This window comes from Pleurodeles waltl, chromosome 11 (assembly GCF_031143425.1).
Source record: "Pleurodeles waltl isolate 20211129_DDA chromosome 11, aPleWal1.hap1.20221129, whole genome shotgun sequence".
Taxonomy (NCBI): domain Eukaryota; kingdom Metazoa; phylum Chordata; class Amphibia; order Caudata; family Salamandridae; genus Pleurodeles; species Pleurodeles waltl.
Window position 1 is genome coordinate 498,498,427 of NC_090450.1, and position 72,089 is coordinate 498,570,515.

Consider the following 72,089-nt stretch of genomic DNA (forward strand, 5'->3'; position numbering starts at 1 on the left):
ACAATTTTGGGAGAAAACAGTGCCTACCTGTGGATTTTGGCCTGTAGCTCACCCGGCGCCTAGGGAAACCTACCAAACCAGTGCATTTCTGAAAACTAGAGACCTAGGGGAATCCAAGGAGTGGTGACTTGCGGGGCTCGGACCAGGTTCTGTTACCCAGAATCCTTTGCAAACCTCAAAATTTGGCTAAAAAAACACATGTTCCTCACATTTCTGTGGCAGAAAGTTCTGGAATCTGATAGGAGCCACAAATTTCCTTCCACCCAGCGTTCCCCCAAGTCTCCCGATAAAAATGATACCTCACTTGTGTGGGTGGCCCAGGTGCCTGCAACATAATAAGGCCCAAAACCTGAAGGGATATAAGGGATAGCACAGCAAGTTTATAAGGGCATATTCTTTTATACATCTTTAGACGGACTCTGCTTTGGGGACCCACATAAGTGAGGTGTCATTTTACTTGGGAGACTGAGGGGAAAACTGGGGAGTAGGAATTTTGTGCTGGAGCAGTGATCCTACTAAGAAAAATCAGGAAAATATGCTTTTTTATGCAAATTGTGAGGTTTACAGAGGAGTCTGGGTAAGAAAATGTTGGGGGAGCCACACAAGCCACACCTCCCTAGACTCCTTGGGGTGCCTAGTTTTAAAAAGTTTCTGGGTTTTGTAGGTTTCCCTACATGACGGCCGCACCCAGGACCAAAAACATAGGTGGGCCCTCCCCCCCAAACACAGGTATTTTTGGAATATATCACTTTGATGTGTGCACATACGTCCGTGATGTGCCAAACACTAAAATTGTGAAAAGAAACACACTTAGGTTATGTGAAGAAGACCCCTCACCCACCAACCAAGTTGGTGGCATGCTTCATCATCGGGGTCCCACCTCAGGCACCTAGCGTGTCTCAAGTGTGCTGCGACGCCTGATTACAGCGGAGCAGGTTTTGTCATTTGTACCACACATACTGGTTGGATTTGGCACGAGGGTGAGTGGTGGTTCAGTAGATCAAATTTTATTAACAAGAGATTTCACAAAAGTGAAATGCACTGGTAATAACTGAAAGGCCAAAAAACTGAACCAATGACTCACAGCTCGTGAGCTGTAAAGCCACGACAAGGCACCAACCGCTTTACAGTCCATTCACACACCTTTCATACATGACATGCACTAGACCATTCACGCCGCCAGCCACGGGCCCAGCACATTACAAGACTCGCATCCACAGACAGCGCCAGTCAAGGGCCCATCACTTTCATACGCCCACATGCCTGATCAATCACACCAGCTGATGAGTGTGTGGACTGGCGTTTGGCCGGCACTGCCAGCCAAGCGCCACACCACCAGCCAAGCGCCACCCCACCCACACCACCAGCCAAGCGCCACCCCACACACACCGCCAGCCCAGCGCCACCCCACACACACCGCCAGCCAAGCGCCACCCCACACAAACCACCAGCCAAGCGCCACCCCACACACACCGCCAGCCAAGCGCCACCACACCCACGCCGCCAGCCAAGCGCCACTCTACACATGCCATCCCATTTTTTTTGTTTTTAAACAACAAAGAAACCACTAATCATAAATTAGTACAAAACTACAAACACAAAAGCTCTAACTGAATACATGACTAATGCCAACCGTGAAACCGAACATATAAAAATATAAAACACCAGTTTACGCTCACGGAATTTCCCAATAATTCTTCTGTGTGTGGTAGCTCCTGAAACAGCCACCCACACACAGCCCAGGCTTTGAAGGACAATCAGGGCAGTACATCCTAGTCTCCTTCCTGATACCTCTTCGAGCACAGACTCTACATCTCTTAGCAGGAAAGTTTTTTTTGGCCGTGGGAGGAATGTGCTCAGCAAAGTGACGATCTTTCAATCTAGCCACATCCTCCACCACTGCTTCTCTAGGAACTCTTGCCTGTTCCAGCACAACAAGGCTAGCTATGATAGACTCCTGAAATTTCACAAATGTCATCCTTGACTCTGGAGAACTATCCTTAAACACAACAAAAGCATTAAAAGTTGCCAAGTGGAACAAGTGAAGCGCTAATTTCTTATACCACACATAAGACTTACGAGCAGCAGTGTAAGGTTCTAACCTCTGATCTACTCTATCAACACCACCCATGTGCTTATTATAGTCTAAGATGCACACAGGTTTGCGCACTTCGGCAACCTGACCCCAAACAGCCACAGGTGAAGTACTCTCATCATGGATGGTGCTTAGCATGTATACATCCCTCTTGTCTACAAATTTCAGAGCTAGCAGCTCATCATTCCGCAAGGCACTGCACTGTCCCTTCTCAAGTTTTTTACAGACAAGCTCTTTTGGATAGCCTTTCCGATTAGAGCGGATTGTGCCACAAGCAACAGTGTCCACTCTGAACAACTCCTTGAACAACCGAACTCCAGTGTAGAAGTTATCTACATATAAATGGTGACCTTTGTTAAACAGTCGTCTACCAAGTTCCCACACAATTTTCTCACTAACTCCAAAAGTGGGAGGACAACCAGGGGGGTCAATATTGGAATCCCTACCAGTGTAGACCCGGAAATTATAAACATATCCTGTACTACTTTCTGACAGCATATACAATTTAATTCCATACCGTGCCCTCTTGCTAGGAATGTACTGCCTAAAAACCAAACGACCCTTGAACAGGACCAAAGACTCATCTACAGATATTTCTTTCCCTGGAACATAGATCTCTGAAAACCGATCTACCAAATGATCAAGGACAGGTCTAATCTTAAAAAGACGGTCAGAATCAGGATGATCTCGTGGCAAGGCTAAAGCATTATCTACAAAATGCAACATCCGAAGAAGAAGCTCATACCGGTTACGACTCATGATGGCAGGAAATATAGCAGTTGCCATCAAGGGACTAGTAGACCAATATGAAGACAGCGACGGCTTCCTTATCAGCCCCATCAAAAAAGTTAAACCCAAGAACTTTTTCAACTCTTCCAGATTTGTGGGAATCCACCGGCTAGCTCTAGAGTGTGGCCTAAGTCTGGCAGCGTTGTCCCTCAAAAACTGCTCTGCCTACAAATTAGTCTGCTCAACAATCTCTTCCAAAAATATATCGTCCATAAACAACTCAAAAAAGTTGACGGGCAAAAAGTTTTCCGTATTAACTCGACACCCTGGAAAACCAGTAAACGCAGGCAACTGTGGCTGCTCCATGTTTGGTGCAACCCATGCGTCAGGTCTTCCAATGGGAAGCCTTTCAGCCGCTGGCTCCTGCACCATTGGCACATCACTGTCCTCCTCTAAAACAGGCCCTTCATCAGCACTGAGAGTGGCTTCATCATCAGATGATTCATCTCTGACAGAAAATTCACTTCCAGAATCCTGCACTTCCTCCTCTGCCTCAGATGCAGAGTCAGTCTCATATTCATGGTCAGAAGATGACTCAAAAAGCACACTAACAACCTGCTGAGCGGTCATCCTACGGCTGGCCATGATCCTTCCTACTAAAATTAACTGGACAAATACACCACCAACAACCAGCACTGTGTAAGATAAGTAACAAAGTATAGGTTTATCACTAAGAATTATAAACTCAAAAACTATACTGCTCACTTGCCTGAAAAAGCTTGACTCACCAGCAACTACTCTGCACAGCCACAGCAATCACCAACGATATCCCACTAAAAAGAGAAAAAAAAAAGCAAATTAGACATAAGACAACACAATAATCATTGTGCATAACTCTAAGGACAATTTCACACACAATCCTGCATTCAGTACACCACCTACAAACATGTCATTCATGCATTGCAACAATACTCACTTGGAGTAAATTTATTTACTTACCTAAAACATGCAACTACGCAAACCGCAGGACAACTACTGCCAAAACTGCAACAAGCCACAGCAAAGTCAGCAAAAGCTTTGAACTAAAACAAAAAGGAGAAAAACTGTTATTATCATAAAAGCAAATACTTCGTCAGTTGACAAACACTCCGCCACTAACCATTTTTTCATTTTCCCCTGTGTCTAGTCTTCTCTGCTTGGGGGAAGATGGGCCTAAAAAAAAATAGGCCAATCTACCCCCAAGGGAAGGGGGCAGAAATCGCCCAGATTACATTGCACCCTTTGGGGGGGGGCGACCCTTGCCCAAGGGGCCACACCCCCACACAAAGCACACACACATAGTATCCCTGGCGCTATGGGGATTCTGCCCCCCTTGGGGACAGAAAGGCCTAAAAAATAGGCATATCTGCCCCCTAGGGGGGCAGAACTGCCCAAAAATACATGTGGGCCCCTGGGGGCGACCCTTGCCCAAGGGGCCGCCCCCCAACACAAAAAATAAAAACCAACAATAAAATCCCTGGTGTCTAGTGGCTTTCTGCCCCCCTTGGGGGCAGATCGGCATAAAAATAGGGCCAATCTGCCCCCAAGGGGGGCAGAAACGACGATAAATACATTGCGCCCCCGGGGGGAGCGACCCTTGCCCAAGGGGCCACCCCCCAACACAAAGCACACATACAAACATATCTTTCTGGCGCTATTGGGATTCTGCCCCCCTTGGGGGCAGAAAGGCCTAAAAAAAATAGGCCTCTCTGCCCCCAAGGGGGGCAGAACTGCCCAAAAATACATGTGGGCCCATGGGGGCGACCCTTGCCCAAGGGGCCACCCCCCAACACAAAAAATAAAAATCAACAATAAAATCCCTGGTGTCTAGTGGCTTTCTGCCCCCCTTGGGGGCAGATCGGCCTAAAAATAGGGCCAATCTGCCCCCAAGGGGGGCAGAAACGACAATAAATACATTGCACCCCTGGGGGGAGCGACCCTTGCCCAAGGGGCCACCCCCCAACACAAAGCACACATACATACATACTATTTCTGGCGCTATTGGGATTCTGCCCCCCTTGGGGGCAGAAAGGCCTAAAAAAAATAGGCCTCTCTGCCCCCAAGGGGGGCAGAACTGCCCAAAAATACATGAGGGCCCCTGGGGGCGACCCTTGCCCAAGGGGCCGCCCCCAACACAAAAAATACACATCAACAATAAAATCCCTGGTGTCTAGTGGCTTTCTGCCCCCCTTGGGGGCAGATCGGCCTAAAAATAGGGCCAATCTGCCCCCAGGGGGGGCAGAAACGACGTAAAATACATGTGCCCCCAAAGGGGAGCGACCCTTGCCCAAGGGGCCGCCCCCCAACACAAAAAATACAAAGCAACAATAAAATCCCTGGTGTCTAGTGGCTTTCTGCCCCCCTTGGGGGCAGATCGGCCTAAAAATAGGGCCAATCTGCCCCCAGGGGGGGCAGAAACGACGTAAAATACATGTGCCCCCAAAGGGGAGCGACCCTTGCCCAAGGGGTCGCTCCCCTACACTAATATTCACACACACACACACACATACTGAAATCCCTGGTGTCTAGTGGGCATTCCTGCTGCCCGATCGCATCGCGATCGGGCAGCAGGAATGCTCAAAGAGACATCGAGGGAAAGGAAAACCCTTTCCTTTCCCTCGATGCCTCTCTGAGAGCACCCCCACCCCGCACGAAGGTGAAAAACTCACCTTCTCCCTTAGACGCGCTGGAAGCAAATGGCTTCCAGCGCGTCTTTCCCCCTTTCCCTGAAATCAGCGCGCGATCGCGCGCTGACGTCATGGGGGGGGGGTGGGGGGGGGTGGTCGTGAAAGGGGAAGGGATTCCCCTTTCAGCCCTGGCCTGGGGGTGTTGGGGGGCGGCCCTCGGGAGAAGCGCTAGCGCTTCCCCCGACTGCCAGTCCCAGGACGTAATGGTTACGTCCATGGCGCCACACGGGCGCTGCCATGGACGTAACCATTACGTCCGTGGCGGGGAAGGGGTTAATAGTTATTTTTTTTTAGACTTATGTGTCATGTATTTGGGGCTGTATGTATTCAATTATTTTAATTATTATGAGACATGATGTTTATCAGAAGCTTGGTTGGGTTGTGCTTTAATATTAGTTGTATGACAAATATTGTTATTGTGATTTAATTGGATTACTGAGCTTTTTGATAATAAAGTGTTATCATTTTTATTTTTTTAATATTTACTTTAAAGGTTATGAATTCTTTTGGGGGTTAAGTGAGTTGAACAATGAATCATAATGTTTCATTATCGTATTCATGTATTTTAATAAATATAATGTTTAACTGTTAAAATGTAATCATTTTTGAGGTTCAAGTATTTTGGTGAATATCAATACAACATATTTTACAAATAGATTTTGTTGTTTATTTAAAGACTGGCTAAGTATATTGTTTTAATGTTATATATTAACTTTAGTAATTTAATTTTGGAGGTCAATTACAAATATTGACTTTCATGGAAAATATTTCTTTGAATAAATCCTTTCTGGATCATTTTGGGGCACTATTCAGTTTGTCTTTATTTGTTAAAGTGTATTTACATTTTTATGCTTTCTTATCATGAAATAATGCAGATTTGTACTTTTGGGGTTTAATTATACTCATTAAAAGTGTGTTTAGGGGTACTACCTTCTTTTGAATGGAGTACTGTATTTGAACCATACATTTTAAATAATAAAAAAACATTACATATGTTTAGAGCTAGGTTTGTATAAGAACCACTACACTTTTTAAACATATTCCCCAATATTTATTTGGCTGGAGTTAGAATAATTATCTAACCCCCCTCAGATCATGCACTTTATTCAATGTTAGGCGGATTGGGATTTAGAATATTAAATTGCTCCAATCCATCAGTTTTTTTGCTTGCCATGCCATTCCAGCTCGGCCCCAGCCATATGCAAATCAGTCTTGACCCTGCTCCCCATGGGAACAGTCCAGCCCAAACTGCCAGGCCAGGTCTTCCCTGGACCAGAAACTAGCATCCTGGGTCCGGTTTCAGGGTATCACCCTTCATCAACCAGGCTAGCTTGAGTCAGGTGGCACGGCAAGCACGGGACCCACGTCTGGGCATACCCTTCCCACTTGGGGCAACAAATGCAAAAACAACGGAAGATGGACGGAATGCAGAACAAATCAAACATTCCCCCCCAGTCACAGATCTGGTTTTAATCCATCAGTTTTTTTTTTCTTGCCATGCCATTCCAACTCAGACCCCATCAGTCTTGACTCTGCTCCCCATGGGAACAGTTCAGCCCGAACTGCCAGGCCAAGTCCTCCCTGGACCAGAAACAAGCATCATGGGACCGGTTTCAGGGTTTCACCCTTCATCAGCCAGGCTAGCTTGAATCTGGTGGCATGGCAAGCAATGGACCCACATCTGGGCATACCCTTCCCACTTGGCCTGGCAGTTCGGGCTGAACTGTTCCCATGAGGAACAGGGTCAAGACTGATTTGCATATGGCTAGGTCTAAACTGGGGTGGCATAGTGAGCAAAAGAACGATGGATTAAACCCAGATCTGTGACTGGGGTGAATGTTTGATTGGTTCCGCATTCCGTCCCTCATTTGTGTTTTGCTTTGCTTTTGCCGCCATAAGTGCACGGGGCATGCCCAGGCGTGGGTCCCTGGCTCACTATGCCACTGAATTCAAGCTAGCCTGGCTGATGAAGGGTGAAACCCTGAAACCGGTCCCACTATGCTTGTTTCCCATCCAGGGAGGACCTGGCCTGGCAGTTTGGGCTGAACTGTTCCCATGAGGAACAGGGTCAAGATTGCTTTGCATATGGGTGGGTCTAAACTGGGGTGGCATGGTGAGCAAAAGAACGGTGGATTAAACCCAGATCTGTGACTGGGGGTGAATGTTTGATTGGTTCCGCATTCCATCCCTCATTTGTGTTTTGCTTTGCTTTTGCTGCCATAAGTGCGCCGGGTATGCAAAGACGTGGGTCCTGGGCTCACTATGCCACTGGATTCAAGCTAGTGTGGCTGATGAAGGGTGAAACCCTGAAACTGGTCCCAGGATGCTTGTTTCTGGTCCAGGGAGAACCTGGCCTGGCAGTATGGGCTGAACTGTTCCCATGAGGAACAGGGTCAAGACTGATTTGCATATGGCTGGGTCTAAACTGGGGTGGCATGGTCAGCAACAGAACAATGGATTAAACCCAGATCTGTGACTGGGGGTGAATGTTTGATTGGTTCTGCATTCCACCCATCATTTGTGTTTTGCTTTGCTTTTGCTGCCATAAGTGCGCCGGGTATGCCCAGACGTGGGTCCCGGGCTCACTATGCCACTGGATTCAAGCTAGCCTGGCTGATGAAGGGTGAAACCTGGCCTGGCAGTTCGGGCAGAACTGTTAGAACGATGGATTAAACCCAGATCTGTGACTGGGGGTGAATGATTGGTTCCGCATTCCGTCCATTATTTGTGTTTTGCTCGGCGGTGTGGTGCTGGCAGTGGAAAACGCTGAGACCCATCCCCTCCCGGACGACCATCTCGCTGAGACAGGTAGGTGGACCGTTTGAAAGGGAAGGGGGTGGTGTTGTGTGCGCGTGTGGTGTGCGTGTGTGTGTTTGTATGTGGAGGGGGATGGGGTTGTCTGTCTTTGTGTGTGCATGTGTGTGTTTGTATGCGGAGGGTGGATGGGGGGTTTGTGTGTGTGTATGTATGTATGCATGGAGGGTCTGTGTGTGTGAATGGACGCCGAAGGGAGGAGTGGTGTCAGGTGAGAGTGAGTAGGTGTGTGTATTGAGATGCATGCGAGTAGAGGTGTTTTATTGGGTGCGTGCGAGCGAGTGGGGGTGTATGTAAGGGAGTGTGTTGATGAGTGGGAGTGTGTGTCTGTGTGCAAGTGAGTGGGGGTGGCTTGATGTATGCGTGCTGTTGGGGGGGTGTGTCTTCAAGTGTGTGGATGGGTGGGCAGCTGTCTGCAAGTGTGTGGATGGGTGGGGGTACCTGCGAGTGCATTGATGGGTGGGGGATGTCTGCAAGTGTGTGGATGGGTGAGGGGGTGTTTGCAGGTATGTGGACGAGTGGGAGTGTGTGTGCCAGTGAAAGGAATTGGGATTCCTGTCACCGCTGCATCACCATCAGGGTTCTTGTGGTGAGGTGACCGCCTCGGAAAGCCTGGAGGTTTGCTGATTCGTAATACCACCGGCGGTCTGACGACTGCTGCCGGCCTGGCGGTCCAACCACCCAGGCAGTACTGGCGGCGTAGTGAAGGTTTGGCTTCGGCCAAACCACCATTTTCATACACAATCTTCAGGGCCTACTTGTCTTGAGGATGTTTTCCATTTCTTTAGGTCTTTGTGACAGTTTTTCATCATCTCTAACATGTAAGCTTTATCTGTTCAGGGACAGATCACTTATGAAAGCCTCCTAAAATTCTGTATTCATCCATGTATTAGCTATCCATCATCTTGCTAGAACCATTATAAGCTGCACTGCTCTCTTTTTCAGTTCACTTTTTGTTTTAAATGTGTTAATGAGTAATGACTTAGAAGTACATGCTAGCACATTCCCGGTGGCTGATAGGAATCTGTCACATGCTTTTTTCAGGAATGTGCAGTGTCACATCATATGGAAAATGTTTACAACAGCATAGTCACAACTTGCATTATTGCCATGTCTAGTATTTTGCACAACCTTATTGGGCCATGTATGCACATTGAAGCTGATATAACTACTGGATCTATGAATACATAGGGCCTGATTTAGAGTTTGGCAGATGGGTTATGAAATCACAAATCTGATGGATATCCCATTCGCTGTATTACAATTTCCATAGGCTTTAATGGATTCGCAATACAGCATATGGGATATCCGTCACGTTTGCGACGGTTCACAGAAATAATAATCCTGGGTACCTTTATTTCTCACATTCATATCAGCATTATTCTTGATTTAATTTATTTTGAATTTCTTCTAAGACTGAAGAATACTGAGATTAATACTTGTCCCAAGACTCTGTCTGATCATAATCTACGAAGCGTTACTATTCAGTTAATGAACTCTGCACATTTTGACCCTAGAAGGTTTTTCAGAAGAGATCGTATACAAGATTTGAGATACATTATATATATTAGGGTACAGATAAATTAATTAATTGATAATAATCTCCCCCTGGCTTCTATGAGTATAGTCCTAGAAACTGCTGGGCATGATACACAAAAGTAAACATACATGTTTGTGAAAGTTTACGCTTTTTCAGTATTCATAAAACTGTGTTTTATTTGTAAGTTTACAAGTGCGCAAACTCTGCAGTTCGGGCAGGGAACTCCACACAAAAAAAATAGGGAAGGCCTATCTTTTTATGTGCAGAGTTCTACGTTGTGAGGCAGAGTCACTGCACTCATAAATGTATGATTAAAGTGCAGTTTAGTGAATACTGAAAAACTGTAAACTCACATAAACATTTAAGTTTACCTTGGTGAATAAGGCCCTGAAGATTATGTATATTCTATGAAGTGAGTAGAATTGTGTTACAATGAACGTGACATTGTTTACCACTTGTATTATCACTATACATACTTTCCACTATTCAGCATCAGTAATTATTGTTTTGTAATCCCTGTCCCACATTTTTGTGTAATTTGTTGGGCTTTGGGTGCATCTTCCCCCATTACTACTACAGGTGAGTGATTAGCTTCTTGCCTACATTTGCCTCATTTTCTAAGCTGCCATATCTTGGATGCTCTAGATTCCAATAGGAACTGTGGCCAGCCTCTGTTAGATTATTTTAAGTTTGCCATAGTGCAAAAACTGTATCAGTCTCAGGTGCCAAACTACGCTTTTGCTCTTTGGTATACAAGAGTAGTGGCATTGACAAACAGATGCTTTTTTTCCACATGGTAAAGTCATGTTCCTCTTTGCCCTATCCCATGGTTGATGGTCCCATATAAGTGCCTCTGGGGTATATCGTTAAGGTGATTTGATTTTTGTTGTAATATTATGACTACACTTTAATCTCACAATAAAGGGTTACATTTTCTTTCCTCCCTGAACAACAGGCTTTGGAGTGGCAGTCTATCAAGCATGCCTTTCAATAAGGTATTGCCTGGTCTGTCATTTACAGCACATACTGTAGCAACCACATACTGAAGCTGTGACTCAAGGTAATCTCTGTCCATATCAGAGAGCTGCAATCTTTCCTCCCCCTAACATTTATCAACATTTACAGAATTACCATACATTTTTCCTTCCCCTGTGGCAGGTGGCACATCATTTTACATGGCTTGTCAAAAATGTCTTTGGTTGTGTCTCTCTCTCTTGAAGTTGTAGAGACTTTTGGACAATCATTTTCATCCGTGCTATGCTTGTTGCAGCAACAGTAGTAGTGCCAGCTAAGTGATTTTCATTGTATCTGTCAAAGCTATCACTTTCTCAATATTCTGGGCAAGCATTTGGTGTGTTGTTATGTGCACCCACATATATCTGAATGGTTCCCTATGTCAATTTATTGGGATCTTCATTCTGACTGTGTTCTGGTCATCAGTTGCTCTGTTCAAAAGCTACAGCAGCAACTTCTGTAGTTCATTCCTAATTCAGGTGTGTGTCCTAATTTCTCAATTTCTTCCATCAACATCCCTATCGATTTTTTGGGGTTAATTAGGTAGACACGCAGGTCATCACAGTACATGGGCTATATGTGTTCTGCCTCACCTATTGTAATACTCCAATTCTTCAGTTTTCCATCCACCATAATGGTAAGGGTTCTATCACCATTGCAAACAGCAAAGGGGACAATGGTAACCCATGTCCCATTCCTCTACTCATTTTCACCTATCTGAAACCAATGAATTGGTATTAACTCTTGGCAAAGGGGTGTGATACAGTAGTTTGGACCGCTTCAAGAATTGTGTGCTGATGTTCATGATCTCAAGCACTGCGAACAGATGATATCTATGTACAGTAATAAAGGCTTTCTCTGTCTACAAAGAGATTAGTAAGTCGTCATTATCTGCATGCTGCTTGCTTTCTTTCTCAACGGGTGCCAGCCTTGACAGATTCTGTCCAGTGTTTCTGTAGGTGAAAAATCACATTGATCTTGGGGCTCACAGCTGGCACTAGACCTTTCTGTCTGTTAGCTAGTACTTTACCAAATATTTTATTATCCAAGTTCATCATTAACAGTGGTCTATACCCCATGAAGTACATGGCTATCCACCTAGTTTGGGCATCATAACTACTCAGGCCTCTCTCATAGTCTCCTGTAAGTGTCTTAATCCAGTCACCTCTCCTTCAAACTCCAATAACTTTTTAGGGTGGCCTTCACAGTATTGCAAATGTCTGCTGGTAAACCATCCCTTGAGGATCTTTCCTACTAATTCAATTTTTTATTGCTATGAGCAGTTCAGTTTTAGTCAGTGCCACCCTAAGTGGAAAGGGTATGCCCAGACGTGGGTCTCATGCTCACTGTGCTACTGTATTCAAGCTAGCCTAGCTAATGAGGGGTGATATACTGAAACCAGTCCCAGGATGGTAGCTTCCGGTGTAGGGAGGTGTTAGGGTTTGTACACAGCAAAGAGCATGTCCCCTCTCACTGCACTAGTGGGTTCTGTAATAGCTCCCTTTTAAACTTACTATTGAAAGCCTTTCTTGTTATCTCACCTTCCCCCCCCCTAGGCTTCTGTGTATGTTGTTTAATGTGCTGTTTTGTTTACACATTGGGCCTTGCTTTTACCAAGGCTTCTTTAAAATACTCCTCCCTAGGCCATGTGTTAATCCAACTCATTTGCATAATAACTGAAACTCTGCACACCTTCCAAGAACATGTGCAGCATGTGAGGACCACACCCAGCCCTTCAAACCACACCCAGCCCTGTCTATAAAAGGCATCCCCGAGCCTCACCCAGTGCTTGTGCTCGTCTACCTCCCGCTTACCTGAGAACAGATCCCTCGGCGCTGGCACTCCTGCTCTTTACAGACTTTCATTGACTTCAATGGGCGCAGCTTCTGGCTCTTCCTTCTTCCGGTTTCCGGTTCCTCCTTGCTTCAGCCTCTCTCCTATGAGTAACCTGCAAAAGAGAAAGAAGACAAGGTTAGACTGATCAGTATCTCTTGCCAGCAACAAGTAAGTGCAAAACCTTTTATTACCTGAAAGAACTTTGACAACAATTTCTGGATTCCTGTATAGACAATTTGAAACGAAATACCTTCCACGAACATTGTGAATCAAACTCTTTGTTACAAGAATATTTTGCAGAACTTTGTGAAGCAAAGATTGTTTTTTCTCATGGAACTTTTAAGAATCGAACAGTGGAAACCATTAACAGCAAGGCAAACAGTAAATCAAGGACTTGCACAAATTACATGCTGTATTTTTATGTAAAAGTACAGTATTTGTTTTATAAAAGATTCTGGAAATATGGGAAAAGTGAGTCTGCTATTGGGAATTTAGGCTTTAGTTATATTATGATGAATGTTTGATATTGGTAATTCTGATAACGGTATTTGTTTAATGTTTTAGAAGCTTTACAGTAATAGAAAACACATCCCAGAGCAGTAACACATTCCAAACCTGGAAACTAGAGACCAGGATCCAAGAGGTACTTTTAGAAGAGAATTTCTAATAAATAAAGGGATAGTCAGGAACCCATTTAGGAATAGGTTGCACTTATCTGTTCTTTGTTTATGTTTCATTAGGCACCAGTTTCTACAGAAGTCAGAAAGGGCCGCAGATTTGTGCAGCACTTCAACAGTGGAAACGCAAGAACGGTGTTGTCTCTCTTTTTTATTTTATCCACTTCCCCCCTTGCCTTGAGCTTCTGTTCTTAGTGCACTGTTTTAAAAACAAGTGTGCTGGAACAAGCAGTTTCAGGGTGGGGTCGGATTGTCTTCAACCTCCATCAGAACTGAACAAGAACTCAGGTGAGCTGGGCTTTGACAGAAGCACAAGCCTTAAAAAATTTCAGTTCTGGTGGACGATGAATACCGGGGAAGAAATAGAGGGCATTGACGTCACGGATATGGCGCAGGCCCTAAATGAGGACTTGGCTCATAATGAATCAGTGTCTGGCATCTTGCAACATATGCAAGAGGAAATAGAGAGATTAAAGATGGAGAATACCTCTTTAAAACAGGATTTAAGCAGGTATAAATTTAGGGGATCTCAGTGGAACACAGCTTCTACGCCTTTGTTTAAAACCTCTTCAGAGACAGGGGCGCCATCAAAACATACAACTTTGCCTTCCCCAGTTGAGGTTACTGTTAATGTTCCTAATGTTGTGCCCTTAGCAGCACCTGAACGTTTTCATGGAGATAGTAACAAATTCCATGTTTTTATCAATCAATGTCAATTACACTTCATTTGTAAGCCACAACAGTTCCCTACTGATGATACGAAAGTGGCATTCGTCTTGTCTTATTTGGGTGGCACAGTAGCCAATTGGTCAATTCCTTTCGTGGATAGAGATGATCCCATCCTCCATAATTGGAATCAATTTAAACGTACCATGACCAGCCTTTTTGCAAAACACACTTTCATGCAGGCAAGTGATAATGAGCTTTTAAATCTTAAACAAGGTAACAAGGATTTATTGACCTATCTCACTAGTTTTAATCGTTTACTCACCGAGACACAGTGGCCAGAAGAAAAGCGTGTCTCCCTTTTTTATAAAGGTTTGAGAGACGAGTTAAAAGACGCGCTGGCTCATATCGTTGATTTGCCAAAAGACTATTCGGACTTTTTAGATTTAGTTGTGAAATTAGAACATAGACTAGGAGAAAGAAAGGGAGATAAATACAAACTGGAATCACGGTTAACTTTTATTAGACACGAGAAGAAAGACACAGATAATCAACTCCCTGAACCAGAGCCTATGCAAATAGGGACACTCAGAGGTCCACTCACATCAGAGGAAAAAGAAAGAAGGAGAAAATTTCAATTATGTTTATATTGTTGCAGGGCAGGTCACTTTGCCAGAGAATGTCCAGTAAAGCCTAAAACTCCACGAAAGGGTGCTGTTTCCTCCACCTCCTCAACTGAATCGGGAAACGATTAAGCTCGACAAGGGGAGAGGTTACTTGTTCGAGAAAACATCTTAATCAAACCTCTAATGCTGCAGCCTTCAGGGTACCGCACATACCTAGACATTTCATAATTCAGGTCGTTTTAATTGTTACTACCCAAGTGAGGCATTCTCTCCCTGTCCTACTGGACTCAGGCGCGACAGGAAATTTTGTAGATAATAAGTTAGCTGAAATCTTAGGACTTCCTATGTGCCTAAAGCCTTGTCCAGAAGCAGTATGTGCAGTGGATGGGTCAGAATTGACCTCTGGATTAATCACAAAACAAACAAGTCCACTTGTTATGGTCTGTCAGAACGGGCACACAGAGGTGATTAGCTTTGATCTGATAGATACTCCTAATTTTGGTTTGATTCTCGGGGTACCCTGGTTAACAACTCATAACCCAAAAATTGATTGGGTGAATAGAACTGTTACTTTGGATTCCTCTTTCTGTAGAACCAATTGCTATCAAGAAGCAGGTACAGAACAGAGCACAGTATTACACTGTGCTAGTGTTACACAAGATGAATCAAGTCTCCCTCCTGAATATTCTGACTTTAAAGACGTCTTTGATCCAGTAAAGGCTAGTGTGCTGCCCCCACATCGGTCTTATGACTGCCGTATAGATCTTATCCCAGGGGCCCCTTTACCTAATAACAGAGTATATGCTTTGACTGACGAAGAAACCAAATACTTAAGAACCTACCTAGATGACCTACTACAGTCTGGGTTCATCCGTCATTCCACATCTCCGGTGTCATCTCCACTTTTTTTTATCCCGAAGCCGGATAAATCCCTGCGCGCGTGTATCGATTATAGAGGACTAAATAAGGCTACAATAAAGAATAAATATCCTCTTCCTCTAATACCTGTGTTGTTGGATCAATTAAGACATTCTACTGTATACACTAAACTAGATCTGCGGGGAGCTTACCACCTGGTCCGAGTAAAAGAGGGGGATGAGTGGAAGACAGCTTTCAAGACAAAGTTTGGTTTATTTGAGTACACAGTAATGCCCTTTGGGTTATGTAATGCCCCTGCGGCCTTTCAGTTCTTTATAAATGAGGTCCTACACGAATTCCTGGACGTTTGTGTCATAGTATACATAGATGACATCCTCATTTACTCTAAGAACTCAGAAGAACATACCCAACATGTTCGTGCAGTATTATCAAAGTTAAAAGAAAATCATCTTTTTGCTAAGTTAGAAAAGTGTACTTTTAATGTCAACAAGGTGGACTTTTTAGGATACTGCCTGTCACCTCAAGGAATAACTATGGATGTAAAGAAAATCAGTGCTATTGCTGATTGGCCAGAACCATCCTCTGTAAAAGATATTCAGAAATTTCTGGGTTTCGCCAATTTTTATAGGAGGTTTATTGCACATTTTGCAGACATTGCGGCCCCAATAACTACCTTGTTGCGGAAAGGGCAATGATTTCTTTGGACTGATGAGGCGGCACACGCCTTTCAACTCCTAAAACAAAAGTTCACTTCAGCCCCAATTCTGAAACATCCTGATCCTGACTTGCCCTTTTTTGTTGAAGCGGATGCTTCACAAGTAGCTTTAGGAGGAGTTCTCTCTCAACGAGATGCAGTAGATGGCCAGTTACATCCTATAGCCTTCTATTCCAAAAAGTTATTGCCAGCTGAACAAAATTACACAGTGGCTGAAAGGGAACTACTAGCTATCAAAGTAGCCTTTTCAGAATGGAGGCACCATTTAATGGGAGCCAAGTACCCAGTTACAATCTTTTCTGACCATAAGAACCTACAGTTTTTTGGATCACTTAAAGCACTAACACCACGTCAGATGCGCTGGTTAAATTTTTTTAGCACATTTGACTTTGTTATAACCTATAGACCAGGTGCACAACAAATTCAATCTGATGTGTTATCTAGATACGGACATACCTCAGACATGAAACAAGATAAAATAGGAGAACCCATTATTCATCCCCAAAAGTTGTTGGCACCAGTACAACAAAAGGATTTCATCACAGATCTATATAATGCACACATGCAAATAGCACCTCAGGATTGGTTAAAGGATTCCCATAACACAATACAATGAGGTTTATTGTATCACGACAACATGCTGTTAGTGCCCACCTCTGAATTACAAACACAGGTGATAATTTGGCATCACGCCTCACCGTTGGCAGGTCATCCTGGTTGGGTAAAAACCCTGGAAAATGTGCAAAAACACTTTTGGTGGGACACTATAAGAAAGGACATTAAGCAATTTGTCACTACCTGTCCAATTTGTGCAAGACATAAATCTTCTCATAAGGCTCCTGACGGCTTGTTAATACCAATGCCAACACCCAAACAACCTTGGCACACTGTGAGCGTAGACTTTATTGTAGGTTTACCACCTGTAAAATCCTTCACAACAGTGTTGGTTATAGTGGATTCTTTATCTAAAATGGCACATTTTGTACCATTACGGAAATTACCCACGGCAGCAGAATTTGCCGATATTTTTATAAGGGAAATTGTGCATTTACATGGTTTGCCAAGCAAAGTGGTGTCAGACCGAGGGAGCCAGTTCAACTCCAGATTTTGGAAAAAATTATGTGAAAAACTGAAAATAGATGTGGCCTTATCCACTGCTTTCCACCCAGAGACAGATGGACAGACTGAACGACTGAACCAAACCTTACTTCAAACGCTACGTTGTTTATTGGCTGATTATTCTAGTGAATGGTTGGAAGCTCTCCCTGTAGCAGAGTTTGTTTATAATAATACTGAGCATTCCGCTCTACTTTGCTCACCATTCTATTTCTTGCAGGGGTATCATCCAAGAGCTATACCCATTTTGTTAGAAGATTCCCTGTTGCCTACAGTAACGGATAGACTAACGAGGTTAGGTGACATACAAGACAAAGCCAGGAAACATTTATTAAAGTACAAGGAAAGCATGAAAAGACAAGCAGACAAACACAGGTCTGAGGCCCCAATGTATAAAACTGGTGACAAGGTATGGCTCTCCACAAAGAACCTAAACATAGAGGGATCCCGAAAGCTGCAACCACGTTTCATTGGACCCTTTAGTATAACTGCCATAGTAAACCCGGTAACAGTAAAATTAGATTTACCAAAAGAATATCCAGTACATACTACATTCCATGTGTCCTTGCTTAAGCCGTACAACTCAAAAACCCGACCTGAACCACCACCTCCACCCATACCAATTAAGGGAAATCTGGAATATGAAGTGAAAAGCATAAAAGACTCAAAAAGAATTAGTGGACGTCTGTTTTATTTAGTAGAATGGAAAGGATATGATGAATCTGAGAATTCATGGGAACCAGCATCATATGTACATGCCCCACAGCTGATTAGAAGGTTTTATTTAAAAAATCCAGGAAAACCCCGTCCTGTAGGAGGGCCTTTGAGGGGGGCAACTGTTAGGGTTTGTACACAGCAAAGAGCATGTCCCCTCTCACTGCACTAGTGGGTTCTGTAATAGCTCCCTTTTAAACTTACTATTGAAAGCCTTTCTTGTTATCTCACCTTCCCCCCCCTAGGCTTCTGTGTATGTTGTTTAATGTGCTGTTTTGTTTACACATTGGGCCTTGCTTTTACCAAGGCTTCTTTAAAATACTCCTCCCTAGGCCATGTGTTAATCCAACTCATTTGCATAATAACTGAAACTCTGCACACCTTTCAAGAACATGTGCAGCATGTGAGGACCACACCCAGCTCTTCAAACCACACCCAGCTCTGCACACCTTCCAAGAACATGTGCAGCATGTGAGGACCACACCCAGCCCTTCAAACCACACCCAGCCCTGTCTATAAAAGGCATCCCCGAGCCTCACCCAGTGCTTGTGCTCGTCTACCTCCAGCTTACCTGAGAACAGATCCCTCGGCGCTGGCACTCCTGCTCTTTACAGACTTTCATTGACTTCAATGGGCGCAGCTTCTGGCTCTTCCTTCTTCCGGTTTCCGGTTCCTCCTTGCTTCAGCCTCTCTCCTATGAGTAACCTGCAAAAGAGAAAGAAGACAAGGTTAGACTGATCAGTATCTCTTGCCAGCAACAAGTAAGTGCAAAACCTTTTATTACCTGAAAGAACTTTGACAACAATTTCTGGATTCCTGTATAGACAATTTGAAACGAAATACCTTCCACGAACATTGTGATTCAAACTCTTTGTTACAAGAATATTTTGCAGAACTTTGTGAAGCAAAGATTGTTTTTTCTCATGGAACTTTTAAGAATCGAACAGTGGAAACCATTAACAGCAAGGCAAACAGTAAATCAAGGACTTGCACAAATTACATGCTGTATTTTTATGTAAAAGTACAGTATTTGTTTTATAAAAGATTCTGGAAATATGGGAAAAGTGAGTCTGCTATTGGGAATTTAGGCTTTAGTTATATTATGATGAATGTTTGATATTGGTAATTCTGATAACGGTATTTGTTTAATGTTTTAGAAGCTTTACAGTAATAGAAAACACATCCCAGAGCAGTAACACATTCCAAACCTGGAAACTAGAGACCAGGATCCAAGAGGTACTTTTAGAAGAGAATTTCTAATAAATAAAGGGATAGTCAGGAACCCATTTAGGAATAGGTTGCACTTATCTGTTCTTTGTTTATGTTTCATTAGGCACCAGTTTCTAAAGAAGTCAGAAAGGGCCGCAGATTTGTGCAGCACTTCAACAGTGGAAACGCAAGAATGGTGTTGTCTCTCTTTTTTATTTTATCCACTTCCCCCCTTCCCTTGAGCTTCTGTTCTTAGTGCACTGTTTTAAAAACTAGTGTGCTGGAACAAGCAGTTTCAGGGTGGGGTCGGATTGTCTTCAACCTCCATCAGAACTGAACAAGAACTCAGGTGAGCTGGGCTTTGACAGGAGGACCTGGTCTGGCAGTTTGGGCTAGAATGTTCCCATGGGGAGCAGGGTCAAGACTGATTTGCATATGGTTGGGTTTATACTAGGGTGGCATGGTGGGCATAAAAAACAATGGATTAAAACCAAATCTTTGTGCCTGGGGTGAATGTTTGCATTGTTCACCTTTCCATACATTCATCTGTGTTTTTTGTGTTTATATAATAAAACACATTTCATGTCGCACTGTGCCAAGAGGTGCAGAGCTAATGCAATGGTCTGTCTGGAGCCTTTAAACTGTCTCCAGAGGACAACATAACACAAGAGCATCATGCCTTATGTCCCGAACCTGGAACAAAGTGTACATACAACAAGCCAGCAATGCTTACTAGTATTACTCTGTATATACAGTATCTTATCAGTACATTACCATGTTAATGAAATAATATGTAAAACGTCACCACTAGGAAAAAATGTCATACTAAAATATGAAATCTAAAATGGAGACAGAGCGGGGGGCCTAATATACTTGGCTACATGCCAATCCCCATAACTATGTAAACACTATCTATATCCACCCCATCCTCCCTTTGTTTGCACTCTGACCTCATGATTTCTGTTTCAAGCATTTGCTATACCCTAACAGTCTTCCCTATCACAAAGCCTTTTATTACCATCATCCTAATTTGCCATTCAATACTTCTAGTGACACAAGTAGTGCTATTAAAGTTAGTGTGGCTCCTTAATTTGCACCTAGGTTCCTCCATAAAAGGAGCAAACATCAATACTAATGGGGGCAGTCTCCAGTCTGTACACTACATTTGCTTGCTTAGAATATTTTTGGGCCGTGTTCCATAGGGGAGAGGTGAGACAGGAGTCTGCTTGGTTCTCAGTGTACGTGAGTCTGCAATGTTATTTGACACGTATAGTGTGTCTATCCTTGAAAAGCTACAATAGCAACATGCATGTTGTCTCACTGAGATATGTATTAGAGTATTTTTATTTCCAAGGTCTAGGAAGAATCCCTAGACCTTGGACCCGGAAGGCATACACTCACCTAGGTGTCACCAGGACGTACCAACAGTGATCGAATATTAACAAGACCCAAATTAATACGTTGGCTTGATGCAAACAAAATGGAACAACTTAAAATGTATACTATGCCCACAACTATTTTAGTGTAAACCTCAATTTTTGGCTTTTTCATTTGGCATTACCTGATTGTAAGAAAGAAGAAATGATATGTCATTGAAGTTAGACCCATACGGTGGCTGTTTATATTGCTTCTACACATTGTGTGAACTGTAGGTGAAGGATAGACAGTTATGAAGAGTACATTTATTACAAATGACCATTGTTAATTTTGACTGTAGTTGATAAGGATGGCCACTGGTTGTAGTTTCAAAGAAAAACCCAGATGAATTTTACAATGTGTCAGAAATGTATTAATACAAGGAATGCCACCCCACAAGGGGAACCAATATGAATTCTGTCCCTACTTCTGGGCATAATCTATAGCGTGTCCTAACAAACATTGGCAAAGGTAATAGGCCTTGCCTTTGGGAGAGCTATTGGGTTTGCCAATGTCTTTTAGCCACGTTGTAGAGCAGTGTAGCACATGGTTGAAAGTTAGGGAAAAGGACTATGACGCTAAAAGCATCAAAGCACTTTTTTCCTTATGTTTGGTGGGCGACTTGGGAAACAGGAAGGAGGGTGAGAGGGAACAGGCAACATGAACAATAGGGGGTGGGGGAGGTAACATGCAATTGTACGAATTGAAATTATAAAAAAAACGCTGTGACAGGGCAGAGGGGAAGAAGGAACATGGTAAGGAGTGGGTGTGGAGGAAGCAGCAAAGACAACTGGAGTGGGGTAAGAAAGCAGCAGTATGTGGTAATATGAGTTGTGCAACACACAATGTATAATATACTATGTCATCACCTCTAGAACCTAGGCACAAGTTTGTTCCAAAGGGAATGTTTGTATTCAAAGAGGGAAGGACTGGTGCCTGAGCTGAGGCGGATGGCTGAGATGTTTTTCCTGCATCAAGAACTCTAATAAATAGTTTTACAACATCTATCTGAACTGTCAAGTATTGAAATGTGGGAGATTCTTCATTTCAACAAAATACTGACAATGGGGGGGTGGGAGCAATGTGGACAACGGGACTGGGAGGGAAGAAGCAGCACAGACAACAGGGTGTGGGAGGGTAGAAATAGCATGAGAATGGATTGTATGAGGAAAGAAGCAACATGGACAATGGGGGTGGAAGAAAAAGCAACTGGAACTAAAACAGGGGAAGTTGAAATAACAAGCACAACACACAACAGGTAAAGAAGAAATAAACATAGAACTTCAGTTACAGCATGAGCATCTGAAGGACACTAATCAAGTCGAAGGAATTAGTACTTGGTCCCTGCAAGTGAAGCCTGCAAGTTCTGGCCAAAGAGTAGCCAGCAAATAGTGAAAATGAAGCCAAAGAATGGTAACAAATGTTTATTTAGACTATGTTTTACACGTAGGAACTAAAACAAAGGCAGGCATACCAGATCTGTCAACTCTCAGTCCTGTTAGCACTTGATGGAGCATATTAAACCATTTTACTATATCAAAACTGTAGATGTTCTAATTCTTAAAATGTATATGTGTATGTATCATTATATTTCTAGTGAGTGCATCAAGCATTAAACGAAAAAACAAAAGATTATACCACGAGCTCGGAAACAAAGATTATTTCTTCTTTTAACAGCATATTAAAACTAATATAATCTATCATATTGTGTTTTCTGTCAAAGTCTGCACTGATGCATTGATATGGTGATTCAGTGCCATCAGCTTTGTATTTGTATTCCAAACAGACGAATTAACTCTATTAGTAAAATACAATTCTCGACATGTTCCACATAGATATTACCTTCATATATTTCTATCTATGTGGATTGGAAGAAGAACCTGGAGAGGCAACGCATTGCAACAATTTACCCACATATCTTATTTAAATGAAACATTGCACAACCCCTTAATGTCACTCACTATAATATATGACCATTGCCACAAACAAACACTCAGAATAGCACTCTTTACTCAGACAAAAGGTGTTACTGGTCAACTTGGTGCTACTCATTACAACTATCCAAGAAGAATGAATCACTGATGTAAGCATGCATGTCACTTACCTATCACTTCAGTGAGTTATTTTGCCAGCTTAGAAAGATGTTAAGCTTTGTCACACATAGACAAAATAGTGTAAAATATGCTGATGACAAAATGAAACACAAATGACATGAATAATCGATTTGAATGTCGAGGTTTTATTTAAAAGGTTGTTGCTTCTTCAGAAAATCCATCCAGACTCTCGAATAACATACTTTTTAATCTACCTAAATAGAATATGCAATAGTTGTTCAAATCATATCTTTAACGTTGAGGGAAAGCTTCATGTTCTCTTTACAACAATCCAGGGGAGACACATCTGGGGAAGCAGATACATTAGACCAAAGCCAAATGTAATAAAGAGGATGGGGGTGGGGCGCTGATGTACATTAAAGACGGGATGACTGATCCATACTACCTGCCATTACAAAAAAAACTTCACACACCACAGGTAGAGAATATGAATTGAAAAGATGTTATTCACAACTCGTTCGTCTGCTCACCACAGCAGGCGTGTGCAGGCCATGGAAATATCTTTCGATTAACCCACCTGGTATAAATTCACTTACTGTATCCGAGGAAAATATTAAGAATTCACTACAGCCCTGCCAAGTCTTCCAGGTACATGTGCGATGTGCCGCTCCATTCCAGTTTTTTTCTTTGACTTCTGAAACTTGTAGTCTTGGTTTTTTCCCCATTATAAAACAGGGCTACAACTCCCAGAATGTAAAGAAAAAAACCGGGAGTGGAGCAGCACATTACGCATGGGCCTGGGAAGCCTCGCAACTATGCACTATTACAAAAACGCAAGCATTCCAGCACCACACGAAGCCAGAAGTGTGCGGTGTGAAGCATGTATCATTCAATGCCCTGCACTTGAATGTGTACTGCTGCTTCAGCCTCCAACCAGTAAGGGTATCGGCCCCACCCCAAACACGACCGCATGAGCAGCAGAGCGGCGCCTGAGAAAAGTCAGCAAGGAAGCTAGGAGAAGGCAAGGAGCCAGAAGAGCGACAGCCTTGTATCTCTTTTGGAAATCTACATACAGGAACATTTGTCCTCATGTTACAGAAACAAAGGCCCTCTGCACAACTGGCAGCGACTCACAGGCCTCGGGAGAAGGTTAGCAGGAGGGTCCATAGATGCCTGACTTTCTTCAACCCTGGGCCAGCAGTAAGAGGATGCGGCCTACTGACCGGACTGCCAACTTTGTGCCTGGAAACCATGTTTGAGTCCCACTTCAACTCAACATCCTGTGGTACTGTGCCCGACTCAATCTATCTGTGCCTGAAAAATGAATGTGACCTTGTGTCGTGTATCAGGTATGTAGTATTCTTAGTATTCTTGAAACGCATGTTGCATGCAATAAACCAGTTCCTTTGCCAAGGTTCCACATTACAGCATCAGGTTGTAAGGATTCTCCAGACTGTTGAGAAGGAGTCAGTTGGAGCTATGCCTGCACGAAAGTTGGGTGACTCAATGTTACTAAGCTTTGTTAACCTTACATGCACATAGTCATGAAGCCCAGTTTTCTTTAGGAAATAACATAGTAGACATTCTAAAGGACTGGGCATGTTCTCGCTGTGTGTAAAGGAGGAAGCGTTTATCTGCCAAAAACGTACGACGTTTAAAACGGCCATCTTAATTGCTTAGGAACAAGAAATTGTAAAGAGCGCAGGGACGTTTTAAAACATTGGGCTAGTCCGATCTACTTATTTGCCTGGCCCGAAGCACAATTTATGAAGGGGTATTTTCACGAAGATCTCTGGTGGTACTGCTGGTTAGTTTTCAGTACTGTGTACATGAAAGTGAATTTAAAGTTCTAGTTCTAGTAATTATTACTAGGTCGAAGGATCCTCTGCTGCTTCCAAAACAGGCAGGTAGCTTGTTTGCGCGGGTTTCTCATAGTGACAGGCACACCTTTAAAACGATATGTGCCAGTCATTTCAAGTATAACCTGCTCATGCTATTTACTTTTTTGTGCATCTCACGGTGACGGACACATTTTTTATATCGACTATTCCAGTTATTCTAGATATAACCCTGTTTTTTCCCAAATTGAACACTATTTACATTCAGCAATGTATTTATCTTATGATGTCATATTTGTGCAAGTGCTGCTCGCAAACACCAATATATGTAGTAACTAAGCAATTGAGTCTGGATACTGCATTGAGTGGAGTACAACAGATTTGTTTTTTTAAAGAAAATGCTGCCACCCTTCTTAGACACACCAGGAGGTCTGCCCATACCTTGGAGGCAATGCTATGATGCATTCTAAACCAATTTGGGCACCACTGGGGCATCTAGATTGAGACCAGAACACAACAAAGTCAGCTACTTCGTTCTCTGGCGTTTGAAGAGAGATCGACCCTTAAGTACCTGCCTGACATTCAGGTGGCAAACTGTGAAGAACTGGATGAATTTTTGGTGGCTGTAAAAAACTCATTAATGGAGTTGATGTTCCACCTAGCATGGTAGTTTCAAGGCACACATTCTTCAAGAGGGAGCAGAAAGGGAATAAGGATGTTGACACATACATATCAGTGCTATGTAAAATAATGGCAGAATGCCATTTTGATACCCTTAGTGACCTCCTGCACAAAACTAATTTGTGACCAATTCTTTTGTCACTGTAGAGAGAGAGCAATTAAACAGAACTATCTATGGGTACTCCTTTGTTGTCCGAATTAATCCGCACTTTAAAAAGCATTGAAGCTTCTATCAAAGCTGCAAAGGAACTGGATGACAAAACATAAGAACAAGTAAATCTTGTACGATCTAATTAAGAAAAAGAAAAAGGAAACACGTTTTTTCAACAAACCCTTCAATGACTAAACCTAGTAAATATAAATTGTTTTTTTAAACAGTCCAATATATGTTTTAGATATGGTAATCAATCCCATGTAAAAGGAGGCAAATCTTGTCCAGCAAAAAATTTCCAGTGTTGACTCCGTGGCAAAATAGGTAATTTTGCAAAAGTATGCCACAATATTAAACGCAAAAGTTGCAATGTCGCAGTGGTGTGTGATGTGTGATGAGAATGAGAGGAGCTTTGATGATCTGATCGGTGAAGTATAGGCGTTCTAGTCATAAATGAAAGTGTAGTGAAGCATGGTGATCCAGAGCATTGTGTTGATCAATATATGTTCAGGTTGGAGATAAAGTGGTAAGGTTATTAGAAGACTACGGGGCCAGTCACTATGATCACACAATAATTATTTGAGCAGAAATGGGGAAATTAACAATTGGTGCCACTGGATACATCCCCTGTTTCCTAGGAAGGGAGTGTAATTAAATTGCAATGTTATTTTGAAGATATTATGGCTGCAAAGCAATGAGCATATTGGGGTGGTTTCAGCAAGGACTGTTTGGCATGATTTTATGTCTAGGAACAAGTTAACAGGTGGCTTTTGTACAGGACAGCGGTGCAATTGAAGGTTTGTTAACCCATTTTTCTAAGGTGCTTTCAGGTGAATTAGGGAAGATAAAAGGATTCAAACACAAGATTAAAACTAAAGAAAATGCCACTCCCATTAAAACAATTTAAGAGGTGTGTTTCAGTGTCAGGGATAATCTAAAAAAGAACTTGAGGGGTTATGTAACAAGGGCATCATGGCACCTGTACAGCCCTTGCTGTGGCTTTCCACCTTAGAAGTAGGGCACGCAAAAGAAAGATTTGGGTTGTTTCACATCCACTTCCAAAAACAATGTGATGCTATCAACAATTTGTGGTGCAAAATATTTTACAAAACTTGACTTAGGATCACCATATCACCAGGTAGAGTTAGAACCTGAATCACATCATTTGTCAGCATTCATAAATCCCTGGGGAACCTCTCAGTATTGCTGAATGCCATGTGACCTGGTGTCAGCGAGTTTGTTATTTCTGAAGGTGAGGACCACTATGCTTAAAGACATAACTAATGTATGGATTTTTCAAGACGATTCATTGACACATGCAGAAGAATGTAGTGAATACAACTTAATCTGCAGACAAGTCCTCAATTTCTTTGGTAATGTTGTGGTTGTGAAAAGGGACACGTGAATTCTTAAAAGATTTAGTCAAACATCTCAGATATGTGATTTCTTATGATGGAGCTTGACTGAAATTGGGGTTGATTGATGCAATACTTGATGCACAACCTCCTGCACACAAAATAGGAGTCAAACAAATCATTCCTGGGTCTTTGCAAATTGTATTCACAATTGGTTCCAGAGTTTGCATCCAGGGACAGACCCATTCTAATCTACTTAAGGCCAGTGTGGATTTCAACAGGTGTCCAGACTGTGCTGCTGCATTTACTGATATCAAGCAACAATTGTCTAGTTTGAGTGTTCTCAAACCATGTGATCATAGCCTAAAATGTTGATTGATAGTAGATGAAAGCAAATTGTTTTGCTTCTAGGGCTCTCAGGGACACTGAAATCCACTACTTTGTTATAGAAAATGAGCTTTTAGCATTGGGAAATTTAAGAGTTACCAATGGAGTAGGCACTTCGTTCTTCAGACAAATCACAAGACACTTGTCTCAATTTTCAGTCGTACTAATGCCAAAATTAATGCACCAAGGTTGGCTAGATTGGGGGCTAGGTCACTTCAATTCCATTTTGATGTAGTCCACACATCAGAGGGAAGGAATAAGAGAGCAGATTACCTATCATGGTTTCCTATCAAAGAAAAGGTTCTGGAAGGTGACAACTATGATGATGACTGTTATCTAACTGTGGTACATTCTCAGAAGTAGAATGGAAAAATTCCACTGACAATAATCCAGTATTAAAATCAGTAGCCACATTTTCAGTGGAAGGTTAGTCTAGAGAATAATTGGTGAACATGACTATTCAACCTTATTGTAAAATATCTGAAGAATTGACCATAGAAGATTGTTTATTCATAAGTGAGGGCAAGCTAGTACCTCCGGAGGGTCTTAGAAACCTCATTTTTTAAAAAACATGCACGAAGGCCACCTTGGTGCCACACTAACTAAACACAGAGTATGAACTTCATATTGGTGGCCAGAAATGGATAGTGAAATTGATCAATTTGGTAAATAACTGTGTAGTGTGTGCCACAGGTGATAAATCTTTGAAAAACCTCAAGTCCACCACTGTTACCAATGAAATGTCTTTTAGGTCATTGGCAAACACTGGGGATTGCCTTAGTGGGGCCATTCAGTACACTTCCTCACCACTCACGATATGTTTATGTGCTCATGGATTATTATTCTAAGTGGCCTCAGTCAAATTTGTGGGTGAGCCAAATTCTAAAATGGTGGTGATGTTTCTTTAAGAGGTTTTCATATGCAAGTGATTCCCCGAGGTACTAGTCTCAGATAATTGTGTGTTAATTAATTATTCTTTAGATATCATATTATAGTATAAGCTACAGTGTTTGTTTAAAAAAAGAAGAATAGTCATGTAGTATTCCTAATATTCTTAAAATACATGTTGCATGTAGTAAACATGGGTTTTACCAAGGTTTCATATAAGAGCATTAGGATTCTCTAGAATGTTGGGAACAAGTCAGTTGGAGCTATGCCTGCAAGGAGCTTCAGGTGACTCAACATTGTGTGAACATGATGAAAAAAACTATGATGTTTAACCCCTTCGCTGCCAGGCCTTTTCCCCCTCCTGTGCCAGGCCTTTTTTTGGCTATTTGGGGCAGTTTGCGCTTAGGCCCTCATAACTTTTTGTCCACATAAGCTAGCCAAGCCAAATTTACGTCCTTTTTTCCAACATCCTAGGGATTCTAAAGGTACCCAGACTTTTTGGGTTCCCATGAAGGAGGCCAAGAAATTAGCCAAAATACTGTGAAAATTGTGTTTTTTTCAAAAAAATGGGAAAAAGTGGCTGCAGAAGAAGGCTTGTGGTGTTTTCCCTAAAAATGGCATCAACAAAGGGTTTGCGGTGCTAAAATCACCAGCTTCCCAGCTTTCAGGAACAGGCAGACATGAATCAGAAAACCCAATTTTTCAACACAAATTTGGCATTTTACTGGGACATACCCCATTTTTACAATTTTTTGTGCTTTCAGCCTCCTTCCAGTCAGTGACAGAAATGGGCATGAAACCAATGCTGGATCCCAGAAACCTAAACATTTCTGAAAAGTAGACAAAATTCTGAATTCAGCAAGGGGTAATTTGTGTAGATCCTACAAGGGTTTCCTACCGAAAATAACAACTGAAAAAGAAAAATATTGAAATGGAGGTGAAAAAAAGAGCAATTTTTCTCTACGTTTTACTGCAATGTCAGATTTTTTAAAGCAATATACCGTTACGTCTGCTAGACTCTCTGGTTGCGGGGATATATAGGGCTTCTAGGTTCATCAAGAACCCTAGGTACCCAGAGCCAATAAATGAGCTGCACCCTGCAGTGCGTTTTCATTCTATACCGGGTATACAGCAATTCATTTGCTGAAATATAAAGAGTGAAAAATAGGTATCAAGAAAACCTTTGTATTTCCAAAATGGGCACAAGATAAGGTGTTGAGGAGCAGTGGTTATTTGTACATCTCTGAATTCCGGGGTGACCATGCTAGCATGTGAATTACAGGGTATTTCTCAAATAGTTGTCTTTTTTACACACTCTCTTATATTTGTAAGAAAAAAATGTAGAGAAAGACAAGAGGCAATAACTCTTGTTTTGCTAATCTATGTTCCCCCACGTCTCCTGATAAAAATTATACCTCACTTGTGTGGGTAGGCCTAGCGCCCGCGACAGGAAATGCCCCAAAACTCAACGTGCACACATCACATTTTTTTAAAGAAAACAGAGGTGTTTTTTGGAAAGTGTCTACCTGTAGATTTTGGCCACTAGCTCAGCCGGCACCTAGGGAAACCTACCAAAGCTGTGCATTTTGTAAAACTAGAGACCTAGGGGAATCCAAGATGGGGTGACTTGTGGGGCTCTGACCAGGTTCTGTAACCCAGAATCCTTTGCAAACCTCAATATGTGGCTGAAAAAACACATTTTCCTCACATTTTGGTGACAGAAAGTTCTGGAATCAGAGAGGAGCCACAAATTTCCTCCCACCCAGCGTTTCCCCAAGTCTCCCGATAAAAATGATACCTCACTTGTGTGGGTAGGCCTAGCGCCCGCGACAGGAAATGCCCTAAAACGCAACGTGGACACATCACATTTTTTTAAAGAAAACAGAGGTGTTTTTTGCTAAGTGCCTACCTGTAGATTTTGGCCTCTAGCTCAGCCGGCACCTAGGGAAACCTACCAAACCTATGCATTTTTGAAAACTAGAGACCTAGGGGAATCCACGATGGTGTGACTTGTGGGGCTCTAACCAGGTTTTGTTACCCAGAATCCTTTGCAACCCTCAAAATTTGGCTAAAAAAACACATTTTCCTCACATTTTGGTGACAGAAAGTTCTGGAATCAGAGAGGAGCCACAAATTCCCTTCCACCCAGCGTTCCCCCAAGTCTCCCGATAAAAATGATACCTCACTTGTGTGGGTAGGCCTAGCGCCCGCGACAGGAAATGCCCCAAAACGCAACGTGCACACATCACATTTTTTGAAAGAAAATAGAGGTGTTTTTTGCAAAGTGCCTACCTGTAGATTTTGGCCTCTAGCTCAGCCGGCACCTAGGGAAACCTACCAAACCTGTGCATTTTTTTAAACTGAGACCTAGGGGAATCCAAGATGGGGTGACTTGTGGGGCTCTGACCAGGTTCTGTTACCCAGAATCCTTTGCAAACCTCAAAATGTGGCTAAAAAAACACATTTTCCTCACATTTTGGTGACAGAACGTTCGGGATTCAGAGAGGAGCCACAAATTTCCTTCCACCCAGCGTTCCCTCAAGTCTCCCGATAAAAATGATACCTCACTTGTGTGGGTAGGCCTAGTGCCCGCGACAGGAAATGCCCCAAAACGCAATGTGCACACATCACATTTTTTGAAAGAAAACAGAGATGTTTTTTGCAAAGTGCCTACCTGTAGATTTTGGCCTCTAGCTCAGCCGGCACCTCGGGAAACCTACCAAACCTGTGCATTTTTTAAAACTAGAGACCTAGGGGAATCCAAGATGGGGTGACTTGTGCGGCTCTGACCAGGTTCTGTTACCCAGAATCCTTAGCAAACCTCAAAATGTGGCTAAAAAAACACATTTCCTCACATTTTGGTGACAGAAAGTTCTGGAATCAGAGAGGAGCCACAAGTTTCCTTCCACCCAGCGTTCCCCCAAGTCTCCCGACAAAAATGATACCTCACTTGTGTGGGTAGGCCTAGCGCCCGTGACAGGAAATGCCCCAAAACACAACGTGGACACATCACATTTTTTTAAAGAAAACAGAGGTGTTTTTTGCAAAGTGCCTACCTGTAGATTTTGGCCTCTAGCTCAGCCGGCACCTAGGGAAACCTACCAAACCTGTGCATTTCTGAAAACTAGAGACCTAGGGGAATCCAAGATGGGGTGACTTGTGGGGCTCTGACCAGGTTCTGTTACCCAGAATCCTTTGCAAACCTCAAAATTTGGCTAAAAAAACATGTTTTCCACTCATTTCGGTGACAGAAAGTTGTGGAATCTGAGAGCAGCCACAAATTTCCTTCCATCCAGCGTTCCCCCAAGTCTCCCGATAAAAATGATACCTCACTTGTGTGGGTAGGCCTAGCGCCCGCGACAGATTTTGGCCTCTAGCTCAGCCGGCACCTAGGGAAACCTACCAAACCTGTGCATTTTTTTAAACTAGAGACCCAGGGGAATCCAAGATGGGGTGACTTGCGGGGCTCTGACCAGGTTCTGTTACCCAGAATCCTTTGCAAACATCAAAATTTGGCCAAAAAAACACTTTTTCCTCTCATTTCGGTGACAGAAAGTTCTGGAATCTAAGAGGAGCCACAACTTTCCTTCCACCCAGCGTTCCCCTAAGTCTCTCGATAAAAATGGTACCTCACTTGTGTTAGTAGGCCTAGCGCCCACGAAAGGAAATGGCCCAAAACACAACGTGGACACAACACATTTTTTCACAGAAAACAGAGGTGTTTTTTGCAAAGTGCCTACCTGTGGATTTTGGCCTCTAGCTCAGAGGGCCCCGGGGGGGCAGAAAATAAATTTGCCCCCCAACCCCCCCCCCCCCCGGGAGCGACCCTTGCCTATGGGGTGGCTCCCCCTGCGTGACATAGGCGCCAAAAAACAAATCCCCGGTGCCTAGCGGTTTCGATTGACCTAAAATCGACCAATCTGCCCCCAAGGGGGACAGAAATGGTTTAAATACAATTTGCCCCCCTGGGGAGCGACCCTTGCCTAATGGGTCGCTCCCCATCTCTAAAAAAACAAACAAACAACAAAAGAAAATTTGGCCTATCGCCTAGAGGTATCTGCCCCCAGGGGGGCAGAAATGGCCTAAAATAAAATCTAAAATGAGGCAGAATTCCTAATACATACAGAAAAATAAAAAGTCATGGCATACAAAAGACAGCAAAAGAGGTGCAGGTCGAGGGCACAGAAGCACACCGGAGAGCGAAGTGAGGGAGGGTAGGAATGTGAGAAATGGGAGAAGATTATAAGGAAAACAGCTGGATAAAAGACCCACTTTCACAGAGTGGAAAGACAAAAAGAATTCCTGAAAAGCAAGCAGTAATGGAAGAATAGAAGGAGCCAGTCAGAGCTGTGGTAAAAAGGCTATGCTCCACAGAAGCGACAAAGATATGCCTGGCGTGGCTAAAACAAATACAGGTGGTGTATAGAAAGAAAGCAAATGTGACAAAAGATAAAACAATGGTAAGCCATGGGTGGAATGCATTCTTTAGTCACTTTTCAGCATGTCCCCAATATGTCTTTGCAATGGGGCATCTGCGATTAGACGCAGAGACCTATCCATCAAGCGCCAGCTACCTATTGGCTAATTAGCCGTGCTTTATAAACCCTGACTGATTCATTGATCCTAAAGATTGGCATTGAATACCTGTCAGGGTCAGATTAGCAGAAGGATATGGAAGTCTTTACAGCTCTCTTTTCCTGTGGTAAACCAGCCTCCGGTCACAGTTATTGATGTTGGATTGACTGCCAAATGACAAACACAGATGGTCATGGGTGTTGGAATGCATGATTTGCTCTGAGGAACTGGAGGTGCTGGGAGGATACACCACAGACCTCCACCTTAAGGAAGGGCACAGAAAGAGAGAACATCAAATATCAGAAGGTGCAATATGGCAAAGGTAAGAAAACAGTAGCAATTAAGATTTTACCAGCACTGGTGGAGATTTCTGCTGTAATTAGTCATAGTGCATACTAGGAGCCCAGCTGCAGAACTCCGTGCTGAGAAGTGTTAAGGTTTGTGTTGCAAGGCCGAAAGTAAGATTTTAGGACACCAAATGATAACCTTGAGGGTTTAGTGCATCACATTAAACCTGTCTGAGGGGAAACAGAAAAGGGAGCAAAACAATAAATTTGAAGGACCCCAATATTGAGTGGAAACCAGAATGAGAGAGCAAAAGCTTAACACCACTTTGGCTAGCCAATGCCCTAGAAGTGAACTGTCTTATAATGTAGATCCTACATTACCTGCCCTCTACGTTTTGCATTTTGGAAGTGCTGAAGTGCTGGTACCTGCTCTAAAGTGGCTGTTGCTAGGGGAAAGCCTAGGGCTAATTCCTTATGCCTTCCTTGTCTCTACTGCCCAGTGGTCCTGGTAATCTCTGTTTTTGGTATAATCTTCATTCTTTCTGATGGTTAATATTTGACCCCCTATTTGGATATGATTTGTGTTTGTAGGGTCAGATTGGCAGTCAGGCAGTGCCCAATGGCTGGTCAGACAGGTCAGTGTGTGGACCATTATTGTTTGTTTGAGGGACTGTGTTATGTTCAGCTGGCCAGTGTTTACTTTAGTTTTCCCTGATATTAAAACAAAGATTGATTACAGGAAGCTCAAATTCATGCAGTCTCCCATACCATGCCATGCAAAATACCTGTACAATGTGTCTTTACAAGTTCAAAACTGCCCTAATTTTCAAACATAGGCCACATTTCAATGTATTTAAGTCACTAATAAAGGCCACTTTTTATTTTGGTGCCTAGAACTGTTTTTTGCCTCAGGTGCCCAGAACTGTTTTCTGTCAAAATCCAAAAGTGTTGTTTGTATATATTGAGTAATTCAAATACATGCTTTTTCTTTCTTTGGAGACTCACTGACCTGAAAACTACCTGGACTGAGGTGTGCTACTTTGGAAAAAGCAGGCAACATCGTCAAAGGCTGGTAAAGATCACCTCCAATGATGTGAAAGAGAACAAGCAAGCAGGGGATAACTGACATAAAAGTCATCACAAACACATCAGTGACTGATGTGAAGGCACTGTCCTCTTTTCTCACTTCTTGGATAAATGTTACCCTAGGTTTGGAACAAATACTAAAAACACGAGTGGTGCCCCTGTCAGGAGAAACCAGAAATGAAACAGTGTCAACATCTGAGTATTCTCTCAAGATAACTTACAAAACATGCATCTCAGATAGAACTGCTCAAAATCTAGTCAGCATTTCTGCACTCTCTCACACATGTAGAGCATGCACACAACAGAAAAATCATCATACAGTTTAATCACACATCAGACTTATGTACATGTAGAACAGACAGCTATTGTGGGAGTAGGCAGGGCCAATTACCACCAGGTGATTCACCTCTTGTACCTCTCATACCACAGATGACAACGCCCAAAGATTCAGGGTTGTCCACCTTCAATGACTGACAACCAATGTATGCATGCATCAGCGATCTTGTGGTGAGCATTTGTTCTATGGAAAATATCTGAATTTCACTGGGAAAGCCCTTTGTCAAAATCACTTTCTCTGGTGCAAAAGCATAGAAATCACAGACAGTGGATAGGGCACCACTTATTCTCCTGAAAAGGTCAGACCTATAAATGAATGTTTTACTTCATACAAGAGCTATTAGAAAAACATGATTACATCCACCATAAAATAAATGAAAGTGGACCATTATTTGTTTAGAGGGGAGGTTCTTCAACCTATTTCTCTTGGTCTCACCCCACTGTCATTCAATATAATGACCAGCTTAGAAAATGCCAAAAGGGATCCATTTATTAAATACAAATTAGGGAATACACTTCCCCATGCTGTCCAAGAAGCACAGCATCAGTGGCACTTAAAGTGATGGCTCACCACTGCTCCACTGGCAATTAATCGTGATCCTGCTTGAATACAGAACTGTAAGGGCCTGATACACCACCTCTACTTTGTATTAAGTTTTGAAGTCCTACACAGTGCATCACAAAGTACTACTCTCAAACTACGCGTGGAGTTTATGTCAGCACAATTAGTTATATTTATGTGTATTGAATTCTCTGTCCTGACTACGGAGTCGCTGCATACTTAAGTATATTTTTTAGTAATAACTGTGGGTGAGACACAGGAGTGTAGATTTTAAAAGGGGCAGACTTAATGTAAAAGGGATTGGGATAAGGGAGGACTAGATGTGGTATAGGGAGGAACGCCATCCACTCACTCAAGAATACGCCATTTGCCATACTCTGGGACTGAAGGTATGTGACTTACACTTTTGTAGTAAATTTACACTCAGAATCCCTGATTTTTAAACTGCACTTTGTAGTACATTTGGTAGTACTACAAAACATGCTACGAAAAAGTGTTACCTATACACTTGTTTGCAGAGTTCCCGGCTCCAACTGCAGGAGTTTCCATACATGTAAATGCATATTTTAGTGATAAATGTAGGAAGGACATGCCTGGTCACAGAGTGGACAATCTGTTCGAGAAACATTGTCAGATTTTTGAGTGTGGAATATCTCCTTCCCTTGCACTCCTGAAACGCACATGATCTGACTTTTTGCAAGAGTAGTTTTACAAAAGTGCTTGTGAATTCCCTGAAAATTACATTTTACAGGCTCCCTCCAGGCCTCATTCACAGTCCCACACCCAAAAACTAAGAACTATCAAAAACCTGTTATACTAGTGAGTTTTCCACAGTGTTAATTTCCATCTGTGGATGTAAATATCAGCAGAACTAGTGAACCGGGATCACAACGTTTCTCTCACAGACACCATTAAATAAATAAAGAAAGAAATACACTTAAAAAGGATGACATTATGCACACCTATATTCAACTTTGGAGTGAAAAAGATTTTTAAACGGGACATTATCTTCAGTATAATTTAATTTTAGAAACGGTAATAAACCACCCACCTCAAAGTACATTAAAATAAGCCTGTTTCGAATGTATGGACACACAATCTACTTTAAACATTCAGGCCCAGATTTAAAAGGGCCTAGCGCCTCCTTGCACCACATTAGCATAATTTTTTTTACGCTAATGTGGCTCAACGAGGCCAAATTCGCTGCACCAGATTTACAAAGTGGCACAATGCATGCACCGCGCCACTTTGTAACCCCTTGCTCCACATTATGCCTGCGCCAGTTAGGGGAACTGCAAAAATGGAACAGTAAAATCTGTGACATTCCACTGCACCATTTTTGCTGACTATTTTTAATGCCTGCACAGAGCAGTCGTTAAAATGGGGCACACCATTCTTTTCAATGGGCCCCTATGTACTTTGCAGGATTAGCGCCAACATTTTTGGCACTAACCCTGCAAAGTACAATAATAGCATTAATAATGTTGTCACTATTGTCCCTAACCTGTGCCATTGTGTGCGTATGTTTTATACGGTGCACACACAGTAGCGTCAGGGGGTGCTAAGGAGTGCAAGAAAAGTGGCGCTGCATTATATGCAGTGTCACGTTTCTTAAATGTGGGCCTCAGAATTTAGGAAAAATTCTCAGATCGCTGCCTGACATTCAACTCTAAAGGTAATGGCAACTTTTACACCAAACTGCTTCGTTAAGCAGAATGGTTTCAGTTATAAAAAAACAAGACTATCGCGCAAAACAACTGTAAAACTCTGGGAAAACAGTAACAAGGCGTGGCAGCATCCCTGCGATTCTTTAAAGTAAATAATTTTTCTGAGTGTTCATTAAAGGGCTAAACTGAAATCAGGGCACAGATAAGTGCCTGTTTGTAGATGGAGAACTATGATTTGACTGAGGGAAAAAACTGTAAAAACAACTAGGTTGGGCAATCTGTAAGTCAGTGCATGTTGTTAGCCCTTGTATGCCTTATTATTATGTTCTATGCAGAAGAAAGTGTCAGCCATGTCTCAGCTCTGACAACTTACAAATATGTTATCACTCCACGAATATCAGCTACGGTGTAATCAGACTGAAATTATAGTGTCTGGGGAGCAGTGTCCCACTTGTGATCTTGCAACATTCAGCACATTCTGTAATATTACATATATTTATGCGAAAGTAATAACTACACATTTCTTCAGGTGGGCGTTCTTGCTGTACTGTTTAGTTTTCATCGCCCCATAGTACGAATAATTCCACAGTGAGATTTCACCGCTTCGGTTTCATAAGCAAAAAAATGCACTTACAAAATGTTTAACAGAAAGCAATGAACCGATAAATAAATCAGACTGGCCTTTCAAATGACAACAGCCAAGGACACCAATTCACCAAAAAGGAAACTTGTAAATTCATTCAGTTTCCAGAGATCCAAAAAAGCAATATTCACATTCTCAGTAAACACAAGAGTTATTACTCAAACAATAAGAGCAGGGTGAACCAGGGAAGTAGGATTGATAAATATTGTTCCAGACGAGGGACGAGTGGACATTAAGACCCTATTCAGAGTTAGGGATGACTAATGTGATTTTTTGAAAAACGTTCATGAAGTGCATATTGATGTGATTCGTATTTTGAATATCTGATGCATTTGTCCTGAAAAAGATGGGGAAGAAGATTGTACACTACTGACACGCTGAATCAATGGAAACTAACGCATTAATGTTAACAGGATACACAATGATTAGGAAGAAATGAATTATCCACTGTTTTCCATTAACGTTTTGTTGATAGAATCTAAGAAGCCTAGGAATGATTATATGAGATACATTTGCAGGGCTAAAGTTATGTAATATTTAAAACCATTTTTAAGTGATTGGTATGGATTATTAGATGTTAGATACACATAATAATATCTAAATATATAATAATGTAAAGATATCATGCTGTTATATATAACATTTCAGATCCATCATTCCTTCTACATTGGCACATTGTGCAAAGTTTTGCGGTGTTTGGTCAAGGGAACTGTTAGAGCTGTAATTCTCAGGGTGGTCTTACACCAGACTTTGGCGGTCATTACAACATTGGTGGTAAAAGGCACTTACCGCAATGCAGAAGACTGCCAACACACCGCCGCAGCTGCGGAATTCCGCCACAGCTATTATGACCCACATCTCGGAACCCGCCAAAATTCAGACACCCACACAAGTCCGCCACACCAAAGGTCAGTGATAAACTAGCGAAAACAAAACCTCCACTGTCACGCCAACAGAAATACGCCCACACTATCACGACACACTAATCCACGCAGCGGTCTTTCAACCGCGGTATTCCATTGGCGGTACACACCGCCGCGCTCAAAATACACACACTCTTACAAAACACAGCCACATTGGACAATTTGAAATACACACACCTGATACACATACACACACCACTCCCAAACACCCAATACAATATAAAACACCCCCCCACATCACCCACAAACCCCTACGCAAAAATTGAGAACGAAGCACAGAGAGAGACACCACCAGCAAGTACAACAGCATCCACAGGCACATAACACCATCACCCACACAACTTCCACGCACCTCACACAACACACCACTACATATCACCACACTTATCACCACACACACCACCCCACACATCACCTACATCACCCCATGGCACTGCAAAGACACCCCAGGTTCTCGGAGGAGGCGCTCAGGGTCATGGTGGAGGAAATCATCCGGGTAGAGCCACAGCTATTTGAATCACAGGTGCAGCACACCTCAATTGCAAGGAAGATGGAGCTATGGCGAAGAATAGTGGACAGGGTCAACGCAGTGGGACAGCACCCAAGAAACCGGGAGGACATCAGGAAAAGGTGGAATGACCTGCGGGGGAAGGTGCGTTCCGTGGTCTCAAGACACCACCTGGCGGTTCAGCGGACTAGCGGCGGACCCCCACCTCCTCCCCCACAACTAACAACATGGGAGGAGCAGGTCTTTGCGATTCTGCATCCTGAGGGCCTCGCAGGAGTTGGTGGAGGAATGGACTCTGGTAAGTCAAATCTGAACTATTACATCCCCCACCCTACCTGCATGCTATCACATACCCCCACCCTCGCCCTCACCCCTATCACTCCAACTCCTCACAGATGTACCAATATCACAAACCACACATCCCAACATCAAGCCCTGCATGCAACAACAAAGCATGGACACCCATCACTAAAACATGCCCACTGCCCATACCCATACACCCCCCTAAACCATCATCACACAAGCTCCCACACAGGAATGCCAGCACTGGGGTACACGGTCCCCACCCATTGCACACCATGCCACACACAGATGCAATAATCATGCCTTTCCACCCCTGCAGGACCCCTACCCAACGTCACCAGACAGGAGGGTCCAGACATGTCCACTCCACCCACAGAAGAGGCCCACAGTGATGACCGCACCTCTGTCCAACTGGATCTAGATGACCAGCCCGGCCCATTGGGGTCCTCGGGACAGTCAGTTCCCCTCACCCAGTCACAGGCCACCACAGACCTTCCCCCCTCTGGAAACACCAGCACAGCACCCATCCAGCGGGCCCATACCTCCGTCCCCAGGACACGTCTATCAGCTGTGTGTCCTCCACTACAGGGAACCCAGGATAACCCACCACCCCAACAACAACAGGGACCTGGGGGCAGTGGCAGTGGGCACACGGTCCAGGGGACAGAGGCCCAGGAACACAGGGGAACTGGGAGGGCTGCTGTGCGACAGGGGACGGACAGGCCAAGGGAACCCACTCTCCACGAGGCCCTCTCCTCCATCATGGGAGCATACCACCACTCCCAGGAGACGATGGCAACAGTACTGGCCAAGTTTCAGGAGACCCAGCTCATGCAGGAGGAACAGTATATGGGCTTCAGGGAGGAACTCAGAACCATCAGCTCCACCCTGGACACCATCGTAGGGGTGCTGAAGGAACTACTTAACACCAGGAGGGACACTGTGGCACTCCAAGGGGCCCCTGACACTAGCATGGACAATGAACTGCCCACTGCCTCCACCGGCGCTAGTGGACAGGACGCCCACCACAGGAGCACCACACCAGCACCCCACCCCCTGCAGACGGAGAACCACCCCGCAAACGGTCCCTGAGATCCAGGAACAAGACAGAGCACAATGCCAAGACCCCCGCCAAGAAATGAGACCACCCTGATTGTCATCCCACTGTCCCACTTTGTCACCCTGTCCATAATTAAACTGCCCCAGCTCCGCTTCCTATGCCCATATGGGCAATGCACCTGTGAGACTAATAGACTGGACTCTGCCATGGACACTCCTCTGCCATCACCCCTCACCATTTAACTTCCCCCTCCAATATTTTGCATTTAAATAAACACACCTAAAGCACAAAACGATCTGGAGTCTGTCTGTGATTTCAAAATAGTGTATTTGCATTTACAGTGACAAAATGTTCTTGAAATAGTAATGTCAACATACCTATGTCACACAGCTCTAGTCCATGAGGAATCTAAGCAGATGACACACGTTGGGACCCACATCTGTGAAACCGTAAGGGAAAGTGACAACTCAGTGACCATACAAAGGGTGAAAACGACAGACAGTAGAGAGGCAGTAGTGTAAAAGTACATGTAGTAGGCAGGAATGTATTCTCACCTGTGTTTCACTGGAAGTATTGCTGGATCACTGAGTCCCTGTTCTGCGTGTATTCTTCCTCTGCTTCATCCTCATCACTGTCCACAGGCTCCACAGCTGCCACAACACTGCCATCTGAACCATCCTCCTGCAGAAAAGGCACCTGTCGTCGCAAAGCCAAGTTGTGAAGCATACAGCAGGTCACGATGATCTGGCACACCTTCTTTGGTGAGTAGAATAGGGATCCACCTGTCATGTGGAGGCACCGGAACCTGGCCTTCAGGAGGCCGAAGGTCCGCTCGATCACCCTCCTAGTTCGCCCATGGGCCTCATTGTAGCGTTCCTCTGCCCTGATCCTGGGATTCCTCACAGGGGTCAGTAGCCATGACAGGTTGGGGTAACCAGAGTCACCTGCAAATGGGGAGGGACAACTGTTAGACACACACTAACCTGTAGGGATAACCCCAGACAACCATTCCCACTGTCTTGCTTCCAGGGGCTCACCTAATAGCCACACACGATGCCTCTGGAGTTGACCCATCACATAAGGGATGCTGCTATTCCGCAGGATGTAGGCGTCATGCACTGAGCCAGGGAACATGGCATTCACATGGGAGATGTACTGGTCTGCCAAACATACCATCTGTACATTCATCGAATGATAACTCTTCTGGTTTCTGTACACCTGTTCACTCCTGTGGGGGGGACCAAAGCCACATGTGTCCCATCAATGGCACCTATGATGTTGGGGATATGTCCAAGGGCATAGAAGTCACCTTTCACTGTAGGCAAATCCTCCACCTGAGGGAAAACGATGTAGCTCTGCATGTGTTTCAGCTGGGCAGACAACACCCTGGACAATACGTTGGAAAACATAGGCTGGGACATCCCTGATGCCATGGCCACAGTTGTTTGAAAAGACCCACTTGCAAGGAAATGGAGCACTGATAGCACCTGCACTTGAGGGGGGATTCCTGTGGGATGGCGGATTGCTGACATCAGGTCTGGCTCCAACTGGGTATACAGTTCCTGGATTGTGGCACGGTCAAACCTGTAGGTGATTATCAAATGTCTTTCCTCCATTGTCGACAGGTCCACCAACGGTCGGAACCCCGGAGGACGGTGCCTATGAAGGACAACGGCGACCACAGAGTCAAACAACTCAGGGGTACGTACCCACAGTTTACCCAGAACACCAATCATTGACCAAAGGTGGCCTGTATGTGTGTTGGGACTAGGCCTAGGTATGTGTGACGCAGTTGGAAATTAGGCCATGTGGGCCCCTGAAATGGCAGCTGCCTGACCTCTCAAGTGGGACAATGGGATGTGAGGTAACTGAGCTGGCGTTGTACACCGTCGCGGTAGGCGGTCGGAGACCGCGGCGCAATGCTGCATTGGTTAACATTGGACCCTATGGGTCCCAGGAGCCAATGACCATGTACGCCGGCGGTGATGGTACGCACCGCCGCGGACGTGACCGCCGCGGATATGTCCGCCATTATCTATCTGTTGAATCACTCGATACCTGATCTTCGACAGGAGAGGACCTACACTGCAAGTGCTGCTGTGACCTTAGTCTGGAAGAGACAATGGCTTGTGCGTCTGGGGAAAGGGCCCCTGCCTTCACATCGGAGGAGTTGGAGAAGCTGGTTGATGGGGTCCTCCCCCAGTACACGCTACTCTACGGTCCTCCAGACAAACAGGTAAGTACACAGGGAGCATGTTGTATGGGCTATGCCTGTTTGGAGAGTGCTGGATGTAAGAAGGAAGGAGGCAGAGTTCTGCGTGCATGAAAGACAGTGGGTGCATGTGCCACATGGCAAGGGTAGGGATGGGGGCCAATCACTTTGACGGTGGAGTTGGTAATGACTTCTCTTCTTCCCCTGTACATTTCATGTAGGTCAGCGCCCACCAGAAGAAAGATATTTGGCGTGTCATTGCCAAGGATGTCCGGACCTTGGGGGTCTACCACAGACGGAGCACCCACTGCCGGAAACGATGGGAGGACATTCGCCGCTGGAGCAAGAAGACGGCGGAGGCTCAGCTGGGGATGGCCTCCCAACGTGGGAGGGGTGCCCGTCGAACCATGACCCCCCTGATGTTCAGGATCCTGGCGGTGGCCTACTCGGAGTTGGATTGGTGCTTGAGGGCATCACAGTAGACACAAGGGGGTGAGTACACTCTCATTCAGCTGACTTTGCGTGCAGTGGAGTTGTCTGGGTAGGGAGGAGGGCTGTGGGTTTCCCTAGGCCAGGGTGAGTTCCGTAGGCTAGGCCCCTCCGTAAGGCATGGCCCTGTGGCCCCCCCACCCCACCTCTGTAGAGTGCCAAGTACAGCTATTCATGCCCCTGTGTCATCTATGTGTGCAGATGTCGTCCATAGCCTTGTAGGCCATTTCCCAGGAATTGCACTGTAGAGCCCAAGTGCGCAGCGTAGTGCAGGGGGCTTCTGTGTCTGTCTTGTCCGCCAACGGTAGCGGTAATCCATGCACTCAACATGTCTTTATTCTGTTTCCCCCCCCTTTTTGTGGTTTCCCTGTTCTTGTGTGCATTAGCATCATCAGGCGGAGGAGAAGTGGCACCGGAGCACTAGGGAGCTGCATCCCACATGGCCATGGAGGGCCACACTACGGACTCTGAATTCACCAGTGGGACGGAGGGCGATGGGAGCTTCACGGCGGGGACAGGAGCTGACACCAGTGACACAGACTCGTCCTATGATGGGAGCTCCCTTGTGGTGGCGGCAACATCTGTGCCCCCTGCATCTATAGGTACAGACGCCACCTCTCCTACCAGCACCGCCCTCCTAGCAGCCCTCAGCCTTCGCCCTGTGCCGCTCACCCAGGAGGGTGGGCATCACCTTCGCCCCAGGCACCTCAGGCACTGCCCCAGTCTGCCCCTGCTGCCCTCAGTGAGGAGGCCATTGACCTCCTCAGGTCACTCACTGTTGGGCAGTCTACCATTTTGAATGCCATCCAGGGTGTAGAAAGGCAGTTGCGACAAACTAATGCATTCCTGGAGGGCATTCATTCTGATCAGGCGGCCCTTCACTGAGCCTTTCAAACTCTGGCCTCAGCACTGATGGCAGCCATTGTCCCGGTGTCTAGCGTTCCCCCCTCCAACTTCCTCCACCCAGACCCAACCCCCTGTACCTCTGCCTATCCCAAGCACACCATCAGACCAGCCTGCACACACCTCACCACACAAGGGAAGCTCAGGCAAACATAAGCACCACACATCCCACAGGCACTCACTCAAGCAACACACACATGCAGACACACCAACATCCACTGCCTCCACTGTGTCCCCCTCCTCGTCGTCTCCCTCCTCCCTCCCAGTCTCGTCTACACACACACACCTGCATGCACTACCTCTTCAGCCACTACGTCCCTCATCAGCACACCCACCAGCACACCCCGCTCACATGCAGTCACCACCTCCACTACCATTCACATGTCCCCTGTGTCCTCTCCCGGTGTGTCTGTGACGCCCCTTCCCAAGATACACAAACGCAGGCACACACCCACCCAACAGCCATCCACCTCACAACAGCCTCCAGCGCATGCACCTGCACCCAAAGTCACCAAACATACACCCCCTACTACCACCACCTCTTCCTCCACTCCCAAACCCCCTCCAGCTACCCGTCCCAGTGTGTCCCAAAAACTTTTTCTGTCCAGCCTGGACCTTTTTCCCACACCTCCCCCACCCCATCCATCTCATAGGTCCCGAACTAACACCTCAGCCACAACATCTCCGGGACCAGTGGTGCCTGTAGTCACAGGTATGGGGAGTGCACCAGCCACCAGGACAGCCAGTGTGGCACGGAGCCACAGCACAGCCAGTCCCCCCCCTGTGAAGCATCAGAAGTTGGCCAGTGCCCGACAGGAGAGGGGGAAGACTCCAGCCACCAAAGCCGCTCCCAGGGGTCCCGGTGGGAGTGTGGACTCAGCTGTGACACCTCCCAAGGTGGGGAAGGGCCACAAGAAACCCGGCAAGTCTGGGAAGAGCAGCACGGCGGAGAAGACCACCATCAACCCCACTGCCAAGGAGGAACCCGCCAGCCCCAGCACAGCTGCCCAGGAGGCCACCGCCAGCCCCAGCCCAGCTGCCCAGGAGGGCCCTGCCAGCCCCAGCCCAGCTGCCCAGGAGGCCACCGCCAGCCCCAGCCCAGCTGCCCAGGAGGCCACCGCCAGCCCCAGCCCAGCTGCCCAGGAGGCCACCGCCAGCCCCAGCCCAGCTGCCCAGGAGGGCCCCGCCAGCCCCAGCCCAGCTGCCCAGGAGGGCCCCACCAGCCCCAGCCCAGCTGCCCAGGAGGTCCCCGCCAGCCCCAGCCCAGCTGTACAGGAGGGCCCCGCCAGCCCCAGCCCAGCTGCCCAGGAGGGCCCCACCAGCCCCAGCCCAGCTGCCCAAGAGGCCACCACCAGCCCCAGCCCAGCTGCCCAGGAGGCCACCGCCAGCCCCAGCCCAGCTGCCCAGGAGGGCCCCGCCAGCCCCAGCCCAGCTGCCCAGGAGGGCCCCGCCAGCCCCAGCCCAGCTGCCCAGGAGGGCCCCGCCAGCCCCAGCCCAGCTGCCCAGGAGGACACCGCAAGCCCCAGTCCATTTGGGCCATGAAGGACCGCCAGCACAAGCCCCGCTGGGCCATGAAGGACCGCCAACTCAATCACCGCTGAACAGGGCAAGCACTGATGAACAGGGCACCGCTGAACAGGGCACCGCTGAACAGGGCAAGCACCGCTGAACAGGGCACCGCCAACTCAAGCACCGCTGAACAGGGCACCGCCAACTCAAGCACCGCTGTACAGGGCACCGCCAACTCAAGCACCACTGAACAGAGCACAGCTGAACAGGGCACCGCCAAATCAAGCACCGCTGAAAAGGGCACCGCCAACTCAAGCACCGCTGTACAGGTCACCGCCAACTCAAGCACCGCTGAACAGAGCACCGCTGAACAGGGCAACGCCAAATCAAGCACCGCTAGCCCATGAGCGGCAGGGGCACTGACGCAACTGGGACCGTCACGGGGTGAGTGATGCACTCTGGGCACCAGTCCCCCTCCAGAACCAGTGGAGAGATCCATCCACTACCTCTGTCCTTAACAGAATGAAGCACTCTGGGCACCAGTCCCCCTCCAGAACCAGTGGAGACATCCATCCACTACCTCTGTCCTTAACAGGATGAAGCACTCTGGGCACCAGCCCCCCTCCAGAACCAATTCCTCGTGGAGTGTGTAGAGGTGATCGTTTTCCCTTCGAAATTCCTGTTTCCGCCGTGTTTTTATCTGCGGTGAATCCGTCCCGGAAAAGGTGGCGGATTGGCCTGTCATAATAGTGTGGGCGGTACATTGTCTTCTGCCTGTCTGTTGGGTGACCGCCGCTCTGTTTGTTTGTACCGCCGTGGTGGTCGGAGTGTTAAAGTGGCTGTCTTTGTTGGCGGTTTTCGCCACGGTCGTAATTGCAAAAAAAATTCCGCCGGCCTGTTGGCGGTCTTACCGCCGTTTTAACACCATCCGCCAGGGTTGTAATGACCACCTTTGTGCCTTTCACCTCCTGTTTTTCACTGTATCTTTTTGTTGACCTTAGGACTTTGAACACCTTACCACTGCTAACCAGTGCTGAAGCACATATGCTTCTCCCCAAACATGATAACATTGGTTTGTCCACAATTGTCATATTTAGTTTACCTCTAAGACACCTTGTAAAGTGGTATACCATATACCCAGGGCCAATAAATCAAATGCTACTAGTGGGACTGCAGCAATAATTGTGATATCCACTGAAGTAGCCCTGTAAACTTTTCTCAGGCCTGCCATTGCAAAGCCTGTGTGTGCAGTTTCACTGTCAATACAACTTGGCATTTAAAGCATCTTGCCAAGACTTGAACTCCCCTTTTCTTACATATAAGTCACCACTAAGGTAGGTCCTAGATAGCCCATAGGGCAAGTTACCCTGTAAGTAAAAAGGCAGGACATGTACTTCTAAGTCTTACATGCTCTGGTAACAAAAAATTCTCAAAGTTGTTTTTCATTACTGTGAAGACTGCTCTTCTCAAAGGCCAGCACTGGGAATTCCTTATTTCACTGTTAAGCTGTAATTCCTGATCAGAAAGGGGTAGCTGAATCATGTTTCATATCAATGGAATGGTAATGATAAACCCTGTTTCCTGGTAAATTCTGATTTATTCTTACTATTTTAGAAATGCCACTTTTGGAAAGTGGGCATTTCCCTGATCTAACTGCTTGTCTCCAATACACCTCTGGTCTTAGCCTGGTAACAGCTGCATTTGTGCACTCCCTCCAGACACCCACAATACAGGACACTCAACTGAATCTGCGTACTGATGGGTCTTCTTGGGCAGGGAGAATGGGAAAGGCTCACACTTTCACTTCAAAGGGTAGTGGCCTGAGCACTACACAAAGGGCTGATTACTCCCAACTGATAGACTGTAGCCAGGTCTGGAAGGAAAGGGGGACCTGTGCACTTCAGAGCGGTCACCTCTCACATCAAAGGCACTTTAGGGTATAAGTACTGGAGCTTTGGCCCCTGAAATGAAATCAGCACACTACCGGACATGGAAAGAACTCTGATGGAGTAAAGACTTCTGTGCTTTAACGATTGCCACTCTGCCAGGAATCACTTTTCCCAGGAACTGCTTCCCTGCTTTAGTGTGCTGTCCTACTACCTGCCGATCTCTGCCTTGCTGGAGGACTAAGGATTAAACCCCAGAATGGTTCCAAGGGCTTGCTGGCTTGCCCCCTGTTCTACTTGAGGTCTCAAGGACATCAAAGACCTCATGCATCCAAGTCACTGCACCCTGCGACCAGGACAAGCACTTCACACTGCAGGAGCATGCCTGTTATCAGCTGGCACATCGGAGGAGAAAGCCAGTGCTTCATCTCAGCCCCTCACACCGTTCTATAAAAGTCAACCTTCCTGTTTTGTTGTGTTCATTATTGGCCAAGGAGCAGCGCTTCTTTGCTGCCGAGAGCCTGAAGAGAGGAGGGAGTGCGGTGCTCTATCATAGCCTTTGCACAGTTCCCCACATGTGAGCACTCCCTGCTACACATGCACCTGGAGGTCCACACTTCCCCCGTGAGGAGTACCAATGGAGAAGAGCATCGGTTGACACAGGCAGCGCCTCTGTAATTGTGAGCACTGAAGGAGCAGCTCTGATCTAGTCATCGGATGGGGCCGTGCTCCAGTACCTGTGAACGCTTGAGGAACAATGCTGCCGGAGTCCTTGACCAGAGTGCGTGCCCTCACCCTGCCTTGCTAATTGCCCTGACACCCAGGTCACTGTGCGTCTCACCTGCTAGTCGTGTTGCAGCACAACTCATCTCCCAGCAACATGGGCCCTCTGTGTGAGGCTCACCAACCTCTCCAGTGGCTGTAATTATCCACCAAAAGTACTGGGGGCATAGGGATGTATTGTGTCAAAACCTGTAACTATTTGTCATTCTTGAAGCATTGTCGTAAAGGCTGTAGATGGACCCTATTTGAATTATGCACTGCTTTGGCATTCATGTTCTTGTCATATCTTGTGATATACTTATTAGATGTTTGTTGTTTTGGTCTTATTTATTTCACATAATTAATCCCTATTTTTCTAAACCTGTGGAGTGTTTCAGTGGTGTCTTCATTGTGTTACTGGTTGTGTGTGTTGCACTAATACTTTCCACATTGCCTCTTAAGATAAGCCTACCTTCTCTGCACCAGGCTATCAGAGGGTGAGCACAGGTTATCTTAGATGTGTAACTAGCATATCCTGAATAGAATGGTGGGTTTTGTCTGGCTCAGGTACATCCCGTCGTCCACCAGAAGCCTCATTTCTAACAGGAATGTAAAGATAAAAGGGGGTTCCTAAACACGTTTTTCCACATTTAATTTTCCATAGACTTTTGTATCTTGCATAAAGCAAAAACACCCATTAGATTTACATGATATTTGGCCTGATTAGACATTATGGTGCGCAGATTATCCTTTTGGGAACTACAGTTAAAGAGGATAATTATGTTTTAGTTATAAGGCATTTTAGTGTAGTGATATTTGTTGTTGCAGTATTTTCACAAATGTTTGCGGTATTTCACAGCATTTTGTAAAAATACTGCGGTTTATAACAATGACAAGTCATTACGTGATTGGCTAATGACTGCCTTTACAAAAGGTAAATGTGCCATTTTTTTGGTGCACTTTGCCTGTGTTCTGCACTTCACACTTAGAAGTACGTAAGTATTAGGTTTGATCTTTTCTATACTTATGACCACTTTATTAAAGTGGTAATAGGTAGGGAAAAATATTTATAAGTTTCTATACATCTTTTTAAAAAAACTGTGCAGAGTAACACAGCACTGCCTTGGGAGCACTGTGGTACCAAAAATAAAATATATATATATATTTTTTTGTTAAATACACAGTGTCCTACAGTGTATTTTCCATTTTTAACATATTTAAATCTTTGCTAAGACGTCTAAGGAGTACAACAATAATTCCTACCAATTACATTCTCCTTAATGCATTTCTCTACCTGTTAACACTTTATGAAAGTGGTAATAGGCAGAGAACAGCAATAAAACCTACTACTGACCTTGATGTAAAACACTAACCCAGAATGCAGTGAAACGCAGAACGTACACAAAATGTGCTGAAAATGTAATGACTGCCTTTTATGTTTGCTTATTACAGCCTTTATCCAATCACATACTTCCTTATCTTTCACCTGCACCACGGTATGTTGTGAACTTACTGTGCGATACAGTGAACCATTATATAATCAAGCAGTTTAAAAATGACAACTTGAAGACTACTTACACTATTCACACGTACTAGCAAAATGACAATTATTTTACCATACCGTCCATTTTCCTGCCACATTAGATCTACAACCACACTTTCATGCTACATCTGTTTCACTTACCACACTCAACTATAAGCCACTACACTCTATGTCACTCCTCCCTATGCCACTCCTCTCTATGCTATTGCACTGCTATTACACTCTACGCCTCGCCACTTTATGCTATCCCACTACATGCCACTCCACTTTGTGCTAATCCACTGTATGGTAATCCACTCTACCCCACTAAACTCTTCACCACTTCTCCCTTCACCACTACACAGTATGCAATTACACTGCACAGTCCTGACATTCCTCTGCAGGGCAGTATACTGTATACCCTTCCACTCTACTCCTCTGTATGCGATTCCATTATATGTCACTCAACTCTGTCATTACACTGTACACCACTTCACTCTATGCTATTCAACTCTACACCTCTCCAATCTATGCCTCTCCACTCTATCCCACTTAGGTGTACACTATTCCACTGTATGCACTTCCAGTGATTGTCACTCCACCCTACGCTGTCCCACTGTACAACACTATACTGCCCCTCAATCCAATGTATGCCAGTCCACTCTAGAACACACCATTGTATGCCACTCCACGCTATGCCACTTCAATGTACGCTACTCCACTCTATGCTATTCCACTGCATGCCACTCCACTGAATCACACTCCATGGTACGTCTCTGCACTGTACACCACTACACTGTACGCAAATCCATTCTACACTATTCAACTGTACACAACTCGAATGTAAAACACTCCACTCTATGCTGTTCCACTGTATACCACTGCACTGTACCCACTCCTTTGTATGCCACTGCACTCAGTGCCACTCTACTCTGCCCTACTCCACTCTGTGATACACCAGTCTACACCAGAGTACTCTACACTAGTCCACTTCACGCTACTCTACTCCACCCTGTTCCACTGTACACAGCTCCACTTTTGTCACTACACTCTACACTAGTGCACTCTGTGGCACTCCATTCTGTGCTACTCCACTGTACGCCACTCTACTATAGCCAATTCCATTCAACGCCACTCCACTCTATGGCAATCCACTCTACGCTATTGTACTGTATGCCACTACACAGTACCTTACTCCAATGTAGGCCACTGCATTCTAAGCCACTGCACTCTATGCTATTCTACTTTACATTAGTACACCTTCATTCATACACCTACATACACAGTGTATATAACTCCATAGCCACCCTACCATTACTATATTTGGCCACTCTACCGTGCACTGTGTTCTTGCAAAAGATTTGGGCCCATATTTATGCTTTTCTAGCGCCGCATTTGCTTAATTTTTTGACGCAAAAATGGCACAAACTTGCAAAATACAATTGTATTTTGTAAGTTTGCGCCATTTTTGCGTCAAAAAGCGGCGCAAATGCAGCACTAAAAAAGTTTAAATATGGGCCTTGGTTTGCTATGCCATAACTGTTCTTCTATACACTATTTCTTTAAATTGTAGAAGTGAGATAATATAAAATTGTATAAGCAGTGAAGGGAGAAGGCACAAGTTATAATTAATAATAATATAATGTGACTACGTAGTTGAATACATTGAGTAGGGAGGTGTGTGAGCTATAATAACTTGAAGGTGTTGTGTAAATTATAAATTATAAGCATGAGTATAAGTTAACAAATTAAAATGTTTCCATTCTTTTCTTTGTAACTAGAGATTAATTAAAGTTACAGCAATTTGAAGGTGGTGCTTAGTTTATAAATCTAAGAGATAACCATAACTTATGCATTTCTAGTTTTTGTGCTTTAAAAGTTTGGTTTGTATAGAAAGAAGAAATAAAGTTTTCTTTCCAACAAAAAGGTTTAACATTTGTTTTTTTATTAACTATGGATATATGTGTGTGTGTGGGTATGTGTTTGTGTGGGTGTTACCTAGTGGCTGTTGCCACTAGGTAGTTATAATTAGGTCTGCTCTGCTGTTTGAAAATCATCTTTGTCACAGTTTGATGAATCTCCAGGAAACTTTCCAAAATGGTGCTGCTTTTTAACTAGTTTGTGCATGGAAATTTTTGGGGTGATCCCTCAAGTGGGGCCAAGATAAAAGGCGAGTCTCAAAACTTTAAATCCCCATGCATTTTCCATAGACTTCCTTAAGATGGGCTACAGCAAAAACTACTGAGCAGAATGACACCAAATGTTGCAGGAAGTTAAAATTTGTTCCGCTGATTGTGCCTCTTGAGATTTGGTATAAATCCATTCAGCAGTTTTTGAGAAATTAAGGGACAAAAGTAACTGGGTTGTTGAATCAACGAGAGTCACTTTAAACACAGAGCTTTCTAATTGGTACAGGGAGTCTTATTTTCCTTGGGCATCTAGCTTACGCAGAAGTCAAATTCCAGTGAGTGCTAATATTGGCTACTAGCACCATGAGAAAAATGTTGCTGGCAGCCATTACCAGACTTGGGGGCTTAGTCCACTGTCCTGAACATAGAAAAAAAAATAAAAAAAATAAAGTAATGTAAGGGGCCAGGGTAGGTAAACACCTAAACCTCATGAGGGAGAGCCGGGGACAAAAAGAAAACAAAAGCAGCAAAATAGAGACCTTAATCCAACTGGCTATCGCAGACTAGAAAAAAGGGGTCCAGCCTGCATTTACTAACTATAGGTACCACAGAGCCCACCCCAGAGTCTGTGTTCACAAAGGAAGGGGGTCTATGTAGCCCCCCATCCCAAGCCTCCAGAGGACAAGTGAGCCCACACCTTGGGCCAAAAACATTGCTTATGGGGATGGGGGAATGATGGCCTCCCTCCCTGAGCCATCAGAACCCTCAGGGACCCACCTCCAGGCTGAAATAATTAAACAAGGGATGGGGCCATAACAGGCCCCAGGGATCAGGGGTGTGAAATTTTACAGAAATGGGGATTGGGGGGCTGCATGGTTCCCTCCCTGAGCCTCTAAAGGTCTTGGGGGGCCCACCCAAGCTGAAAGTGTTTAAAATGTTGAGGGGTCTACCCAATCCCCCTCCCCAAGCCTCTAAAGGCCCCAGGGAGCCCCCTCTGGGCTGATTAATTCTGTATTTCCCTTTCTGAACCATCAATGAGATGGGATCCATAATGCCATCAATATTGTCATTTGAGATTCCATCAGTGATGTCATTAACGATCTCATAGCATATGCCATGAGTGATGTTGTATATGAGGTCATAAGCAGTGCATGACGGGGTCACAAGTTAGCTCTGTTAATCCTAACTGGGGAATTTCTTCATTTTTTGAGTTCAAAAAGTTAATGTTGTCACTGTCAAATTCACCTAACTATAATGTCCCTGTAACCTTTGCTTTTTTTAGCGAAAAATGTAAATACACACACACACACATATATATATATATATATATATATATATAGGCTCACATACATAAATATTACCTACTGGCGTTTGCCAGTAGGTAGTTATAGTTGGGACCATTTTGTCTATAGACTGAGCTTTTTTTGTTTTGCCAATAACTTTGGAGTCATTTGCCGAATCTCACAGCATTTTCAAAATGTATACTTGATCATTTCAGCTACTGTTGTGAAAGTTATAGGGTGATCTGCCAAGGGCTGAGAAAAAGAAGGGGTCCCAAAACACTTTTTCCCCATTCTCCGTCAATGGGATTTTTCAAATTTTTGAACACGGCTACAGCCCGAACAACTGAACGGAATCACCCCAAATTTGGCAGAAAGTTAGCTCCTGGTCCAAAAAGGGTGCTTTTTGTGATTTGCTCTAAATCCATTCAGTAGTTTTTGAGGATATTCGAGTTTAAAAAATATAGATATCTAGGGGTGCAGATCCCCATGGATCCAACTGTCCCCATGCTGATATATTGTTGGCTACCAGCATTTCAACAAGGAAGTGTTGGCAGCCATCTTGGGACTCAGCTACAGCCGAAAAAGAAAAAGGGGCTAGGGTAAGGACACCCTGAACCCCTAGCCTTGGTCTAGGAGTCTCTTAGGAACCCTGCCAAGATAAAAAGCATTTTTTTGTAAAAAAAAAAACAAAAAGGAAAATCCACAAATCCAGCTCCACAGATTTTCCCAACATTTTAGCCAAAAATGAGAATTCTCCCACCCAGGAGCACTGGAGGTTTTAAAAAGAAGGGGGCACACTGGGCTTCCTCCTAGAGCTTCTATTATCTCCAGGGACCGCCACTGGAGAACACAAAGAAAAATGTGAAGGGCTGCATGCCCCCCCCACACCCCAAGGACCACCAACTCTCTAGACCAAAATAGTGATTTAAAGTGAGGGAGGCCATAGCCCCAGGGACTGCCACCTCCCCAGGACAAAGATTCAATTGCATGAGGGGGCTATGTGGCCCCCTGCAGCCTCAGGGACAGCCTTGTCCCTGGGAAAAAGTTTCAATTGTATATGGGTAGGCCATGCTCCACAGTGCTAGACCCCACATCCCCCAGAACCTCCACCTCCCTGGGGCAAACATTCAAGAGCATATGAGGGGCTGTGCGCAACCTCACTCCACAGCCTCAGGGACCAACATCTTACTGGAGCTACAAGAAAAGAATGATGAAAGGTGTCCTTTGTGAATCCTGGCCCCGGGGACCACCACCTCCCCATGGCAAATACATTGTTGGAGGGGGCTGCGCAGCCCCACCTGTGGAACCAAACATCACCACACCACCACACAGGGATGACTCCTGCTATGTCCCAGGGTGCCCACCCTAGACATAGCTGTTTGCTTTTTCTTGGTGGGAGCTGACAGCTCCTACCAAGCAAAAGCAAACATAACTCTACTTTCTGTAAGGAGAAAGCAGATGTTTTATTTGTTTCACTGCATGCAAACATGATCGCAGGGAACCAGATGAAAACTTTGCTCCTGTAAGCAGGGAGCTGCTATTCAAAGCAGTTCCCTGCTTGCAGTAGCAATGCCTGCTCTTGCAGGATGTGGGGAGCAGGCTACGACCGCAGGGGCTTTCATGCTCCCACTGCAGCCCTGTAACTATCTCTCTCTTTCTTCCATCCCATGACTTCTGGAAAGAAATATGATAATGCTGTGAGACAGTTCAAATTGGCCTTACGCCAGCATGAAATAATTACTTGAGAATCAGAGTTGAAGATTTATTCAGACTTGGAGGAGCAACCAGGTACCAGTACCAGGGATGCTCCACCTTTTACTACTGTGGTTGAGTATCTTTTTTTACAACAAAACTGGGACCCACGTTAAAAGAAACAGGCCCACGAAAAGGCAGAAACAATGGAAGGAGGAGGATGGAACAGACAAAAGTTAAATCCCGCATGGAAGATGAACATGGCAGACAAAGAGGAGATAATGGGTGAGAATCGATTAACAGTTATTAACCTTTCAACACATGAACATAATGAAGGTGAACAGTCCCTCTTAGAAATGGGTTTATCTTTTTGTCCTTTGTCAAACATGGAATACTGTAGGACTCAGATAGCCATGTTTTTATGTATTCATAAACTCAAACTGATAAAGGTATTCTCTCAGCACGAAGGCAAAATAAAATCAGGTCCCCTTCATTGTTATGACTGTAGATCACAATTTTTATAATCTTTGTTGAAGTGACATTGAGGGTTTTGCCATTTTACATGAGTTGGAAGGGGTGTGAGGGACTGGAACACAGAGAGGGATTTACTAATTTCTAGGGACTTGACATTAGATGGAGTGGGTCTCAATCCTTTTAAACCCAAATTCACATGCAATCTTGTAACACCTCATGAGACTATTGACACACTCCATGAGTAGTGAACAAAGACCCCATACAGATTTTGAAAGAAAGCTAAAATCGTTTTGCAGAGAATCTGGCTTTAACCCAACAGTTGGCTTTGGAGTCTTTGCCTCAGGACCCTAATATTGTGATAAAGCCTTCAGACAAAGGGGGAAATGTAGTCCATTGGACATTCAGAAATATCTGCAGGAAGCGGACAGACAACTTTCCAACTTACGTGATTATGAACTGACAAGTTATGAGGTTTACAAAGAGTTGATTTCACAATATCACATTAAGTTAAGTGAATGGAGAGAGAGGGGTTTATTCAGTAATGATGAATTTCATTGTTTATATGTACAGAAATCCGTAGCACCCTGCTTTTATATGCTCCCAAAAATATATAAGTAAAAACTGAATCCCCCGGTGTGACCTATCATTTCTGCCAATGGGAGTCTTTTAGAATATACGTCAACTTATCTTGTTTCCTATTTGTTACCATATGTTTTGAATTTATCCTCGGATTGTAGGGATAGTATAGATTTTATCACCAAAATAGGTGAAATACCCTGGCAGCCTTCATATCTATTGGTGACAAATTGATGTGGTCTCTTTATATATGTGCATAGATCCCAATTTTGGAATCAGGGCATGCAGACATTTCTTTTGGGACAATGCTACTCATGTGTATGACCATATCATGATGCTCCCTGACATGAAATTCTGTTTAAACATAAAATATTTATTTTCAATGACGTATGGTATAGACAGATCACCAGGAGAGCAATGGGCAGTTGCCTTGCCCCAAGTTTCGCTGGCATTTTCAATGGCTGGTGGGAGAAACAGTACATTTGGACAGAGGAGAATATCAGATGGACTGGGCACATAGCACTCTAGATTAGATATATTGATGATCTCTTTATCATTTGGGATGGTTCCAGGAGCCTTTTACAGGAGTTTCTGTCATATATCTCACAAAATGATCTAAACCTGTCTTTCACACATCAGATGCATGAAAAGAGGATGGGTTTTCTAGATGTCTATTTAGAGGTAAAAGAAGGGAGAGATCACATTTGCCTGTTTCGTAAAAAGACAGCAGGAAAGAGCATTTTGTATGCCCGAGGTAATTATCCTTTCAAATTGAATTGGAGTAACCCCTATGGGGAACTCTTCAGAGCTAACTAAAATTGCAGTAGCAAAGAGGTGTTTGAGCAAGAACAGGACAAAATGTATGACAGATTTAGAGATAGAGGATTTCCTTGGAGGGTCCTCAATGCTGAAAAAGAGAGAATAGGTACACAGGAAATTAATGACCTTTAGGTGCAGAAATGATCCACAGGTGATATTGATTTCTACATTTAATGCAGAATATACCAGAATTAAGAAAATGATCACAAAACATTGGCACTTGGTTAAATCTGATCCAATTATAGTTTAAAAAGTGTCACAATACCAACAAATTATCTACTGTAAGGCCAAGTCCGTGAAAGACATTTTGGTTCACAGTTAAATGAGCACGAGACATAAGGGATGGCTCTCAGAACAGAATGGCTTTTACAAAAGTAAAAAGTTTAAGTGCATGCAAAGGGAGAAAGAATATTAAATCTTACATGCTGTTGAATGGTAAATAGGTAAAGATCAACAAATTAATTATATGCAGCAGTGATGTTTGTGTTTATGTGCTTTGTCCCTGTGGCTTTCGTTATGTGGTTAGCACATTTTCCCTGTCAAGAAGGGGTTTTAGAACACTTGAGAGCAGTTAAAATGGCAACCAAAGTTATCCAGTAGCAAGGCAATGTATGGAGAAGGACTCCCAAGACCCTGACACACTTTCTTTTTTTGGTGTTGACAGGGTGTTCTGACAGCAAGAGGAGGCGACAGGGAAAAGAGACTTCAGATCATGGAATCAGAGTGTATTGTTCGTCTCAATAGCAGGTCCCCAGTGGGTCTTAATTTGGATGAAGAACTGTTTGTCCACAGTGGTTAAGTCTTCACACCTGTCTCCTTTGTTCTCCTTTTCTATTCTTAGTTTGTGTATTATACAGTAAGGGGCTGAGATTACAACTTTGTTTGATTTTTGATCATCCCTAATGCTTTACAGTGTTCTTTCACTTGAATATGAGATGCATAATTTAGGCTTGATATTTTCTTGTAAACTATTACTGCTTTCAACTTTGGATGCATTTGTTGTGCATGCCTTTTTAAATGCGTTGCCAGCTGTATTTAGTCCACTGGGCCTGGATTGTCTATAGCATTAATTAATTAAGTGGCGGATCATACCATTATGTGGATATGTTTTTTGAGAGAGATGTTGGTGTGCCATTTCATTGTATGTCAAAGTCTCGTTGGAACATGGGATAGTATGTGATTTATTTACTTGCTTGCTATTAATTTTTCCAGCCAACATACCGATGATAATATGAGAATATGATGTTGAATTAATGTCACCACATTTGCAAAATCAAAAGGATGATTGACTGTGTTTATGTTTTTCTGATTGATCATTTCTTCTTTACAATGGGACAAAGCTGGAAGATCGTCTTTTTGTTATTATCATTTTTTGGAGTCACTTGTTCTTTAAAGGTGGTGGGGCACATTGCAAGTGAGAGGCCGTGAGAAAGATTTTGCTTTGATCAAAATGTTTTTCCATTAAGCTTTGGATTATAATGAGGCTTTGGAGTGCAAGTCCTTTTTGTTCCTGAAAAGGTACTCATTTTGGCATCTACATGTATATTACCTGCTGGTGGTCACCAATAAGTAGTTATAGTTAGGACCATGCTTCCAAAGAAAAAGTGTTTTTTGACTTGCCTATATCTTTGGCACTGTTTGACGAATTGCCACAAAATTTTCTTTTAAAACTGACCGGGTGATTCTTGTTGCGTACGGGAAGTTTTGGGGTGATCTGTTAAGTGGGGACCGAGTAAAAGGGGCTCAAAGAACATTGCGTTTCCTATGTTAATTCCCATAGGATTTGTCAACACGTCTACAGCACTAAACTTTTTAGGAAGTTAGCTGTTGTTATTCAGATTGTGCTTTTTGCTATTTGGTGTAAATCCATTCACTAGTTTAGGAGATATTGAAGGGCAAATAAATTTGTTTATCTCTAGCCACAAATAATTCACAAAATCCATGATTTTTTGCCAATACACATGTGAAAAGAAGCGTTGCAATTGGCTTGCCACAACCTGACTAGAAATAGGGTGAAAATTCACATTGAAAGTGGCATAAGGGGTGAGGGTGAAGATACCATGACCCAAGGGATGTGATATGGGGGTGTTTTAGGGGCAAATTATAGGTTTAATATAATTTTGCATCACAGCTTAATATTTGTGAAAATTTGTGATTTTTCATGAATTTCCACAAATTATTCACACAATATTCACAATTATGGAAAAATTGGAAAGAAAAACCAGACTCATTCACATACTAATTCATTCACTCATACATGCACTAAGAGGCTCAGTGCCCACTCACACCCACTCAGACACTCATACACCCACTCACACATCCACTAACAGAAAGGTCCTGTGACCAACCTGCGTTGTGTACAGCCAAAGGGGATGGAATAACGTATTGTAATTCAAATTACCATAGAAATTCACTGAAAAAAACAAAAGGTTCCTGGGACGTTATTAAAAAAACATGGAAATTCAGCGATTTGGATGCTGGATTTGCCAAATGACTGTTCAGGCTTTGCACTTGGGAAGGATTAGGTGTGTTTTGGTCCAGTTAACTCTGAGTCTGGAGACTTCACCCTAAAGATGCAGGATTCAGGGTATTTGGGGCTCAGAGGTTTGCAGACGGCCTATTTAATGGAGAACGTCATCTGCATAAAGGGCAATACAGCCTTCAGAGCAATCTTTTCGGCAGAATCCTCATACCTGGGAGTCACAGCAGATTCATGTTGTCAAGGGCTCAATTGCTAGAGCAAATAACATTGGTGAGAGTGGGCTTCCCCGACCAATAGGGACAGAGAGCACACCATTGACCCTCTCATGTGCTCAGGGTTGTGCATATAGCACATGATGAAAGAGTGGAAGTGAGGCCCAAATCCCATCTTCCTAAGGACCTGGAAAAATAACTCCCAAACGAGGAAGTCAAATGTCTTTTCAAAGTCAAGAAGTAGGCGCATCGTGGGGTACTGTATTGTAAGGCATTGTGCCAGTGGGGCATGGACTCTGTGGATGCTGTGGCACATACTATGCAGAGGCAGAAGCCCACATTAATCAGGGTAAATAAGTGTTGTAATTATTAACAAGAGGTGGCTGACCAATAAGCTTATATTTTGACTTCTGACTTGATGAGGGAATGGTTCGAAACAAGTAGCAGTCATCCAGGTGCTTCCTGGCTTTGTGGAGGACGACAATGCTGGCAAAGTGTAGTTTGGGAGAGAGTTGCCCTTTTCTACTGCTTTTTGGTACAGGTTCAAAAGGTGTGGAGAGAGAACCAATCTGAACATGGTATAGTATTCTAAGGGGAACCTGCCTGGCTCCATTGTCTTACCAACATGCATATCTGCCATAGCTGTGGAGATCGCATCAGGAGTCATGGGTTGGTCTAGTGCCTCCCTGTTCATAGTTGATAGTGTTGCAAGGGGAAGATGTGCGATGAGGGTGTGCTTGGATTCATGTGGGATGTAGTTACTTGAAACAAGCCAGATTCTAGACTCCTCCTAGTGTCGATTCAGGAGCAACCACAGCACCAAAACGACCCTCCTCACAGCCATCAATGACGTCCGTGCCATACTGGACCATCGAAAAATGGCTGCCCTCCCCCTCCTCGACCTATCTGCCGCGTTCGACACAGGCTCCCACTTCACTCTCTGCAACCAGACTCCACGACACTGGCATCTGTGGTAAAGCACTGGAATGGATTCAATCCTTACTCACCGGAAAAATGCAAAGTGTCAGACTCCTGTCGTTCACCTTGGCATCCAAAGAAACTTCCTGTGGAGTGCCACAGGGACCCTCACTAAGCCTGTCCCTCCTGAACATCTACATGGCCTTGCTTACCAAAAACATCAGACAGCACGGCCTAAGCATCATCTCCTATGCCAATGACACCCTACTGATCCTCTCCTTGACCGACGGCCCATCAACAGTCAAGAGAAATTTCCACAAAGGAATGGAAGTAATCGCCATCTGGATGGAAACCAGCTGCCTCAAACTCAAATCAGAAAAGACTGAGATCCTCATAATCAGATCCACCCCCTCCGCCTGGGATGACTCCTGGTGGCCAACTACCCTAGGAAGTGCCCCCACGGACCACGCAAGCACACAACTTGGGCATCATCCTGGACTCCATGCTCTCCATGGCCCATCAAGTCGGCAACATCTCATTATCATGCTTCCACACCCTGCGCCTCCTTCGGAAGATATTCAAATGGATATCAACTGAAACAAGAAGGACGGTCACCCACATGCTTGTCAGCAGCAAACTGGACTACGGCAACACACTCTATGCCACCATCACAAAGAAGCTTCAAACAAGACTACAGAGAATCCAGAGCACGGCAGCCAGGGCCATCTTGGTAATCTTGGACATCCCCAGTCACAGCCACATCTCCGCCCACTTCAAAAACCTTCACTGGCATCCGGTAGACAACCACATCACTTACAAGCTACTGACACACACCTACAAGGCACTGCACAACAACCGACCAGCCTACCTGGACCAACCCCTGTCCTTCTACATCCCCACCAGGCACCTCCGATCCTCCCAACTCGCCCTCGCTGCCATCCCCAGAATTAGGAAGAGCACAGCTGAAGGCAGATCCTTCTCCTGCCTCACAGCCTGGACCGGGAACAAGCTCCCACTCAACCTCAGACAGGTCGCCTCACCAAAGCAGTTCAGGAAGGACCTCAAGACCTGACTTTTTGAGTGAACGGCATGCTCGCAACAGTGCCTTGAGACCCCATGTGTGATAATCTGCACTATGCAAGAGGCTCATTGATTGATTGATTGATTGATTGTCTGGCACATAGGTTAGTATAGGAAGCAACATGGTTGCGATCTACGGAGAGGTGTGAAGTGAGACTCTCAGATCTCGGGGATCAGCCTAGACCTCGTGTCCCCAGTCGCCAACCAGTGGAGCAGCTTATTGATCTTATAGCCCCATTCATAGATAAATGCCTGTGTGGTGAACCAGAATTTTTAGGCACCTTGAGGAATAGCTTCCACTGTGCAGTCTGGACAGCCTTCCTCTGATATCTAGTATGTTCATTTTTCAGTCTGGAATGCTCACAATCCCAGGGCAACTGGGAGTTTTCCAGGACTACTATATTTTGAGACTGGGCCTTGCTTTTGCCCTACATTGCATGACAGCCTTCCTAGTCACCCACAGTGTCCTGGGTTTATCTACAGAGTGTTTTTGAGTTCAAAGTGCATGGTCAGTTCATGCTGTAGGTGTTGGGAGAACTAGGAATTCTGTATGTACCACACATTGAGTTGCCCATGGGTCTGGGGCTGTCCCATGACAGGCCCAGTTTCAACATGACTGGGGCACAGTCTGAAATCTCTCTCAGTAAAATAGCCTCCCCTGTTGTGTGGATTAGGTCCATGGCCAACGCAAACATATAGTAAATTCTAGATAGGTATCCATGTGTTGCTGATACGTGGGAGCATGTGGTTGTTTGAGGGTGTCATGTGTGCCAAACATCGCAAAGCCCCAAAAACTGAGTCCATTGTGTTATGAGTGGGGTATTGTATCGCAGCTATGGGTCCGGTGGTGTTGAGCCGGGGATCCATTCCTGCATTGAAGTTCCCTCCTGTCAAAGTGTGGCCAGGAGGGAGGCCAAGGAATAAACTTAACTAGTTGCGAGGAGGTGTATACACAAAAGAGGTAGTAGTTTACTCCATGTATAAGGCCTCTTACTAGTGTGTATCTGCCAGTGGCAACCATATGTGAGTTGGTGATGGTGAAGGAGAGGTTTTTATTGAGGAGAATCGGAGTGTGGTGTGATCACCTAATGTGGCTGGTATGGAAAAGAGTCTCACATCCTAAGAGGACCAGAGTGAGCAGCATCAAAAGAAATATTTCTTGGAGTAATAGGACTATTGACGAATGATATCTTACAAACCAAATGACAGCACTACATTTGATGCTATCGGTCAGGCCGGTGACATTCGCTATCATTATCGATATCCTCATCATGAGAAAGTGCTTGAGCCTTGTGTGTATGTGAATTAAGACATTGGTTGTACTTGTCCAGTGCCTGTGTCAGAACCCGCATGGTGTAAGCAGTGCAGAAGGGGCTCATTTGCTTTGTGTGTCTTATGGCGCTATGTCACAGTTTGAATGAGTAAACACAAACATAAACAAAGAAAAGTCAAAACAATAGATCATTGGATAACTCATATTGCTCCCCAACTATCCCCACCCCACACTTCCGCCCAAGAAGCATCTGTTGCCCATATAGACTTTAACAACATTGCCCAATAACAAACAACAACAAAGGTGTTGCATGTGCCCTGCCTCTTCATGGTGCGTAGGATATGGTGCTGCTGACATGAAGCTGCTAAACAAGATGCATACAACTGAACATCAGTCCAAGAAAGAGCTATGCTAGATATATGTTTTTCAGATTATGGACGTATGTCTCCATTTGGGTCCATGCCACTCGCCTAAGCCCCCCCAAGGATGTCCATGACATCAGTGTCCCACATTGGTGAAGTATCTGGGGAGAGGCTGGGAGTGTCCCTCTCTTCTGATGACCATTCCCAGGCATCCTCCAGGGAGTCATAAAAGAAAGTGCATTAGTTGTGGATTGCTTTGAGGTGAGCTGGAAACCAGAGCGTTTAGTGAGGCTCAATGCTTTCAGTTGTTGTTTCACTGCATTGAGGGACTTCCACTGTTTTTGTACCATATAGGTATATTCTGGCAATATTAGGATACAGGACAATTGAAAGGGTATGGGCCTCCATTCTTAGGCACCTCTGAGAATAGCATTTCTGTCCTTATAATTAATAACCTTGGCTCTATGGACCCTCAGCGTGGCCCCAAGGTGGGGGTGCTTCTGACCCAGGGTCCTGTGCGCCTTCTCAGTGATGAAGCACGATAAGAGGATATCTGTTGGGAGCCAGGATTGAATCTGTGATTTAATGAATGTCTTTGACGATGTGCCCTTGGAGGAAATTGGGTTATTAGCTGTGTGGCCTGTACAAGTAATTGGTCCACAATTCCCCTTAAGCACCTCATTGTAGCGCTTGACACTCTTAGGGTAGTGTGGCACAACAGTCCAAGGCCTCCAGGGGGAGGTGGTGTAGGCTATTATTCACCTTTCACTGACATGTAATAATAACACTCACTAAATGATTTTCAAGTCAGTATTTTTTCTTTAAAAAAAGGAAATGTGCATTTATTACACGCAGACTACTAAATACTATGCAGTGATTTACAGCTATCTACATTGGTATATTGAAAATGCCATAGATGACATTGAATAATCATCTTTCACCCCCCTAACAGGATCACACAAACATGTCAAGTGAGTCTATTGGTTTTCTCAAGGTTCAAAAGCAACAAACCAAACTGTGAAAATCATCATCTTGCACATAAATGCAACCATCAAATAAAATATAAACATTGTGAGCAATAATCATTCTCATCATTATGTGAAACTAATAAAACATTAATAATAGGAAAAGCTTGTGTTCGTATGTTTTTTATACACTTTTCAGCCCTAAAACTGCAATTAATAAAACTGCCTCTAAAGTGCATCACGTCGTAAAGTCAGTGCAATGCACCTATAAACCTGGTTCCTAGAGGGTGCTTTAATGTATTTTGTTAATCTTTTACCACTTTCAGGTCACAGGGTCTGAACCCGTAGATCAAGAATATTTAATTAGCAGCTCTCTCGCTGAGCCAGGGAGAACAGCGGCCTTTGTTTTGTTTTTTTGTTCTTAAGGTTATGCATGCCATGTCACTTTGTGCTGTGAGGCTTCCTTCTCCATGTGGTCATGTGGGGGTGCTCGGTCCACCCTGGGTACTACATGCCCTGGGGTGATGGGGCAGACCAGGGACTCCACCCCTGCCTGCCCCCTCTGGCTTCCCTCCTGAGCAGCACTCCATGCTGCTGCGGGTGCCAGTAAGGTTTCTCTACCTGCCCACTCCTGCAAGCAGGTGGTGGTGGCAGTGGCAGCTTTCCACTCCCCTAGGACATGTGCATGGAGGATAGGGTGGGCTGACCACAACTGGGGAAGTGCAACAAAGCTCACCCCATCACTTTTTGCCATGCTGGGGTTGAGGATGTGGTTCCAGCACCTTGAAAAGGAGAATACCAGGGATGGGGTCCCCGGGCACATGGATGGGACAGGGGTCCCTATGCGCCCCTGCCTGAAAATAAATGTGAAGGACTCATGATGCTGACCCCCAGGATCTGCCTCACCTGGGTCAAGTTGCCAAATTTAAAAATGCCATAACTTGGCCCCATTTTGCTGATTTTGGCAATCTTGAGCTTGTTGTACTCCTAATAGTGACCTCTTGCCACCAGGGACAGTCCTCAAGGAGGCGTAAGGGGGTCAGCCTCCATGGCCCTTGGCAAGATCAACTGGCCAGAGTCCTTAGTCCTTTGTGAATATCAACTTCCAGTTCTCCATGGTGATCCCTAGATCCAGAAATGAAGAGTAGCAAAATCATCATGCAAAAGAGAGTCTCGTCCTTGTAAAAGAGTTTTTAAAAGGAAGTGGAAGGTTCCATAAGTCAGGCACCCCTGACCAATCCTAGGGTGCCACATTACTTCACCCCTGTCCCAACCCTCTTGCAAAGCATGCTAGGACAATTCAACATGTCATCATCCAGGAGCCACTGGTCACATCTGCTCCTGAGGTTTCTGCTCAGCCACTCGCTGACATCACTGCCAGGGTCTTGCCCACCAAAAGTTCAAAGGAAGCCCTTTCCTGGGTTGGCTCCAGTTGTCTGGGCTTCATCCCTTGTTCAGTGGACTTGGGCAGCTCCATCAATGGTACAGTGTGACAGCTGGGTGATTGATGCAGATCATTCCGCCCCAGCCCTTTCCTCCTCAGGAGCTGGGTGAAGTGCTGTTAATTGCTACCTTTGTGTGGGTGGACTTTGTTCCTGCTGCTGGAGAGAAATGTTTTTAACCCTGCACAGCAGGGTGACAAAAGTCCTAGGCTGTGATCATGAGATGAGGCAGAGAAATATGACAATTCTGGATGACTCACAAAGTGTACAGACATCATTTTGCAAAATACAAAATTGATTTTCCTGCACAGGTTACACCCCAATGCAAGGTGTCAATGGTTTCTTTAGGCCAAAGCAAAGCAAAACTGCACTCTCAGGCAGTTCTCTCCTTATGTGTATAATAAATTGTCACAATAGATAAAACAGTAAGTAACACAATTTTTCCCTGTTAGTATACACTAAAATTATAAGGTCTACCCCAGGTGTCTATCTAATCCTGCAGAGTCCCCATTGTGCCAGGCTACCTGTGCACAGTGACCCGGCTGTGCATGACAGTAGTCTCCCATGCGCAGCCTGCACATATGTGCACGTGTGTGCAAACATGTTCACGTGTAACCAGTCAAGTGCCCCTTATCCATTGTTGTATCATGGGGGCCTCATCCAGAAAGGCAGACAGTAGTGGTAAACATGTGCAGTCCATTTGCCATGTGATTATCATGGGTGGGACATATGTAGTGAGACTCACCCACAGTAAAGAGTAAAAAAACAGGTGATCTAGAAGGCAAACATTCGGGTGTACTGAACGGGAAGAACCCAATTGCAACAGCATTCTACAGCCTCTAGAAACCCTATAAACTACAGGTTCTCCTGGCAAACTCTGTGTGCATCTCCAACAGTTTAACTGAGAAGTGGAGTCGGGCATCCATAGTTAAAATTTCCCTGGAGGAATGTTCTGGGGATGGGATGTGGCCCCCAACCTCCGATACTGTCTCAGCAAAATTATGTAGGTCCTGGAGCAGGAACATGACAACAAAACCCACCTTTCCAATCCAGGACTCACAGGCAGTGCAGGACACCCAGATTACAGACAGGATGGAGTTTGTTCCTGTCTGTTTCAAGGGTGGAGGAGTGACGGTTGGGTGAGTGGGTGGTTTGCTGGTTTCTAAAGGAGGATGGCCAAGCAATCCATTTTTGCCTCTGTGGTCCGTTGTTGACACCGGGATCTATGGTCGACTCAATGGATTAGTGCAAGTCCAAGTCTGGGTCTCTCCTGCACTGTGTCAATGGTTCACTTTCGCCACAGGGGCCGCTGCAATCTCCAGGAATGTTGGAGGCCCAGGTCTGTTGGGTAGGGATGTCACCTTCACGGGGCAGTGGGTAGCCTTCTGTAGGACTCACCCCAAGGAGTCCATGGTGCACCAGCCTGGCCAAAGGGAAAGAGCCTGCAGCCATCCCAGAGGGCCAGTACCACTGAGCATTAGTCTAAGGTCCAAAACCCATACATTAAAAGGTCCGCATAACAAAGCTCTCCCACCCCTCTTACCTTTGGGACTGTTGCTAGGCAACTCTAGCTGGTCTCCGGCTGCTCTGGACCCATTGGGTCAGGGCCTCCACATGTGCTCTGCTTCATAGCCGGCTTCAGCCATACCACACCTCTCTTTGTGTATCATGTGAGGGGATGCACTAAACTCCTCCTGGCCCACCACCCACCAAAGAGCAACCTGGAGGAAGAGAGAGTTTGAGCAATTCCCCCAGGACTCCAATAGTGAAAAGGAGTCCTCATCTTAGCACTGCATCCAGTTGCGGGCCACCACAGTTTTAGGGGCGCAGCTCTTATTGCCCTGAGAGCAGACAGTCAGCAGACATGGATGGGAGCCCAGGACAGGCCCCGTTCTGGATAGGAAATTGGTGCCAGTAGCAGGATCTGGGCAGATGCTGAATGCAATCACCTAGAGCTCCTTAGTGAGCATCTGCCATGTTGACCATCACATTGTTTTCATGTTTTTAGTCTTATCACATATATTTTAATATTAGATAAGAGAGGAGATTCAGAAGACTGTTAAACATGGGCCCTCTTTCAATGGCTCCACAGATTTCTGTGTCAGCAAATGATGCCCCCGATAATGAGCCATGAATTGATATTAGCAGTCCTAACTTGACACATTCTTTCTTTCAAAAGGCCTTCTAGGGAAATAAATTCCCAGTGAACACCAGCAGAAACAATATTTCTATATAGGATTGAATAAATGATCAGCATATTAACCTTCTCATATCATCCATTAAATGTAGCAAAGATGCAGTTGAGGTGCTTTCAATATTGTTAAAATTATCTCAATCTTGAAAATAACTTTTTATACTTGTCATTTATGCCAATCGTTTCAACATTCAGTAAATGTCTTGAGAAATTATGAGATCAGCTGGATAATGAATTACTTATCGCATGCCAAACAGACTTATAATTGTGGCAGAGAACAAAGACAACTTTGGTCAGACTTTGAAATGATATATTAAATTGTGTGGATATGACCAAATCAACAAAGCTACAGAGCCTATGGGCCAGATGTACGACCTTTTGTTTTGTGACTCACAATTTGCGATCTGTCAATGAGTCGAAAATTGTGAGTCGCAAAACAAAATGTACAGCAGCGTTAACCACACTGTTCGTGATTCCAAAATGGGTTGCAAGCGACCTGCTTCATTAATGATCACGAGCAGGTCGCAATTTGTGACCCATTTGGGAATGGCTGCTCTTACAGAGATGGTGGCCTTCTGGGGTCAGCAGACCACCATGTCTATAACTGCTTTTTCAATAAAGCATTTTTTTTAATGCAGCCCATATTTAAGGAAAACGGGATGTATTTAAAAAATGAAAATAAAACTTTTTTTTTTCATTTTTTCAGAGTGGAGTCCACCATGTAAGTGGTCTACTGCTATTGATGCATCGGACTCCAATGCTGGCTAACAGTACTCTGTCACAGTCAGGATGACAGGATTGGACCAAACATATTTAGGTTTCACACCCATGCTGGTGTTGCTCTGGCAGTGGATTCCTGATGGCGGGAGTTCGTTGGCGGACCTACTCAACATTGTACTATGGCTGTAGCTATTGGAAGGATGCTAGAAGAACACACGTGCTGTTTATTGGCCAATTGTGAACACATGCAAACCACACTATAAAACATACTCCATTTCAGACCATGATCCTTTGCCATTCCACAGCAGAACACTAGACTAATTTGCCTCTCAGACGTCATATTTTTTTTTTTTATCCCTCTGATTATTTTTCATTGGTTTCATTTTTAAAGGTTTTTTATCTACTTGTGGGCCACTGTTTCATTTATTAATAGTTGCTCACTATGTCAAGAAGGAATAATCCACATTTTACAGAGAGAGAAATGTTAGTCATGGTAGATGAAATTGTCAAAGTAGAGCCACACTTATTTGAAGCTAAAGTACACAATGCACCCATATCTCAGAAAAGTCAAATATGGGCCACAATAGTTGAAATAATTAATGCTGTAGCAAACAACCTGCACATGCAGGAGTACATTAAAAAGAGGTAGAACAACCTTCTGGAGAGAGTGCATTCCCTGGCCTGCAAGCATCACCTGGAGGACAAGAGGACTGGTGGGGGTTGTCCCAGCCTCCCATTACAACTTTTTCCCTGGGAGGAGAAGGTCTTGCAGATCCTACATTCTGGAGGCTTGACAGGAATCCCTGGTGGCGTGGAGACTGGTAAGCTACACTTTTGAATGTTTCACTAATCAGAAATGTAGTTTCTGCCCTTATGTTAGCTGTTGATAAAGTTTTTAGACCCTCACTAAAACATATAAATGAAATTCTAAAGTATCAGAATGTATTGTTATAAACAAGTTAGTAGCAGTATGGTTGTATTTCTCTTTTTAACAATTATCAATATGTGTTGTCATAATGTGTGTTGTTCTCCATGGAGCATCCCTTGCATTTGCCTAGTTTGTAGGTTTGTTTCAATGTATGGTGAAGTACTCAAGAAAACAGGTTCCAAACTCCATCTATTTCCACATGAAAGAATAGTGCATCTAATTGTCCTTTTCACCTATTTACATCATTCACATATGTGTTTACTTATTGTAAATGTGTGCTAATTTTCACCACTGCAGATAATGTACTGGGTATGTCTAACTCACATTTTTACAAGTGTTGTTAATGATGAATAGAAATGTCTCTGGAGATTATTATTGCAATGTGATGCTGGTCATTCTATCTTTTCTTCAACATATGCAAATATGTCAAAGTGTCAAGCATTTGACAATCACCATTTTATGTTATGAATGAAATTGTTATTTTGAAGTATATCTAGTATATTGTCACCTTCTTTTCATTTGATTGAATTAATGTAATTGGTTTTACAAATCATAGCATGTTGACTTAAACATTGTCACTCATATCCTGTCATAAGTTGAATGTAAGTAATATTGATAAACAATTTACTTTGCAATGGAATTACGATAACCAATGTCATTAATTCTCCTAAGTTATTTAATAGTCAGATTTTTTTTAGCTTGCTGGGCCTTGAAATGCCTTCGCTCTCAATTCTCCTCTCTACTGTGTCGGGTTGAATGTTTGGTGCATGTATTGTACACTCACTAAATAACCTTTTTTTTCTTTTCAGGACATCTCTTCACCTGTATTTCTGATGTTTGCATGTGTGTAAAATAACCTGTATGTGTAATTCACAAAAAATCATAGAAAGGTCTAATCATTCCATGAATCATTTTTTAACTGTTAATTTGCTTCATTGTAGCTGAAGACACATTTGATGAACAATCCAGACTTTTAGTTTCTGATTGTTATCCATATTAGTTCCCTCACCCAGAGCCAATGGACCACCGTCTGGAACTGAGGACTTCTCCACTCCATACCAGGATCAAGCCTTCAGTGAGGACACCACTCCTGCAAGTCCAGATGATGATGAGCTGGCTGGTCCATCTGGTCTGTCTGGACAGAGAGTTCCAGTGAGTCACACTTGGCCCCCATTGCTGGCTTCTTTTGAGCCAACAGCATCACCACCTCCAGGTCAGCTTGAATCCAGTGGGATGGGGCATATTGCCTCAAGGGCACATGGTAATAATGTTAGGGGTCGTAGGAGGGAATCTGTGGGATAGTAAAGTGAGCCCACTAGGTACACTGTCACCCAGACCACCATCAACTAAGTCTTGGAAGCCCTATATTAGTCCCAAGACATGATGGGCCAGGTCCTAACAGAGCTCTGGGACATTAAGCAGGTGCAGAGGGAGCACAATGTAGAGTTTCAGAATCTCAACTCAAATAAATGCTCCCTGACTGGGGTGATGTTTGACATTTATCCTCATATGTGCAGGGCTTTTCCTGTGCCATCTTCCCCTGTCTGTGGTCCTTTAGCCTCTGGACAAAATACATCAGTCTCCTCCACAGACATGGGAGCCTTTCCACAACAGGAAACAGCTCCACCTACTCCAGTCTCTGCAACTGTGGATCTGCCCTCCTCCGGAGGAGACATTCATTTGGACCACCAGGAGGGGATGGCAAGACCTCTACCACCACCAGCAAGAGAAGCAGAACCTAATTTCCTCCAGCGTGTGATTACCATTCACTCTGTGGACTATTTTCTGGACACATTTACCTTTTATGAGGAGAGTTGTATTTTGTACATTGGACTTTAAACAACTGAGCCTATACAAAAATAGTTTCAACCACCATGATTTACTGGTTTGCTTGGGTTTTTCATTTTTCTTTTGAGTTTTCAACATATTTAAGTTTATTTCTGTTTGATTCATAAATTCAAATAAAACAAAGTCAAAGACAGGTGTACTTTTTGTGGTATTTCATTTCTTTATTTCTTCCTTCCATCATTCTGTAAAAAATGCTAACATTAAATAAAAATCATTTAAACATTTTTACAATTATGCAATGTGTATCCCATTTCCAAAAAAAACAAAAAAAAACAAACACTAATAATGTATTGATTACATAAATCTGTAAGAAATTGTTAAAAAATAAATCTGAAAGAAATTCACAACCAACGTACAACCTAAATAGGCTTTGTCAGTTGTATTTCTACTGTTCCAAACCATGACACCACAGACGAACAAGATATAATCCTAATAAATCGATTCAATAGGCACAATATTATTGATTTATGTTATCAGCTGGAACCAGACATCCTACCTCACAACAGGAAACCGACATCAATAACACCAGTAGTGAAAATCATGGTGCTACTATAATTTGTGGCCAAATGATCATTTCAATACACTGTGACATTATCTGGTAGAATGTCAGAACCAACTTTAAGTGGTGTGCTACAAAAAAGTTATTTCTACTATGATGTTATATGTCAACTGCTTCATACACTTATCCAAAAATGAGGATTTTGCAATGTCAAGAGGGATACCTATTCTTTGGGTTGATTAACACGTGTGGTTAGAGCATGTTGAGCAGCACGTATTGCCTTGATGACAACAGTCAACAGAAAACTGGTATAATACAATTTCAAGAACATCAATTCAATCACTGTGAAAGCTGTCTTTGTACAGAATATGTACATCCAAAGTGTATGTCTTCCTCAGGATGAACCCATATTCCCTGGCACCTTGTAAACAGCAGCATATGTCACAACTTTGAAATGTCCAAATGAAGATGACATTGTGAAGGTTTCTAAAAGAACAAAAGAAGGGCAATATATTTATCTTACTTGACAAAATAGACTCAAATGATAAGTTATGAGGACACATTCACTTAGAACATTCAGAAATAAGCAATGTAAGTGAACACAGTAGTCAATGTGCCAAAACCTTTAACAACAAACATCTTTGCCCTGGAGTTTTCAGGACCAGCCATTCCTAAAGCAATCTCAAGAACAGGAGTATATGCTCATTATGTCACAAGTTGTTTTGACATTTAATTTAACAACATGTAAAGATAAACTTACACTCATGTGAAGAAGTTGTCAAAAACATCTTGAAATATGTCAATGCCTTCCTTTTCACTGCTATCATCTTCATT